Here is a 70145-nt window from a genome sequence, read left to right on the forward strand (position 1 = left end):
AATTATAAGTTAAAGCATCAAAAATTACGAGTTAGAGCATTAGAAAATACAAGTCAAAGCATTGTTTTTTTTTATTGAGTACCCAATTAGTTAATGGGTTTAAATTGAATTAACTATTTAAACCCGATTCGATATTTTTTTTGCCCCCTCTGACGAAAATCCTGGATCTACCCTACCTGTTTTGACTAATTAATTCATGGATCTCTAACCAGCTATAAGTAATATTCAATTTGTATAATAGTGATGTGGTCAAGAAGTTCAAAAATTAATATATTCAAGTTAACAAGTGTCTCTTTTGTACTATAAGAATAGAATACTCACAGCTAAGTCAAAATTAATTTAGTTTCTATTTAAAATATAAGAGAGTTCGTTTTAAGATTCGTGTCAGATTAAAATGCCCAGACTCAGATCTCATTATGCACAAAGGCGAACCCAGGTCAAAGGAATGAGAGTCAACTGAACCCCATTTTTTTCTTAAAAAAAAAATTTATATGATTGATCCTTATTGTGTGTTTGACCTCCATAATTTGAAAGTCTGGCTCCACTCCTAATTCTGCGCGGTCATATATTGCACTGTATCTGAATTCCTAGTTGACCTCATTATAAATTTACAGTGAATTCTAAAACTTGATTCCCAATTTTTCTTTCTTAACAACTTCTAAAAATACTCATCGTACATGAATTACCCCAAATATCATAATTTTGAAGCAATTAGTTAAAAAAAATTAGGTATCTTTTGAAAATTATGTTTAATATAGTTGATTTTGATTATTGTTTTTTTTTATGTGGGAGATATAGATTTAAAGTATATTCTAAATTATTAAAATGATTTGAAAATTTTAATCTTTATACCATATAAAGAAAAGAAAAATAAGGTCTTGAGATGTCATTAAATTTTGCCTCATGTGACAGTCAGATTTTTTATTTATAGAAATAATATAGAAAATATAAAGGATATAATAGATGCAATATATGAAAATTTTGATTTCATATAATGACCCAAAAAAAAATATTGATTTCTTTAAGATTCAGCTTATTCTTAGCCAATTATTTTCATAAACCATAATTAAAAAAAGATTTTTATGAAATCAACATGATTACTTTTTTTTACAAAAATCATAAGAACTGAAATGCCCTTTCGGTTCAAAAAAAAATTTCTGGACCGAAATGGCAATTCAGTCTGAGGTATTTTCACAATTTTTCAACGTATTTTTTTCTCAAAATTTGTGAAAACAGCTCGAACCAAAATGACAATTCGGTCCCAAAAAAAGGAGACCTAAATGACATCTCGGTTCTTATAATCTTTGTAAAAAAACAAAGCAATCAAGTTGATTTGATAAAATCTATTTTTTATTTATAGTTTCTAAAAAACATTCCTTCTTAGCCTCATAAAATCTTATTCCTAAACTAAAGAAAATCGATTCCTTTTATAAGATAAAAATCTCAAACCAACCCATCTAATATCTATATTATTTTTAAATAATTTTCAATGTTCTAAATAGCGATTATAGCGGCATAGCTGGGAGACAAAAAAAAAGTTATTGCGAATAGCGTAGCTATAGCGGAAGCTATCATACATAGCGATTTTTCCTTTTCAGATTTTTCCTTTTCAGATTTTATATTATATATTTCTACTAATTATCAACATAATCAATATTAAAGAATTAATGTAACAACTAAATGACAACTAATTTAAATCTATACTTTTTATCAATGATGCAAATAAGAAGAAAAAAAAAATCTAAAAAGTAACGTTATTTAATAATTTATACTTCATAGTATTACATATTATAATAGACAAAGAGCAATTAATTTTATAAGGTAAAGAAGTCAATATACATATTTAAATATTTTATATATTATAATAATAATCAAAATCAACTTTCAATTGAAACGAACGATAATAATTTTACAAATGAAGAGCAATAAAAATGAAGAATTACTATTTGAATATTTCTCGATATAGAATGATATAATAAATCACAAATAAAAATAGAAGCATATAGTTTGGTTTAGTATACTTATCGTAGAACACCATGTAGCATTAAAAATAAGAATAGAAATACAAAAACTCATGTAAATTGCAAAAAAAAAAAACCCATGTAGCATAGCGGGTCTCATATAGCGGTAATAGCGGTCAGCTATTATAGCTATAGCGGTCGTAACTGAGTTAGCGTACTTTTATCTCATAACTTAGCATTTATGGTACAGAAAAGCTATAGCGTAGCTATTTAGAACACTGATAATTTCTATAAATAAAAAAATCTTCTTAACTGAGATAGTGTTGATGTGAAAGGGAAAAGAAGCAAGTCGGTCAGTCTGCATTTTGCACTTGAGATGGATTAGACTTGTGGATCGAGTCAATCAGTCTCCATCTTGCACCTTTTTTTGAAACAAAATGTTCAGATGAATTTTGTTTGGTTTTAATTCCACTACGTGTTCATATTTCAAATTTTAGTTCATGCACCGTTTACTCATGCCCACCAGCAAATTACTAAAAAAAATATCAGGTTACGGTGCTATGGCTCAATATTGGAGTTTTCAAAATTCTAACAGTTGATCCGAACCGTTCATCTTGTTCTTCATATTAATATATATTTGGAGACCAAATTTTACATTTTTTGAAAAAAATTTACTCTTTTTTAGATAGGTAGAAATTAAATATCTGAATGGTGCATAATTTTTTAGATCAAGTGATTTTCTACATATCTAAAAAAATAGTAAGAAGTTTTCAAAAAATATAAAATTTGGTCTCCAAACACATGTTAATATGGAGAATAAGATGAACGGTTCCGATCGACCGTTAGGATTTTGAAAACTCGAATATTGAACTGTAGCATCGTAGCCCTCTATGCAACTCATAGCACCGTAGCCTTACTCAAATATCATATGACTAATTATATGGTATGGAATTAATATTATCCGTTGGGCTATTGTGATTTTGAAGTAAATGATATGTTTACTTTACGCTCATATTTTATGATTTTGAAGTGCAAATAGTCGATTGGAACCATTTAACTTGATCTTCATATTAAATTTTGTTGGAAGACCAAATTTTATATTTTTTTGAATTTTTTTTACTATTATTTTAGATTTTTTTTTAAAATCACTGTTTTGTTACAGTCCAGAATTTTCTGTAAAATAGCGATTTAAAAAATTCTAAAAAGTTAATAAAAAAATTTCAAAAATGTAATTTTGTTTCCAAACACATTTCAATATGAATATCATTTTAAACAGTTCAAATCGACATTTTGAATTTTAAATTAATAATATAAACGTGAAGTAACACTCATATTTTACTTCATGAAGCACAATAGCTCAAATCTTAATATGATTAACAGGTTATATTTGCCAGCATGGCCCATTTTAAACATATGACTAATTATATGGTATGAAATTAATATGATTAAATGTTATATTTGACGAAATATATCATGGGCCAAATTTGATAGTTAATTGATTTATTTATAAAGTCCACTTTCTTCAATCCTTTTTATATTTTTTCGGTTTTTTTAGAAAGTTGCATTTTAGGAAACCCGGTTTAAAAGATGAAATTGGACTTTTTGTTCAAAGAGCTTTGGACAGAATCTCATTCAAAGTCAAGCTTTACCGTTTGATTTGCTTTAATATTCATACCAACATATTTAAAACTTAATAACTTTAAATGGCTCTGTAAATCTAAACCATCCGTGTAAATTTTAACACAGATCAGACGATCTACAACTGACTTTGAATGAGATTTTATCCAAAGCCCTTTAGACAAAAAATTCACCCTTAAAAGATTATATAAGCAGATCAAATCTGTTGTTAACTTGCATAGTTTTTAACTTCCATAAACCATAAAAAGGAGAAAAAGAGGGGCGCCGCCAGATTGCTACTAGTATATTTAACTCGTAAAAATTTTCAACATATTTAAGTGGATACTAATAGAGACGAGGTTCTTATTACAAACGAGATAAAGGAAGGTCACGCGAGATTTGATGTCAATAGTCTCAACAAGTGTTTCCGCCACGATGTTTCTTCAATCTATTGGTAATTTTTATCTTGAATTTAGTTTTACACATAAATCTTGATTCAGATAGAAATTTATTGATTGATCAAATTTTCTATTTTTTAAGCCAAAAAAAAAAAAATCTAGCCAACATATTTGAACATATTAATTAAAGTCATATATACAATTAACTTTTACAATAATAATTAATTGAAGGATCGATTATGAAATTGAAATTCCAACGATATAAATTTCAGCTTTCGTTGGTAAGCTTTCAAATTTGTTCGATTGGATCGGATCCCATTCGATAATATCATGGGTTCAATTAGGGCGGAACCAGGATTTGCTGCCAAAAGACGAAAGAACAACAGCATGGGGAGTGCCAATCGGTATACATCTTAAAAAAAACCATATGAAAATAACCACCCCCAATAAGCAACTTCCGATTTTATGGGGGATCTGGCCCCCCTTTTGATTGTACCTAGTTCTGCCCCTGGGTTCAATCAAGCCTTTTATTTGCTGAAATTTTTATTTATATCATAATAAAAATATAAATAAATCAAAACACTTTGATTTTGAGATAATTCCACATCTATCCAAACTGTCAAACCAATATGCGGTCTCATTCTTTGGGGGAGGGGGAGAGGGGGGTATATTGACTTGGCAACCCTCCAAAAACCCAAAAAAATACACTGTAATATTAAATATATTTAAGTTTTGAGAGGCCTCCAAACCAAACTGTGCCCTCCATGAATGAGGCCGCATATTAGCTTAGCGGCCCGAGTAGATATGGAATTCCCCAAAATTTGAGGTGTTTTGGTTTATTTTTATTTGGAAAAGGTATAAATAAAAATTTCGGTTTTATTTGTTTTAAAATGTGTACATAAAAAATAATTTCTATTCGTACATTTAAAAAAAATAATTTCCAATTTATATATATGTAGATGATATTAATTTACTATCAGTCACTATTCTTCTAAAACAGTTCTCCATGGTTCATTATACAATATTTTATTTTATTTTGAAAGAGCAATCTTTTATTTTATTATTCCCTAGACTAATTCCTGATCAAATAAATTAGGCTTATTTTTTTTTAATTTCGTTCGAAAATAAAATATTATATAAGAAAGATATTAATAAATGATCACATAATAAAAGTAATTAATTTCATACATTAAATTAGATATACTTCATACATAAATGAACATTTATTAGTAAAAAGTATAATAATTTTAAGCATAAAATAAAATTAGACAATAATTAATTAATAATTATTAATCTATTGATTGAAAGTATCTTATGATATGACATGCCTTACAAATCTTGAACTCCAACCACCTTTCTGAAATATCAATTAGTTAAATGGATTTTAAATTTAATAAAATCATCATATTATTTTATACAGTATTTTGAGCGGCTGACATGTGGACCCACAAGTCGTCAATTTATGGACAATCAAATCTTTCAAGATTCTAAAAGAAGAGTTTTTCAAAAGTTGAGATTCTTGTTGGTTTTTATTTAAAAGTGTCAACCAAACCTTTTTAGCAGTCTATTCTATTATATTCGATTTGATAAAATATATTGTTAACTATCAGGATATCAATTATAAAAAAAAAAAAAAAACTATTTCAATTGTATACTCTTATAATATAATAGATAAATATATTTTGTGTAACATTTTTTATTCGTTCATATGACAATATAATTTGAAGGATAAGATTATTAATATAATTTCTTATATAGTTTTTTGTAGTAATTTTTTTTTATATGTAAATGATATTATATACTATATGTGTAAAGTAATTTATTTATTTATTTGGTATATTTTTAATTATATATTTAGAATATATAAAATATTAATTTATTTGATAATTATTTATTATTTGTTTGTTATTCGATTTCGTGGAGGATAAAAGTAGAAAAATATCTTCACCGTCAAATCCGTGTTGACACCTTTTTTACCATAAGAAAAGTAAACGGAGAATTTCACGTATACCCTTAGAAACTTCAAAATTACGCATTTTCCTCTCTAAACTTTTAAATTACGTATTTCCCCTTTTAAACTTCAACAACTCACAAATTTATCCATTTTATTGTTTTTTATATTAAAATTTATTCTAAATTTATAAAATGTCATTTTTACACTTTATTAAAAGATATAACACTCATCGGACTCAAGTTTGAATCTAGAGGGTTCCTCTACCGTCCGAACTGCTTTAAGATCTGTGCATGCTAGATAAAGACGAATCTTAAGCGAACCCGCACGGATATTGAAGCAACGTGCACATAAGTTAATGTGATGTATGCATATCGTAAATGCTTTAAGATTCGTGCACGCTATATCAACACGAATCTTGAAGCAACACATTAGATCAAATTTGAGTCTGATGGTCATTTTGTGTTTTTAATAAAATGTAAAATGGGTATTTTATAAATTTAAAATGAGTTTTAATATAAAAGATAATAAAATGAGTAAATTTGTGAGTTTTTTGAAGTTTAAATGAGAAAATATGTAATTTTGAAGTCTTTGGGGGGTATACATGAAATTCCCCCAAAACCAAAGAAACACGGAGCAAACTTGACCAGGAAATTGCCGTGAAGACCAGGCATTCAAACACCCTGACTTCCTACGCAGAAGACCAAAACCTTTTTGATGAAATGGGTTCATGTAGACCAGGTCCAGTTGAACTATTACCCTAGAACTTGGCGGGTACAAACTACATAGACCAAACCGTAGAGTTAGAAGGAATATTTAATGGACCCGGTCTTCAATTAAATGTTAATTAAAGCCATTACAAAACGAGTTAATTATGTATTAAGGCTAAAATGGGACCCGCATTCGAAAGAAATGGTCCATTTATTAGCTCAGAGAAACGAGATCGAGAGAATAAATAATAATAAAACACTTCCAAGCCAAACCGACACACACACCTAAGCTCATAGCTAGAGAAAGAGAAAGAGAGAGAAAGAGAGAGAGGCGAGAGAGAGAGAGAGAGAGATCAAGGCGAACCAAAGCTTCTCTATTTCTTTTCGTTTCTTTGTATATAGTAAAAATCGACATTGCACTGCGATCCTTGATCCTTCGTATATTACGAAGTTTCTAGAAGCTTTTAGACGGGTCATGGAGGCACCGATCGTACGTAAGACGATCACCCTAGAGAATAGCCATGGGGGGGCAAATACTGAACTTGAAGGTTATAGTCTCCTTTATTTGAAGTTTTCCTGTTTTGTTTCTTTAGGAATCGTTAGATAATGTCGATTTGGGGTAGTCAGCTGTTAGGTTTTATATGAGGTTTATGAAATCTGTTGAAAGTTTTCAATTGATGCAAATTTGTTTTCGGATTTATGATCTTTTTCTTTGCTTGAGTTAATGTAGATACTTAGGCTTCCAATTTCTTTGCATTAGGTTCATTTTGGCTTATTAAGTAATGACTGTGAAATCTGATTGAAGAATATGAGTTCATATGAAATGTACTTAATCCATTGTTTACACTTAATAGATTCAATAAGGAGGTTGGAAATAGGAGATGGCAGATCCAGCTTACCAGAGAGACCCGGTGAACCTGATTGCGTTTATTATCTTCGTAATGGATCTTGTGGCTATGGCGACAGATGCCGGTACAATCATCCACGTGGCAACAGCTTGTTGGTAAGGAATGCATATCCATTCATTACTGGCTTGTACGCATCATACCTGTTAATTCATTACTTACTGTTTTTGTGCTGTATTTTTTTCATTGCTGAAGATTTTGGGGGCTGGAGAATTTCCGGAACGTCCTGAGCAACCTGTTTGTGAGGTATTATATTTTGACAACTAATGTTTCATGTAATATTTTGTGCAACATATTATTAATATACTAACAATTTGAACGTTATTTATAGTACTATATGAAAAATGGGTCTTGCAAGTTTGGGTCAGCATGTAAATATAACCACCCGAAGCAATCTAGCGGATCAGCTCAACAGCTTGTTGCACTAAATAGTCTGGGATTTCCACATAGACCGGTTAGTTTTATTTACCTAATTGATATGTTTCACCACTGGATATTTTTCTTTCCTTCAATTGTTGCATAGTACTTCGCATATTAGTTTCTACCAACACAGGTAATTACTGCACAGGAATAAATACCCTTGAATCTTCATTTTTTGTCATTCTAACTGAAATCATGGTATAAAGTAAACTATTAACTATAAGATTAGGATAACCATATTGTAACCAAAAATGTTTATCTTCTTAATTGTGATATATAGAAGATAAAAAAAATATTTTTTCGTGAATTGTCACAAGATTTTTGAAGAAAAACATAATATCAAGTAGAATATTCAATATTGAACATGAGATTGTAGCAATAAATAAATAAAAAATTGTTGGTATATTACTTTTTCGTGACTTTACACAAGTAGTTATGATGAAATATTATGAGTTATCAGTTGTATAATCTAAAATGGAAATGCAAAGCTACAAGGGTACTTTGGGCACTTTGCATAAATTTGTCAATGGTGTGGTGGTTTTATGCCAATATTGGATGTAATTTGGAAAAGGTCCCATAGAGTTGCAATTGATAACTGAAAAATTTATACCAGGGGGAGAAAGAGTGCAACTACTATCTGAAAACTGGCAGTTGTAAGTATAACTCAGCATGTAAGTTTCACCATCCAGAGAGAGCTCTGACAACCCAGGTCTCAGCACTAGTACCAATGAACTATTCAGCTGTTCAATCTTCATCTCTCATCACACCAGTCCTATATCCTCCTCTTCCAAGTTTGAATATGAATTTAAATGTCGGGAGATATCCTGTACCACCAAGAAATTACGGGGCTATGTTGATGCCACCAGGTGTGGTGCCAGCTCCAGGATGGAACCCCTATATGGTCAGTTTTTTTTTTTTTTTTTTCAATTTTCATTTTATTTTGTTTATATTGTTTAAGTCACAGTATTTTTTTTCTACCTATATCACCAAATGGATGCCAGTAATATCAGTTTTAAAAGTGCCTCAAATTCTATTAAGCTCTAATCCTTTGGAAAATCTCGGTTTAACAGAATTATGTTGCGTAAAATACAAAAACTGATGCCCCAAAATGCTCGCAAGGGTTCATTTATTTTATCAACATGCTTTTTAAATGTAAGTAGGGATCCATCAGTCCTTTATTAGCACCATCAGGCCAGCAACTGGTACAAGCACCTCCGTTTTACAACTTACAACAGCAAGTACCGCCACCTGTACCCCATAATCCGTATGAAGTAGCTCCTCTGCCTGTGGTGCCTTCCCTGATGGGGCCCACATGCAGTGGTCCCAGAGATCAGTTCTCACTCTTGCCACAGAGGCCAGGACAGGCCGAGTGCCACCATTTCATCAACAAAGGGTATTGCAAATATGGGACAAGTTGTCGATACAATCATCCGGTGCCATCTGACCTGAACCTGCAGAGAACTAATTGTGTGCTAAGTCCTATCGGCCTCCCTCTTCGATCGGTACCTCTCTCTCAAAATAAATAACTGAATAAATAAAACTCTGATAGTAATATCACTGGAAGATTTGTTTGATCTAGCACTCTAGCATAAAACCTGTTGTACAAGATTGGCATGTACCAAGTGGTACTCGATAATTAGGTACTACTAATTTTGTTTATGACCTTTTTGTTTTATTATTTCTCGTCTCTTTCCATTCCCTTCTATTTTCTTTGTATATTTTGGCATTATCCAATTGCAGCATTGTATGTTAGATGGAAAAGAACATTACTATTAAGTATTAACTACCGGGATTTGTACTGAAGACATCATTACTATAGTTTTTGCTACTGTTAACTCAATGTTTAATCTGATAGGGTGCTCAGCCTTGCAACTACTATGCAAAACATGGGGTCTGCAAATACGGGCCCACATGTAAGTTTGACCATCCAATGGGAACCCTCAGCTACACCCCTTCAACCTCCTCTCTCTCTGCTCTCTCTGATATGCCAATCTTTCCAGTCAATCTCCCCTACAGCACTACCACCACTGGAGATATCCAACCGGACAATTTATCCGGTACAGAGCCAATTTCTCCACAACTGACCTTCTCAGTAACTGTAAGCAGTTGCGGCTCAAATGCACCTGTTAGTATTGGTAGTTCAATTTCAAATTGAAAGGTGGTGAAATAAATGCGGGTCCTAACAATGTTGAATTACAGTATGGTGACTCAATTTGGGGGGTTAAGATGCGAGAAAACATGAAAGTGAGATTTAGTGAAATTTGCCCAAATAGTGTAGTATTGATGTCTAGTTCTCTCTGCTACATCTCTGTTTTGTGGGGCCAAGTTATCAACTAGGGAAAACTAATGTTGATTAATTGTGAGAACAAGTCGACCACAAGGGAATAACTGTCGATTTTTGTAAATTCTTGTTCCAATTTCCATTTTTAAATTATGTCAAAGGATAATCAGAAGGTTGCAGAGTTTCTTTGTAGTTCTCGAATTATTCAAAGAGAAATTGTTGATGGCCATTGCATGGTTCTCTCTCTGGTCCTTTAATTCCTAGTTCTAGGTGTTCTGTTGTACACATTTTCTTGTTCTTCCCCCAAATCATACATTTTGATATATCAACATGAATGCATATGAGGCTTAGGTGCTTAGCACGAATTTATATCCTTTGCATTAACTCAAAAGGGAATCTTTTGAGTTAATGAATCTCGACAATCCGATCTGCTTTAAGGTTCGTGCGAACTAGATTCGCACTAATATTAAAGGGCCCTAATGTTTTAGGCAGGAGCCAGCTGGATTGACTCCGTTTAAAATTAAAATTAGTCGATTGTGATTCATCAACTCAAAAGATTCTTTGAGTTAATGCAGGGGATACACATTCGCTTAGCAATGCATAAGCTTAATTTACATGTCAACGTGAGTAGTGGTCTAATGTAACATTGAGACGCACGCAATTTTTAGTAAGCAAAGTGATATCTGTCTCGTTTTACTTGGTACCAGATCGTTGTACAAAAAACACGCATTGGTAATTAATTAAAGAGCAACTTTGTCTTTCTGGAAATAAGGATTCTCTTTATTTCCAATATTCTTTTAAATGTCTCATGTGGAAATTAAATGTGTTTAGAAAGACGAAATTCATCAATCATTACCATCTGAGCCAAACTGATGTGACGAACCGTGTTTGGTAGAGAGCATTGTCTATCTGCTCTTATATTATTTTTTGGGTGCGGCTACGATATCATGCATAACGTATATTATAATATCGTATATTTGTCTGTACTTCAGATTAATATTTAATATTTCTTTTTATAAAGGCTAAATAGTTAATATAAACTGTTCAACATAATTATCATATAAAAATATATGTGCTCGTAGATCAAATTTTACATTATTTTTTTTTTTTTTTAAGAAGGTAGAAAAACACTTGATCTAAAATCAAATGTAGAGATTTTGTATCTATCTAAAAACATAACAAAAAAACTCTAAAAAAATGTAAAATTTCATGATGTTTAACATCATGTTGAACAGTTCAGAATGTCTGCTTGAATTTTGAAAATAAAAATATTAATTTGAAGTACGGATCAATATGTGGCTATGTGCTATACATAGTACCATAATATCACTCTCATTCTTTAATCGCACCAACAAAAGACAATTAGGGAGTTGGCCACAAAATTGATCCCGTACAATAATTTAAGATGATTAAGCAAACACCGTTTCTTCTATCAACATCAAAATGCACAATAACATGACAATTTGAAATGTTAGATTCAAATATTTATTATTAACAACTACGTTTTGGAAAGAATGTACCTAATCTTCAGTTACAAAAGGAACAAAATTACTACAACAGGAAAAAATGGACACTTGGTTAAGGCCATTAAAAAATAAAAACAATACAAGTCTAAAATCTTTGACAAACAATTTGGCAAAGTTTCTAAGTCCCTTACGCAACAATTAACGCTTGTTTCTTCATACCATTCCAAAAGCTCCTCGATCATGATTTAGATTTCTTATGTTTCTTACCCTCCTGAAGAGAAAAAAAAAAAAGAAATTAACAAAAATAATAATAATAAGCAGCACCATTAAATATACAAGACTGAAATATCAAATGAGCACAAACTGGGAAGCGGTTGGATTGAGGCTTCAATCAGAAAGCTCTGATAGTTGTAACAGTAGAATAGATGTTGTAATCACCTTTAATTTTACGCAAATTGGTAGCCACTACCAATGCTTTTCAATATATATACATCAAATGAGCAAACAGTTTGGTACCTTGTTCTTCTTTTTCTCCTTTTTCTTTTTCTTTTTCTTATTCTGTTTCTTGTTTGTTTTGTTTCCATGTTCTTCAATATCTCTGGAAACCTGAAATATTCATTTATGAGGCCATACAGTAACTAGAAATATTCATGATTTTATTAAATAGATAACTGAAGAATGCAGCAAGAACCTTAGTCTTTTTCCTTTTTCTTTTCTTCTTATCTATTTCTACTGCTTCATCTAGGTCATCCCCAGAACCCTGCAAAGTATTACTTTTATCATCACACATTTTAAAATTTTAAAAAAAAAAAAAATTAAATGAACAATAAAAATTATCATGCACACATACCTCTGATGAATCCTCAAATGATGCAACATGACGCACATTTCTTCCAGAGGTCGAAGGTCCTGAAAATAATATCTGATAGCAGTAAATAATAGTAAAAACTAACTTGACCTAATTTTACCTGCCTCAACCTAGTTCACCCCAAATAGTACAAAAAACTATCATGAGTATTTCTTATAAAGAAAACTTTGATTCAAGGAACTGTCATACTGTTGCTAGCTTTTACAGTTTCTTTGGCATTTTTTACTGCCAACTCTAGCAGGTCTGGGTTGATAGACTTCAGCCCATCAGGTTGCTGCAGCTTCCTTTCCAAAAATTTTGCCAAGGCTGCAGCTTTGTTTGTCTTCACAGGCCCACCAGGATGTGCCAATCTAACAGAAATCATCATTTCAATCAATGGACATACTATACATTATGAGAAAGAAGAAGAGAGAAGGTAATGAAACTAAAGTGAGGCTATGGTACTTGCAAAGCGCAGGTCGGTCCGTGCTTTGGATTCATATCTCCATTTTCAAAGTCTAAATAGCTGATCCAAATGGCCCAACATTATTATCATATGAAAATGTATTTGGAGACCAAATTTTACATTTTTAGAATTTTTACTATTTTTTTAGACAATTAGAAATCACCTGATCTAAAAATTCTGGACCATCTGAAAGTAGTGAACATTTTCATATAGAAATCATGTAGAACAATTTAGATCAACTATTTAAATTTTAAAAATGGAAATATGGATCTATAGCACGGACCGATCCGCGCTTTGCAAAGTACCAGAGCCTCACTCATGAAACTATCTTTTTTGGTTGCATTTGGGAGGAAGATAACTTCGGAATATCTCAGAGATAAAGTGAGAGGTGGTATTATCGCTGAGTTATCTCTCCCAGAAAATAGCCTTTGCGATTGTATAGGGTACCAATATTGGACCAGGAGCTTGTACTGGTCTGACAAATGATATGGTTGATTGATGTCAGCACAATTTTGGAAGATTACTTTACACCCAAAATTCTTTTCTTCATAGTCCCTATGTGTCAGCCGTGGGACTTGAGTTAAATCCATGGTGCATTATGAGTATCCAAATTTGAAATGAAAGAGTTCTGTATTTTCTTTATTTGAGATAAATTCAGAAAAACAGTACGCGGTAATGACTTGCATAACTTACGATTGAAAGGAAGGAAGAATTAATTGCAAAGGCAGAACCATTGAATGCAGTTAGTTTTGCCCAATTGCTCATGCAATATTTTAATTTCCAGCTATTTTAGCAATTTCTATTGGTTACAAATATGATATATCAACACTAACTAACAAAACCTAGTTTCAATTCAACGCCCGTTTACAAAACCTGATAACCGACATAAAAAATTTGTAATGCACCAGAGCCAATGCAAAAGAATCTCTACTCATAACAGTAGGCCATATACACGCTATGATTAAATTCCATGATCTCAATCAAGTAAACCCTAGCATCTGGATCCATGAATACCAGCACATAGTGAACTAACAGCTAACAGCTATGCACGAGTTATGCAGATCAGAAGAAAATAGTTCTGTAACAGCGTACCAACCTGGGAAGAGGCCGAGAGGAGGTCGGAGGGGCAGGAAGAGGCGCGAATTTGCTCCCTCGCAGCGCGCGCTGTTCCTCCTCCGTCAAAGAAGCGGCGTAATCGTCGGGCTCCGGCGCCATGGATCGCACCTCCGTCGAAACGAAGGTTCGAGAAGAAGAGATGAATTGGGAAATGGGTGCAAATCAGTAACTCCAGTCAGCATAAAATCGGACCGTTTAAACTGTTCAATATAATTTTGCACGAATCTTAAAGTGAAGATTGAGAATCATCCAAGGTACTTGACTTTGTAAAATACTGACTGTCGATTTAGATTATAGGAATCCACTTTGATATGTGTGCAAAAGTAAATCAGACGACTCAGATATCATTCTACACAGTCAGGTATTGTAGTACATCTGAATTCAAAGTGAATCCCCTGCTGGAATATTTCTGCTGTATTTTTGCGCTCGGGACACTGCGAGTGAATTTCGAATTTGTTCGATGGATTGGGCCTAGATTAAGGCCTGTGCAATTTAAGCCCATCAATTAGGGCCTGGATTGGGCCTAGACTAAGGCCTGTCCAATTTAAGCTCATCAATTAAGGCCTACGAAAGTCCAAAGAGAGAATAATTGGGCTTTGTTGTTTTTTATGTTCGCAAAAATTACATGCGCTAATTTAGTTGAAATATAAATTATATGTTTTTTTTATATTTAAATGATGGATTCAAGTAGTTTAATGTGATCTAACATATTAAAATCTTATAGAATACCAAACTTTTATTTAAAACTTTTCTGTACTGTATTTCAAATTATTGGAAAAATCATATTTGATATGCAAACATTTTTGTTTTTTTAACATTTTAGGTCCATATTTTAAAAATAAAAAAATAGTAAAAACTTGACACCAACAAGATTTGTAGAATACAACAAACGACTTAGATTGACCGTTTCGATATGAGAAAAAAAAATTAATCATTTGTAATTCGATCAATTAGATATGAGAAGAGACAAAATATTGCAACTGTTCGCCTATACAAAATAAAAAGTTACAACTGTGCTCTATGTACAAAATGTAAAGAAAATTTCATGTATTTGTTTGACTTTTGTAATTTTGTTAGTTCATAATTTGTATTTCTAATTAATTTAGACCACATTTCAAGTCTCATAATGATCAAAATTGACAGATATACTCTAAATATTATAAAAAAAATTGCAAAGAATTTATTTGTAAAGTCATAAAGATACATCTTATAACATGCAAAAAAATCTAATGGAAGGGCATCTATTCTTGTAAATAATCAATTGTGGCCACATTTGAATTCAAATAATTTTGAAAAATATAATAGTCAATGGTCATCTATTGGCGTATGATGAAAAGCTGATAAAAAAAAAGAATTTAATAGTCAATTTTATTTAATTTTTAATTTTTTTTTCCCCTTTTGCTATATGTCACATTTTGTATTATTTAATATAATAGAATTTATTAGTCAAAGCCTACTAACAAAAATTAATCTGATAAAACATATCATGTGATATATATTATTTTTACATCCAATCAAATAGCATTATAATTAAACAAATGGAAAAAGAACTGACTAAGAAAATCAAAGAATGGACACCCCTTTCCTTTTTTAACTAAATAGACTTTCTGACTTTTTTAATATATAATTAATAAGGTTACATATAACATTCTCATGAAAACATTATCCAAACACTAAATAAATCATCAAATTAAGTTAAATGCTGTCAAATGTTATAGCCTAAAAAACTTCAAATTGGTTGTGAAAAATATTATATATACATCCAAGACAAAATCAATTAATTCTTTGAACTAAAGCCTCAACATACCCGCATTCGTCCTTGTCATCAGGACCCATCCAATAACCAGAAATAACAGTATTCACACTCAGAGGTGTACCAGTATACCTTAAATCAGCGGTATTCGCACTCAGAGGTGTACCAGTATAACTTAAATAAGTATTCACACTCAGAGGTGTACCAGTACAGCTTAAATTCAATGAGAAATCAGGTCTTTCAGAGAAAAACATACAACTAGAGTACCAACCTCTCATTTTTCTGATGCTATTTGTACCAGTTGCGGTACAGGGTGTCAATAGCTGCCAACCTGAAATTGATTGAGAATTGCCAAAAATCAGATAAGATGTATAAAATGTGCATAGATGAACACACACACACACACACAAAAAGAAAAAAAGAAAAAAATCTGATATACCATTTGAAGCTGCTTTATATGAGATATTGATTACCAGTGGAACTTCATGTCCCTGTTTACAAATTTTGGCATTCAAATCAAAGAAAAAACCAAAAATAAATGAAGTAAACGAAGTAATTGATAATTTTACCTCATTTGTGGCTCTCCAATTGAAATACGGTAACAAGGCGTCTCTGAAGAACAATGGCTTAGATACTGCACCCGCCATTGAAGAGCTCATAATAGTTCGCAATCTGACAAGGAAATTTTGATTTCTTTTAGAAAGGATTTGGGATTTGAGAGCTAGAGAGAGATTTTGGAATAAAAAAGGGTTTGGCTTTTTGGAAGGATAAAAGTAACCCTTCCTCGACTTATATCTATCTGATGGCGAAAGTCGTGTTTGTTTTTATGTGGCGAGTCGTAACTTGGAACTGAAACCGACCCAACTCAGAGCTCCTTCTACACGGTCGGGTATACTGGATCTGAATTCCATTTACATTCATGATTCATCAGAGCCAGTTTATACTTTAAAAATTTTAATATCCGAAATTTAAACAGCTAATTCAAGAAAATTATAGAAACAAAATAAATAGTTCCTTGAAATAGTAGAGAATATTAACTAACAAAAAAGAAAATTATAAATAAAGAGTCAAATTTTAAGAGGAGAGTTAACTACTAAAATTTTGAGGGAAAAAAATATATATACAGAGTTATTTTGACTTCTCGCAGCGCACAACTAATAGAGACAAATAAAAAAGTATATAATTGGTGCTTTGGATCTTGTGTGAAGCTAAAATAGCTCTGTTAATATCTTTACTTCCAATTTGAAGGAACCAAATTAAGAAAGGTAATTTATGCCTCACCAAATAATTAGGCACCTAAATGGACCTCCAAAATTTATTATTTCAAAACTAAAAAATAATTTTCCTGAAATAGTAATAAATTTACTATAATTAGGAAATTTATTTTGCTTGACCACCAAAATTGTCCTTCTCTTCATCTCTGTATCATTTAATGTGACCATGGATATACAATTTCTCTCTAAAACAAAAATTAACTGTGCTTAATTTCATCATGTCAAAGCTCTTCCAGTGCCGATGGATCGGCTTATGCGCAATTATCGCCGGTTGTTCGATGTACGTAAATTCATCTTTCGCCAACAGAGATTTCAAATCTGCGATGAACTCCGGGCTTTGTCCGGCACTCGGTTTTCTCGGCCTCTACATAGCTTCTAGTTTCAGAGATGATCAATGGGCTTATAATTACCTTAATTTTGGTAGATTATTATCTCTAATTTTCTTGAGAATAAGTATTTTGCATGATGGAGATAGCTTGATGAAGACTTGTATCACAACTGCTGGTCTTTTGCCTTGGGTATCCAATAGAATATATTGGTTAGCTTCCCCTAATGTAAGCATATATATATATATATATATATATAGAGATGGGCTATGGTGCATTGCAATGCATAGGCCATGGTGTGCATTGGACCATAAATCACCGATTCAAAGTCCAAATGACCGATCCAAACCGTTCATCTTGTTCTCCATATTAATATGTGCTTGGAGACCAAATTTTACATTTTTTGGAATTTTTTTACTATTTATTAAGCCACTTTGAAAATCGCTGATCCAACAGTGGCTTCTGATTTTACTGTTCCAAACAGTCACCGTTGGATCAACGATTTTCAAAGTGGCTTAATAAATAGTAAAAAAATTCCAAAAAATGTAAAATTTGGTCTCCAAGCACATATTAATATGGAGAACAAGATGAACGGTTTGGATCGGTCATTTGGACTTTGAATCGGTGATTTATGGTCCAATGCACACCATGGCCTATGCATTGCAATGCACCATAGCCCATCTCATATAGAGATATATATATATATATTGATGAGGGTTCAAATGCCTCCATTTTTTGTCTCCACCATGTCTCCATTTTTAAAAACTTTAATAACTCAAAATTTAAGACGTAAAAATCAAAATAAAACCGTTAAATGTGATCTATGTTATTTTCTCTATGTGCTCATAAAAAATTATTATATTTCGATTTTGTTTAAATGTGAATAAATAAATTGAAAAATCAACGTCTAGAAATTATCAACATTAGTGTGTTCTTTACAAGCTCTTGATGACAACCAAAACAAAATTGAAATGTTATATTTTTTTTACACATGCATAGATAAAATGATATAGATCATATCCAACAATTTTATTTTGACTTTTAAATTTTAAATTTTGAGTTGTTAATGTTTTTAAAAATGGAGACATGGTAGAGACATAGAAAATGGAGGCATTTGAACCCTCCTCATATATATTTACTATTCCAATTTAGATTTATTAGTGAGGCTATGGTAATTTGCAATGCGCATATCGGTTCGTGCTATGAATTCATATTTTTGTTTTCAAAGTCCAAATAGATGATCTAAAACACTCAACATGATCTTCATTTGAAAATATATTTACCATTAAAATTTTCATTTTTTTTATTTTTTTTACTATTAACCTTCCAAGGTTCTAAATAGCGATTATAGCGCTATAGCTTTTAAGGTCCAAAAAAACTATAGCGCAACCATAACTAGCTATTTAGAATCATTATAAAAGAAAAGCGGTTAATAGCATTATAGATTTTAAGGTCCAAAAAAGCTATAACGCAGCTATTGCGTAGCTATAGCTATTTAGAACCTGCTTCCGATGGTCCATAATGTTTAGATCGCCAGATTTTCTAGTTATCTGAAAAATAGTAAAAAGATTTCTAAAAGTGTAAAATTTGTTCTCCAAGTACCTTTTCATATGAAGAACATATTGGACTGTTCGGATCGACTGTTTGAATTTAAAAAAAAAAAATATAGATCCATAGTACCGGACCTAGCTACGTGCCCATTGCAAAGTACCATAGCCTTACTCTTTATTAATTTTTTTATATTTGTTTTTTCTTTTTGTTTTGATGAAACAAATCATGCTTTATTAATTTCAAACTTTCTTCTTGCAGGAAAGAAGCTTTAATATATGGCCATGGACAAAATATGCTTATCAAATGCTCAACTTATTGCGACTTGTTGTGGTTTTTCTTGTGTATCAGATCTGGAAAGGGAGGCACTTACTGACAGAAACATTTTTCCTAGAGAAAATTCTTTTATCAGAAATTTTACTTGCTTTCATTCCATTTGTAATAAGATTAGATGATATGTTTTCATTGGACTACTTTTGTGAAATTGTATCAGTCTTTTGTGCAATATGGTCACTAAGTGATATAAAGTGAAAAATTATCAAACCAGTACCAGTACTTTCTGGCAAATGAACTAGTACCAGTACTTTCTGGCAATCTTATTCAAAATAATGTTTTGTTTTTCTCTTTTAATATTTTTTAAAGTAAGTTCTTTATTTCAGTTGTTTTTAGAATGTTTAAATCATGTACATTATTTATTTATCTGTAATGTATATTTTTTTATATTCTCTAAATTATTTACTTGTATATTTTTCTATTGATGATTTGTTAAATTGTTTTTTTTTCCTCATGGGCATAAGCTAAAATGTTTTGTTCATTTTGCCACAATGCACATATAAACTATTTTTGTGTGCATGGAGGTAAGGTGATAGAAACAAGTTTATTAAAGATGATAAAAATATTGTGTCAAGAATAATAAATATGAGCATCCATTGTATTTGCTTTGATACTAATTTCTTTGAAGTTCATAGTTGTTCACTGATGGGGTCCTGAGCCATGAGCTCAAGACAAGGGCCTCAGAACAAGTCCCTTAAACAAACCAACAACTCGAATAGGCAAACACACAGATTTGGGCTGGCCAGGCCCAAATGCCGCGGGCCTGTCGAAGATCCGCATAGGCTGTAATATATCTAAGATCCCGAGACGGCCCGGCCCAAACTCGAGATCACTCGTATCTAAAACAAACTCCGTACGATTTGTCTCACCAGACAAAACTGTCAGGCTCCCAGATCGATGCGCTACGCGACAGCAAAAGCCCGACCTAAATAAGACCCAATGCTGAGCCTAAAGGGGGGTTCGCATTTTTTGACACACAAGAGGTATCCTACAAAGAAAACTAATAACTCACACACACACAAGTCCAGCTCGAGAGTTGCATCCTGCTACCTCGAGGGCTAGCACGTATCATTCATAAAAAAGAAAGATAACATAATTCAAAACAAATATACAGCAAAAACATACTAAACCAAAAACAAGTTTCATAATTGAAAACAATACTCCTATTATTTACTGATATGATCAGATGTAATGCAATAAAACAAAAAAAAGAAGCAAAATACTGCAATAGCAAGCACAGATAAGCAAGAAATTGCATACTACTCGGTATAGCACGATACAGAGTTCGAACTCATTATTCGTGCAACTCAGGGGCGGAGGTAACAAGCAACAATGCGGGTCAATTGACTCTCATTTTTTTTCAATTTTTTTTGTATTTATGCATTATTTTTACCCCCGTAAAATTGACCCCCATATATTTTTACCCCCGTAATTCAAAAGTCTGACTTCGCCTCTAATGCTACTCATATTCAACTGATATGCAGTTGTTCTCAAATTCCCTACCTTACTTTTTTCTTCTCTCCTTGGAGCAGCATTCTCAGTCTCCCTCAAATTTATTGTCAATTATAGGCACACAAAATGAAATCTTATATCACCAATAGTGATATCCAGTTATCAATATATGCAAATGCAATACTACCTCTTACCCAGGAAGACATCATGTAAGGTTTAGATGAAGTGTGATGATTATTCATTCTATCTAGTTTTCAAAAATCATTTTATTCGTTCTATCTGGTTCCTCAAAAATAATTTTATTCCCAAGTAGAAATAGAGTGTTCTTAAGTTTATGAAGTCCCTTTGTAAACTCAACTATAAAAAATATCAGATGAACTTCAAATAACAAATCAAAACCATTGAATCTCATCTACCCTACGAGTTATGCATCTACATACAAAAATTTTATAATTTCGAATTAATTTAATATATAGTCAAGCGGTCAAAATTAGAATATTTATAAATTAATTTAAATACATTTATTTTTTGAACATTTTTTTACCACTTAACTCTATATAAAATTAATTCGAAAATTTAAAATTTTCACACGTAAACACATCACTTATAACATAAATGAATTTCAACTGTTCAGATTTGTCATTTAAAACCAATCCGATAGATTTTAAAATTGAGTTCACAAAAGACAAAACACTCCTTGTTCCTTCTATCCAGTTCTTCATACAATTCTTTATCTTAATCTAGTTCTTAATACAACTCTTTATAGAAATTTTGTACAGAACGGTGTCCAAATCAACTAACTGTTCCCAAAAAATGTATGCTTAAATAGAATCTATTTCAGGTAATGAGAACATAGACTTCAAAGTGATGTAGGATTTATTTCTTTTTTGAACAAAATCCACACTAGTACCTCAAAAGTTTCAGAGTTGCATGAAGTTTTTAGATGTAGCTGAGAGCAGGAACTAAATTAATGCACTTAATTTATACAATTAGACTAGTTCTGATTCACCAATCAAACTCACCAACTGCAAGTAAAAAAAAATGTTAAGGATAAAAAAACAAAAAAATTATTATGGGTTACTCATCAGATCTCGAACTAGTGGTGGTGGTGGTGGGGGGGGGGGGGGGGGGGGGGTATTTACAGCAGCAATTGATAAGAAAGGAGACAGCATGATACAATTTCTATGAACATAGAACAGCATAATCGATGAATCTACCAAATAGACAGCCAGCTAGCCTGAGCTCTCTTTCCGTCTTAACCCTGAAAAATTGTTTAATTTGATGATATCAGTACCAGTTCATTCAACAAGCGAAAGTTGCACGAATAAATTCTGTGGTTCAAGAGATATATGGATCAATAAATAATCAAGGAATCAGATGTAGTATAAAAACGAATTACCGTGAAACTCTTGTCAGGTCTGCGCAGCTAAGCTTGATATTCCATCTCGTAATATTTACACTTGAACCAGCTCAACTCAAAACATTTGTACGCATGTAATCAAACTATTGGAATACAAAAAAATAACATGGCCATATACTCGTATAGCATGTCCCAGAATAATTGTACACAACGACTTGAAGAGTAGGGAGTGGACAAACCACTTTATTAGAAGTGTTAACCTGGAAAATTGCATTGTAATAATACAAGTCTCAGACATAATTATGTTCAAATTTTGAAATACTAAAATATCACCAAACTATTATGTTGAAATTTCATCAATCAGGCACAATAACAATGTTGATAAAGCATTGACTATCATCAGTGCTAGTACAATACAGAATACATACTTCAAATTATCTAACATATTTATTTACTTAAAAATCAATTATCTAATATACTTAAGAGGGATTGGCAGTTACCTGCTTAGTGGAAAACTCTTTATATTAATGACAGACAGACTCCATCGAAACTCGTACAAGCTGGAGTAGCTCTCTGACATTGTGAAAACCAAAATTAAGGGCACTTCTGACAGAGGCAATACCGTTTGCATCAACCCCTTCATTTTCAGAACTGAAAGCTGTGAAAGCGGCCAGTGACTTTCTAGTCGCTTCGAATGCACAATTTAGATCGTTTGTCTGTTATAATATTGAGTAGAAGTCAGACCCGATCACAGATGTCTAAAAATTATATCTAAAAAATATGGATATACATATGTATGGAGATGAACAATACCATTTGGAACCTTCCCTTAAAAGTCCAAAAAACACATTCATACCGGACCACACCAAACATACAAGCAACTAATATATTGGTTTAAAATTCTTCTTTTACAAATCATGTTGACAATAAATCCTTAGAATCTGGTTATAACGGCACGGAAGAGACATACATAGGCGAGTAACCGAGTCATATGAGGATGGTTGCGAGCGGCCATTAAATGGTTAGCACCGGCAACTTGAGGTGAATTTGAATCCTTGACCGAAGCAACCTTGGCCAATCCATGGTTATTCAAATTGTCAATATCTGAGGCAGAGGACGACGGTGACTCCCCTATAACAACGCCAGAGGTACAGTTAACAATACAATACAATAAAATAAAAATAAAAATGAACTTTTAATCTGACATGACCTAACTAAATACGAGTTGACAACTTATGTAAACTACTCAGAGAACTGCTCTTTCAACGACTAATGAATTGACAACATCTCAATGAATATCTTTATTTATTGTTGAATTTTCATCCACTGAACTCGTAATTAAAACACTGGTAGTCCTTGAGGTATAGAGATGAATTACCGAGCTGGAGCGTCTGAAGAGTTGTTTGTAGCTCATGGCGGTCCCGGCAAGCACTGGGATTTTTATAGAAGGCTGCCTTGAGATAAGCCACCTCCACACACTTGTATGCCAAAGCCGAAGCACCCATTTTCTTGCACTTCTCATATGAATGTGCACAGAAACTGCCAAAGAAAGACAAGGTGTAATCTTCAGATCACAGAAGGCGAACATACCCATCCCACTTTTTACTTTAATAGTTCAGACTGGCATGTTAAATGAGCATACAAACCGCACTAATAATATCTTAATAGCAGGTCGAGTGAGGTAATGGCACTCTGCATAGCACAGATTGGTCCGTACTATGGATCAATATCTTCATTTCCAAACAGTCGATTTGAATGGTCTAGAACTTCTAAGATCAAGTGATTTTCTACCTATCTAGAGAAATAGTAAAAAAACTCTAAAAAAATTAAAATTTGATCTACAAGTACATTTTCATAAGAAGAAAATATTGAACGGTACAGATCAGCTGCTATGACTTTATAAATAGAAATACTGATCCATAGTACGGACCAATATGCACTATGCATAGTACCGTAACCTCAATCATAACAGCTGATCCCTCAGTTGTTAGTTGTGTATGCAACAAATTTGTTCAAGAATAATTGTTGCTAGCTTACTCGCACAGTTTTGCAGTGTCTGAATAGATTTGCACGGCCTCTCCATTCCTATCCCCACCAGCAGGTTCACATAAAGACGCAGCTTGAAGAAACTTCAAGCCAGCTTCAAAATATATTCTCGTGCTATCCAGTTCTGATTCATCATTCTACAAGACAAACCCCACCAAGAAGTCAATATGTAAGTTTTTAGTCTCACTACGAATGTTAGACAATATTCTTATTCACTGTCCAGTGGGCCCCACTTGTTCAGTAAGGATGCTAAAGGGCAATAACTTCTCCCCATTTACTGCGTAGGCCTATGTTACATGTTCCCAGCATTGTGTACCCAACAAAATCTCCGAAACTTCTTTATTTTATTTCTTATTCATTTCTTTTGAGTTTTGAGTGTTCTTTTTCACCAAAATTCATGATTCTAGCTGTAGAATTTTATTTCATGAGAACTACATTTTTTGTTTGTTTATAATTTCCAAGCAACGATTGACGTCTGAGTGCAGTGCCTTAGGCTTGTAGATGAATTCCTATTTGTCGAATAAATATGAACTAAAATTCTAGAGAGAATCTTCAGGTGGCTCTGTTAACAGATGAATTAGGTTATACACTCACACGTAATGCATAATACCTCGGTGAGTACACTCTGATTACCTTCATACGATCAGCTGTATGCTTCAAAGCTCGGGCTTCTTTCAGAAGAACATTCTTCTCAGAACTGGATGTGTCCAGTGGGTTAGAAGCAGCTTGTCTAACAGCATTAGGTGGCAATCCATTAGCAATCTCCTGTTTTTTGGGCTGTGGTGCCTTTGGCAAATGACCATTGTGTGGTACATTATTTTCATTGACTGCTGATGCACCAATTTTAGTACCTGAGGCTTCTGGTACAAGCTTGTTACCTGCTGGCTGTGGTTTATCAGTTACCGCTGAAAATAAGATCAGTTTAATTAATACCGGGTTAAAAAAATATTACCATACCACTACTGAATCAGATCAGTGTGGGACCCAGATGGTTCAAAAAAATATTATTACCTTTGTCAGAATGGCTTCTGTGTTTCTCCTTTGGTCTTGAAGACACCTTGAATTCACTTTTAGGTATCTTACGGCGATTTGAACCTTCATGGTTTTCATGATAATTGGGCCTATCAGCGAATTGTACCGGCTTCTTCTCTGAGCACTCGCCATTCTGCTCTGGTGGTACGTTCTTACTACTTCCACCTGCTTTTAAATCGTCAGCCATGCTTCTCCGAGTCTCTGACAAGCGAGGCTGCTTGTTCGGTCTCTCCATTTCTGTGCTGGGACCCCTCTTTGGGCTCACCATTGGTAATGTGTACGAGGCAATATTTACTACCTCCTCTTTAATCGGTATTCCTTTTCTATGGAGCTTCTCACTGCTCAAATGCCTAACTGGAGAGGAAGAAACTGACTCAACTGGAGAGCCCCTCCTTTCATGAAGCTTGGTTTTACTTCTCCGGGAGTGGGACCGGGACCCAGAGACCTTAGAAGAGCTTGATGTCGCCTCTGCTGACGGATGTGCATAGGCCATATCCCTTCTACTTGAATTCAGAACCTTTTCTCCATGGTTCTGTTCTCTCAATTTCTTTTCTTGAGCAACATCGATTCTCTCAGGCACTCTGTCAGGTCTCTCAATTTCCGGTGTGCTAAAGTTCTCTCTCCTCTCAACTTTAATACCTTTTGTATCTAATCTTTCATCAAAGGATGATTTTAAGCTTGCCTTTTTAGATGACCTGTTCGCTATATCAAAAGTTGTATTTCCAGGTAAGCCAGATTCAGGCCTCTTTTCCTTTACGTAAGGATGAGAGTCTTCTTTTTTTATTTTCTTACATGCTTTAGAATCATCGGGTTCGACTGGTCTCTTGTTCTTAGATTTTGAATGCTTGCTGGCTTTCCCTGTAATATCTCCTGCGAACAAAAGGGAAAACAAAAACAATATAAAACAACATAAAGACCTTGAACTATATAGTTTTCTCTTTGGAAATATATTGATAACATCGTAACTTAGAAAAATGAAAACAGAAACAGGACTACTCTTTATTTGCACAATTTTTTTAGAGGTGGGTTGAGAAACAGTGAGGGGCCAAAAAGGGAAAGGGAGCAAACCTCCGTCAGAATATCGTCCCAAATTTTGGTGCTTAGACTTCTGCTTCTCTGCCGTAAAATCAGCAGACATGCTCTCAATGCCGAGTCCACCGCTGCCATAAGAAGTCGTCTCCAAATTACCTTTCAAAGATGCCTTCTCTCTCTTCTTCGGAGGGTTGGTTAAATCAGTACCCTCTCTGGGTTCCTTTTTCTTCTTTGATAATTGAACTGGTACACTATTAGATTGGACTGCACCAGTCACTGGTGCGATTACATTAGCATCAGGTAGAACGCCAATTGATGCATTTGCAATGCCGGGGAGTGGGAGCGGGACAAGGTTAAGTGCATTTGCACCAACTGTCGTTTCTTCTTCTCCGACATCACACCTGTTCTTTCCAGGCCTGCAGAACCATTTAGGCATAATAAAATTAATATAGATGTACTCATATTCAAGATTAATTAATCACCAAGTAAAAGTCGGGTATTAAAAGTATCAGAAGCACCTCAAATTGCATAAAAAGAGTTCACTTTTTGTAACAATTTGCTTGCTCTACATAACTATGAACTATTGCTCAATGGTCTACAAGCTTTTCCGCACAATATGCAAATGTAAGATGACGATCTTAATTAACATGTTATGTAATTCATCAATTTTCTTTTGGTCATATTTATCAACAAACACCATAAAATCTGAGAATAAGATAGGAGAGAGAGAAAATTGTACAAAGAGATAAATCCAACTTACAGCCAATCAAGCAGTTTACAGTGCCATTTATCCCCGAGGCTGTCAGGATGGATCCAATAAGGCAAGAGACGCCACTTATGACACTTGTCACAACCAACCCAATTTTCCTTTATTTCCATTGGTGGAATTGGTGCCACCAGCGTCTCTGCAGTTGTTAGATTACCAGGTGCTGGTACAGGATTATTAATTTGCACATCCAAAGCTGGTTCTTTCTCAAATCTATTATTAGAGGGCCACTCCTTTGGCAGAGATTCCCTCAAAGAAGTAAAATCCTTCTCATTCTGAATCTTCACACCAACCGGTTTCTTTCTCTTCTCTGACAAATTCTCTTCCAAGAACTCATGTGCAAAATCTTTTTCAATTTCACTTTTCGGGAGGGTGTCCGACTTTTTAGGTCTTACAATAGATCCTTTCTTTCTATCTGTAGAAGTTGAGTTACTCGATTGCTTTTCCTTTTGCACTCTTCTCTCGTCGTACTGTGGTTGGATCTCGTCGTACTGTGGTTGCACTTTCACCTCTGCTGCATTTTCTACTTCTAGTTTCATGGAATTACTAGGCCCCACATACTGGTAACCGTTTTTATTGGATTCAACCGAATCAGCTTTGCTGATGCTTACTTTCTTCTTTGACTCACCTTTGCTTTTTCTCTTGGTATCAAGAGAAGTAGTGTCTTTAAACCTTTCTTTGTTAGATGGTGTAGATTTCTTATCTCCCTTAACTGATTTCAATTTAGGTTTAACCTTTAAATCCACATCCCCATTCTCTACACTTTTAGATGCATAACTCTGATCAACTTCAACTAATTCTACTTTCTCCTTTACCAAGTCAGTTGCACTTGTTTGTTCTTTGGAGGGTAAAGCTGGTAATTCTTTCAAAAACTTTGTACCGGAATGTGTGCAATTTTTCTCATCAGGTCTTGAGTTCTTCGATTTATGGGCCTTGGCCTCTTTGGTCGGGATATTTGGCTTAGAAAGGATTTGAGAAGTCTGGGCATTTTTCAGCACAGGGGTTGTCTTTCCAGTGAAATTCATAAAGCATCCCTTGATCGGTGAAAGAAGAAACCCACCAGGTATCAGAGAGCACGTCATTGCCTGTATAAACAGAAAATAAATTATTAACTTATACTGGACTTCTATGTACAGTGAAATTTTATCACATTGGCAAAATAATCATTTCATGTACAAATTTCTAAAATGGCAAACCTCAAGTCCATCTAGTTTATGGCATTCTAGTCATTGATACAAATCAAAACATTAGAATTTTACTGTTAAGAAACTACTCAATTAATACAACTGTAAAGCATTTTGATCAGAAGCATAAAAGAAAGATCACCTCAAGAATGGACTGAGGAGATTCACCAGGTACCCCTCGAGATTCAGCAGAGGGTCCCGCACTCCCTCCAGAACTTGCTTCGAATGAAGAAGAAGGTGAGATGTCAAGCCCCAGGCCGCTATAAATTGCAGCATTATCTCTCCTCAGTGTGTTTTCATTACCAACTTTAATGCGAACTTTAAGCGTCTTTTGATCGGTGCTTCCGCCACCAATAGAATTTTTTGAAGAATTGTGCTTTTGAATAGGCAGTTGCCTTGAACTGGGCCCACTTGTAAATGTCTCTTTCTTTACTAGATTATCTGTCGATGGAATTCTTTTGGGAATGTTCCTAGAGGAAATTGAGGTGCCTGTTACCACTGAGCGGTTGTGATGTGTTCCCTTCATCAATGCACAACAAAATAAAATGAAGTTACTACATAATGAAATACCCCTATTCCTGGTCTCATCATTTCTTAAAATTTTCTTCAATAGTATATGATGAAGTTTTGTCTAATTCCTTTGCTCTCTTTCCTACTGTTATTTTATTTTTATTTTTTTATTGAGACTATAGCATGAACAAGGTTCTTTGCTTTACAATCTGAGGTCATTTAATTCTTTTTGTATTAAAAGCGTTGGATAAAATAACCTGGCAATTGGTTGCTTCTCCATTACAGAAATAAATTAATGAAAAAAAAAAAAAAACTAGGCAAATTACCTCCAGAGGGGGGTTGCAAGGCGATACAGAGTTTCTATGGTTGGGCGGCTTAAGCGGGCTCCGCGGCTGAGACAAAACAGAAGGAGACCGTCTATGTGCCGGCAAGAAAGAACCGTAACCTCCAAATTTTGCCCCTGTTAATCACATTCTCACTGTTATTTCACAAAAGATGTAACACATCTGGAGAAGGCAACGGCTGTGATTGATTTCTTTCATCTTACCCAGGTTCTCGGCTGATAATTCCCCCCCAACAAATTCCTTCTGTAAATGCCCCAGGATATTCTCGATTTTCTCATCCTGAAACAAAAAAAAAAAAAAAAAATTAAAAGATTGGTGATTTGGTAGCAAAGATTGAGAAATGAAATTTAGAGAGGTGGTATAAACTAGCTCGGTCTTTTATTATACACAGTTAAGGAATTATTCAGCCTCAGAAATGAAATTTCCTGTTTCTAATTGTGCAATAAACACGGTTTTTCAATTGAGTCTGTAACATGAACCAGTTAATCAGAAATAGTAAAGCTTAACAAATACTTATAATCTTTTTAACTACTATTGATGCTCCTCCCTATAAGCAGCTTCTTTTTTTCTTTTAAAGAAAAAAAAGAAGCAAAAATACATCTTCTCATTAGAAAAATATTTAATTTAATTGCAAAAGTTCCCTTTTATTTTTGATTTCTATAACCACTTTTCTTCAGGTTTTGTAACGAATACGTTACTGATCAATGCCCAATGACAGAATCTAAGTTCTTAGCTAGCGATCAATAGCAAGAGCATCTAAAAACAAAGATTAACAATTTACCAGTATTAGTTCTAAGATCAAATTGAGAAAAGAAACTCACGATGTAAGAGTAGGCATCAGGGTCAGGAATAAACTCGCACGCCTCTCCTTCCTCTAGCTCGCTATCGTCCATTCTCAATTTGAAAACCCTAATTGCAACACTACTCTTAGTTCGAACTGCCAATCATGGCTTTCGAAGCACAAATTTAGATCGGACCAACAACCGCCAGCCCCAATCCCTCTTCAATCGAATTGAGTTTAGTTCAAAAATCCCAAATTCGGGTAGAGATTCAACGATCCGAGCGATCCTAAATGGAATCAATCACGAATCGACTCAAAAGAGAAATGAAGAGAGAATTCGTTCCGTTTTACCAACACAACGATCTTTCCTAATTTTCTCATCTATTTTTCTTTTTTTCGGCTATGTTCTTGCAAGAAAATCGTGCGTTTTGCACCAATACCCCTCAAATATTAGTATTTCACTCCTTCAAAAGAACCAGAAATTTATTTTGTTACCACCCTAATAAATCAAAATAAATTAATTGGTGCGCAGACTGAATATATACACGGAGTAATTTTTTTCTATTCTGTAATAAATTCAGTAATATGAATTGTGAATATAGATGTCTACTAAATAAATGCACATTATATATGTGCAAAAGTAGTTTTTGGAAATGAATTATAATTTTTGGGAATGCACATCATATCTGTACAGTTGAATCTGAGTTTTTGGAAATATCCTCGGTAATCAGAACAAACCACTATTGTGCATGCTTCCAAAAAATATATGAAGTGTATATGAATTTATTGCAAAAAAGAAAAAAAAAATCGGTGTGCAGACCCAGTCTACGAACCGATTGGGATCTTTACGCACCTCCAGTCTACGTGAGTGATAGGAAACAACAAATGACTAAACGGGTGGTATTCAATTAATTTTGATTTATTATGATGGTAACAAAAAAAAAATCGGTAAAAGAACTGTGTTAATTTTAGCAAGTTTATTTCATTAATTATCACATTGTAATAATGTGAAAGTAGTGTGTCCGACGGTAAATACCTTGGTTATATTTATTGTGGCCGAGAAACGGGACTGGGTGGGGCCTAGCGGGCCAGTGAAACGGAGAGGGTTTTGTTTAAAAGGCGGCTGGTTGTATGAGGGTATAAATGAAAAGTCGGCTTCTTTTACGAGGGTGTAAATGATAAAAATCGTTGTTTCTAGTTTGATCCATCTGTATATGGACCAGTGGCAACGTTGCACTTGCACGCATAGCGTTAAAAAACAAAAAAAAAATCAAAGAAACAAAAAGGCAACAGGAGAAACTTATACTGGGCTCCACAATTCAGTGACTTATCTAATGCAACGCCGGGCTTTTCGGAGTATCGTTTCAGCGAAAGGAAATATACTTATCGAGTCCAACTACTTCAACTAGTTACAATGAAAGTTGAATCCAAATCCTCTGTAGATATTCTGTATAACAGAACCTGTCGTATATCACTGATTCAAATTAAAGGGCAGATTACAACTTGTTACGGGATATTCTTTATTTATCTTGTAACAGAAAATCTGGAGTATTGTGGAACACGGTCTTCAGCGCCGCCCAAGTCAGGGAGCCCATAATGTAACAGTGCTACCTTAGCTCTGGTCCTCTCCAGTTATTATAACTCGACAATGGATTGTAGACTGAGGAGAAAGGTAGTACTGGAGAGAGAGAAGTACGGATGGGTGCATGCGTCATTGGTTGGTGCGGAATAGGTACAGTGGTGCTGTGATTGGCAAATGGCAAGCAATCTTTGGAATCTTGACATGAACAATCAAAACATTTATTAAATTTATTATAACAATAAAGACATCGGATGCTGACGTTACATTTATTAAATTATTTTTTTTTTTATCAGAGAATTTAATGCTCCTTGCGTAGAAAATTTACTCATAATTTCTTCTCATTTTCTCATTTAATAATGCACTCATTAATCACTTAAAATAGCATTGCTAAACTCTATATAATACTATTGCTTTCCTATGATTAAAAAGGGTAATGTACAAGAGAAATTAAATTTCTCAATATGGACTAACAAAAAGCCTTTGGACATTTAATACGAGAAGGTTTTGCAAATGGAACAGAATCTCTTCTCTCTGTGATTAAAAAATTATGTCTCTAAAGTTACTGACATGTGGGTCCGGAATGGATTTTAATATTTAAATATTAGATATATTTTTGTCTCAAAATCTACTCCAGATTCACGCATCAGTGATTTTAGAGGCAGAAATTTCCTGCCTACAGAGGGAGGCAGGTGATCCAATTCCTTTGCTAATAATATCAGTAGAAAATTTGACCAGCTGTTGTTCAAACAGTAGGACAAATATTAATATAGCATGTACACCTCGTTAATATAGATTTTAATGCATTGGGGAAAAAAAACATATGTAAAATTAATTTGTATATTTTCTTTTATTAAAGAGCGAGGTACATCCCAATAATATGTTTTAGATGATATTCTCAAGAATTTAACCTGCTTTTTCTTGAAAAAGAGATAAGAGCTTGTGTCGCTGCACTAAACCCGCAGTTCAAAATTAACTTTGTACTGAATCTACATATTATTTAATTATTACTATTATTTTATCAAATAGCGTATATCACTCTTCCAACATTGTAAAGTTGTTCCTTGATTATTCAAATATTAATATTTTAAAGTTGATCAAAGAAAAAAGAAAGTGATGCTCAATCATGAAAATTCCTTACCTTCATTCTATCTCAATGACGCTGTCACTTTGATCAAACGCCTCAAGTGACAATGACTTCAATTTAAAAATAACATATTGTCCCTGGAAGAACGGATAAAGCTCTAGACTTCTCGAAGAATTCACATCACCTAAGGTCCGGCCATTTTTATTAATATCTTAAAAAAAAAAGAGAAACTTTTAAAAATGTCCTCCGATTTTATTTTATTTTTTATAAATGCTCCAACCGCCAGGTTCACGGGCGGCCCAAAAATGTCATCAGACCACTAGGCCTACGGGCGGGTCACAGCAGAAGCGGACCCCCCCCCCCCCCCCACCACCACAGGCGATCCCCTATGCATAGCAGACCTCCCCCCCTCTCCACACGGACGGTCCACTTTTTTTTTTTTTAGAGAGATCTTAGTATTTTTGTTTAAATAATTTTGTGAAGAAAAAGTTTTCTTGTTTATAGTGTATGCCAAAAAATAAAACATTTGATATATTTATGAAGTGATGTCGTAACTCTTTATAACTTTGATTTGGTTTGTCAGATGGATATCACAAGTTTAAATATAACACTAATTAAGGACTTGGCCTTGATTCTAAAAAAATTATTTTATTCATACATAATAAAATATAGTTAGATTGCCTCAATGATATACATATACATATATATACATAGAGTAAGGCTACGGTGAGTTGCGAAGTAAAACACGTTTTTACTTCACGCAATATCTTCATTTTCAAAGTTCAAATAGCCGATCCAAACCGTTAGATGTTTAATCTATATTAAAATATGCTTGGAAACTAAATTTTACATTTTTTGGAAATTTTTTACTATTTATTAAGTCACTTTGAAAATATGAAAATCCGGTTGAACAGTAAAAAACAGTAAAAATTTCTGGACTGCTGGATCGGCGATTTTCAAAGTGGCTTAATAAATAGTAAAAAAATTCCAAAAAATGTAAAATTTGGTCTCCAAGCGGTTCGGATCGACATTTTGAACTTTAAAATCGCAAAATATGAGCGTAAAGTAAAATAGTCGCTTTACTTCGAAACTCACCGTAGCCCAACTCTATATACATATATATACATGTATTATATTATATATACATATACATATATTATATTATGATGAGGGTTCAAATGCACCCTATCTTTCAAATCATTTTTCTTCGTTTTCAAAGTCCGAATAGTCAATCCGAACCATTAGATACGATCTATATATTAAGATGTGCTTGGAGACCAAATTTTACATTTTTCGGATTTTTTTTTTACTATTTATTAACCCACTTTGAAAATCGTTGATTTTGCATTTTCTGGACCATTGAATCAGCGATTTTTAAAGTGGCTTAATAAATAGTAAAAAAATTCCAAAAAATGTAAAATTTGGTCTTCAAGCACATCTTAATATATAGATCGCATCTAACGGTTCGGATTGACTATTCGGACTTTGAAAACAGAGAAAAAGGATAGGGTGCATTTGGGTGCACAAAAATTTGAGTGCATTTGAACCCTCCTCTTATATTATATATACATATATTATACATATATTATACATATATACATAGCCCATGCAGCGGGCGCATGCAACATTTGACTTCTTCTGGTAAATCAGCAAGTCTGGACTGATACAGGGACCAAATTGTAAAAGTGATTATATCAGCATGCAGAGCATTAAAAAAATACACAGAATTGACACAAATTTAAATTTATTTGAATTTTTCTATAGTTAGTTATGAATTTCCAAAGTTCAGCTTTCGAAAAAACTTTAAACATCCATAACTTTGGCTAGAAAAGTCGGATTTGAGCGTATGATCACTTTTCGGAAAGGGGAGGACGAGACGGATCCGAATATCACTCTCAAATAATTGAAGCATCAGAATTTCAAAAAAACGTCGTTTAGTGCCTCAAAAACTCAGTTTAAGTTTTCGTTTGACGGTAGGCATTAAAAAACAGCAATTTTCAAACCATCTTAATAAATAGTAAAAAAATTCAAAAAAATGTAAAATTTGGTCTCCAAGAACATTTTAATATAGATTAAACATCTAACGGTTTGGATCGGCTATTTGGACTTCGAAACTAGAGATATGGGCGCGAATTAAAACATCCCGTTTAATTCACAAAGTAGCGTAGCCTTACTCTACATGTATATATATATGTATATATAATATAATACATGTATATATATGTATATTATATATATAATATATAATATATGTATATGGAGATGGGCTATGGTGCATTGCAATGCATGGAGGGGTATGTGCATTGGACCATAAATCTAAAATTCAAAATCCAAATGGCCGATCCAAACCGTTCATCTTATTCTCTATATTAATATGTGCTTGGAGACCAAATTTTACATTTTTCTGAATTTTTTTACTATTTATTAAGTATTTTACAAAATTGTTGATCCAACGGTGGCTGGTAATTTTACTGTTTTGTTAAGCCACCGTTGGATCAACAATTTTGTAAAATACTTAATAAATAGTAAAAAAAATCAGAAAAATGTAAAATTTGGTCTCCAAGCACATATTAATTTGGAGAACAAGATGAACGGTTTGGATCGGTTATTTGAATTTTGAATTTTAGATTTATGGTCCAATGCACAAACCCCTCCATGCATTGCAATGCACCATAGCCCATCTCTATGTATATGTATATATTTATATATACATATATACATATATTATAAAAAAATTGAGTTTATAAAAAAAATTGTATATATGTATATGTGTATATGTATGTATGTATGTATGTATGTATGTATGTATGTATGTATGTATGTATGTATGTATGTATGTATGTATGTATGTATGTATGTATGTATGTATGTATGTATGTATGTATGTATGTATGTATGTATGTATGTATGTATGTATGTATATATGTATATATGTATATATTATACATATATTATAAAAACCAGAAAAAGAGAAGAAGATTAACAAGCTGTCAGAGCTTGGAAATTTTTGAATAAATACCAAGTCCTTAATTAGTGTTATATTTAGACTTGTAATATCCAACTGACAAATAAAATCAAAGTTCACCAAAAAAATAAAATCAAAGTTATAAAGAGTTACGACATCATTTTATAAATATATCAAATGTCTTATTTTTTGGCATACACTCTAAACAAGAAAAATTTTTCTTCACAAAATTATTTAAATCAAAATACTAAGATCTCTTTATAAAAAAAAAGAAGAAGAATAGTGGACCGCCCGTGGGGGGTTGGGGGCGGTCCGCTTCTGTTGTGATCCGCCCGTGGGCCTGGTGGTCGGGGCATTTATAAAAAAAATGAAATCGGAAGGCATTTTTAAAATTTTCTTTCTTTTTTTGGGTAGTAATAAAAATGACCGTCTAAGGTCTAAGGAAATACAATATTTATGTTTAGATTTGGACCGTCCGATCATAATTTATAGAATATTAAAAGAACTCGTACATTTCACTTCAAACTGAATTGATCCATATTCTAATCAGACAGTTTCAATCTCAACTGAAATATTTTGAGGTAACCTCAGAGGATATGTACTTGACCTTGAACAACCAAAACAATGAACTATCTACCATATGAATCCACTTACAAACAGGAGGTGGATCCAGAATTTTAATCAGGAATAAGCATAAAATATTGATAAGAGTGCAATTTTTCTCTCAAAGGTGAATTAGAGCATAGTACAATTTTTGGGCCAATGCCTAATAACTTGCAAATTCAAACTTTAACAATTGTCGGCAAGGACAGGTCTACAATTTTGACAAGAGATGCTTGGTTACACCTATGATTTTAAAATTGTTTATCATGTGTATTCAAAAAAAAAAAAAAAGCTTTTATATAGTTCAATATGCCTCATAAAAAAATAAAAAATTAAATGTGTGCATCTAGTTTACTAGTTTGAATTTCTACTCATAATTATAAAGATTTCCATTCAAATCTTATTATTATATATATTTCAGCACCTCCACTTAATTCTTTTAGTTCCGCCCCCGACTAAGAGGATTCGTATCCTCCCAGGTATTTACCTGTAGAGGATTATCTTCACTTTAGGTTTGAAATTAAATCTCAGCCGGTTTGGAATTCAGACTAGCACACAGGGCAGTATTATTGGACTTTGAGATTCGTGCCAAGTTAAAAGAAAAAAAAAACGATCCAGATCTAGTAATTGTAAAAAATTATCTGATTTCATAGCCCAAGCAAATCCCTCGCTTGAAATCAAATGAACTCCGGACTTGTTTATAGAGGGGGAATTCTTAGAATTTGTTTTGTGATAAGTTGTAATAAACAAAACTATGTCATATTTACTGGCGATGCATTTCCCAAGCATGAGGTGGCACTTTAGCGATGGGGCCAGTTATTTTTTGTGTGAAACATGGATTAATATAGAATTAACTTCATGATACCTAACCGAGGCTAATTATTTTATTCATCATTTTTCTATTTTTTAATTTTTTTAATTTCCTGGGTGAAGTTTGTTTATCAGTCAGCCTCAAGCTCATATATAACCACATGCAATGTTTTCTAATTCCCAGACCATGCAGCCACTTAATCATTGTAACAAAGACGGTTCAATTAATACCCTTCTTTTACTCCCCACCTGTGTTAATTGTAAATAACGATATGCTGTCATCGGACAGATACGGTATATACCGTCAAGAGATTAATTGAAAATAATAGTTCATATTTGAAAATAATCATCTAATTAGTTAAGAAAATTCATGATAGTTTGATCACTGTCAACGACTAATTTATTAATTAATTAATCAGTCTAAATAGACGTTTTTTACAACACTGGTCCTCACTAAAAATCATCAGGTGATACATATATATTTACATGCGTTCAGTAAATTACGATGGGTTACAAATTCTGGATCTGTAACTTCCCAGGTACCTGAGGGGATGTGAATTTATAAATCCTAGGTCAAGATATTGACAGCTCACTTTTTGCTTCATGCAACGCACGAACATGTATATTGTATGCTGCATGAAACAAAAATTACTGTCTATATCTTTACGTACCCAAATCCCACGGACTGACGACAATAATGTCTCGCATCTAAAAAAGGCTCGTGACTCATTCATTATTCGATTGTGACTTAGCATTTGATATGTTCGCTGACAGTTCATTTGTTATTGGACCGAGCTGTTAATGAGTCAATTTGTCATTAGTTCGATCCACAATTAACGAATTTAAGTTGGGATCTATCTCACTCGCCAGTTTATGAGCTAGCTCAGCTAGGCATCAATTTGTGAATTTCAAATTCTAACTAGACCCAACGAGCCAACTCACTAGCTCGGTCCAACTCGTCATGATTTCAAATTAAGATTTTAGCTCAGACCCTTAAAATTAGCTCGCTCATGACTCGAACAAGCCAACTCGTGACGATTTCAAGCTGAATCAAATTTCAACACCTACTCGTGACATGCCAGCTCGTTACCACACCTACTCACGTCATAAAACCTCGAATCAAATTTCAGGAGACTTGACTTAGACTGCGGTTACGTAGATTTTTTTTTTTTTTTTTTTGAAAAATAGGCACGAATGCCCTTCCATTATATAAAAGAACCATACAAGAAGTAGAGTGACAGATCTTAAATAAAATAAAATAAAATAAAAAAATACCCATGAGAAAACCCAGTGCCTAAATAGAACTCAGCAACATCTGCAACATTCCAATGAGATACACTTCGGCCCTGTTCGGTGTTCTCATGGGCTGGGGAATGGATGTGGGTTTTGAACTGATTTTTACTGTGCTCGTGGGAAAAAAAAATTTCAGTCTGAATGAATTTTTTTTTTCCCACGAGCACAGTAGTGCGCCGAACAGGGCCTTCAAGATTGATATCAAGGAGCAATATCACAGTTGCAGTCACAAAAACATCACTGACCCCGAGGCAAAATTCAAGTACAACCAGACCTAAAAACCCAAAACAAATAGATCTCATAATAGCAAGCATCCATGTGCCATGTGCCATAGAGTCAGATTAGTTCAAACAAAGGCACTAACAGATACGTAGATGTTTGTATTAGAAAGTAAAAATATATTCAACTCCGATAGACATCAAAAGCACAAAAAAAGAAAATCATCAAAACAGTTCAACTATTTTTTAATTTAACCTCATAAATATAACAGTAAACTGCTACTTACAAAATATTGAAAAGAGATTCGCATTGCATATAACTTGTCTATTTTAGTATTTTATGATATGAGTCCAGGATTATTATTTACTTTTTTGAAAGAAAGGATGCTTACGTACCGTCTCCAATAAATGCTTTTAATTTACTTTTCAGTGGCAATTGGCAAAGTAAAATAATAATAACACTTGCACTGTAGCTTACAGTAAAGTCAGATGGAAGTATTTTTATACTGTAATCGTTGCATATTATTCTTATCCGTTATAAATTATTTTATTCATATTCTACCCCTATTCATTATGATTATCAGACAACGAAACAGTAGCAAATAAATAACAAGAAATACTAATATAATAATTATTTTTATTATTTATTAAATCAAACATTTAAACATATTCATTTTACACATATAATTACATTCTTAATATAAAAATCAATTCCAATTAAATTATTTTTTAATAATTAATAAAGTATAACACAACTACATAGGATGATTAGTTGTCCAAATTCAAAAAAACTAATAAAATGCATTTTCCCAAAAAGACAAACGGTAGTTGGAGAACGGATATTAATTGCTCGATAATATATAATATTTTTTTTATAATTATCTGATTCTCGATCGGATACGAAATAGATTTTACGAGTACCCTTTTCCATTTAGATAACAAAACAAAAAATTACCCCATACCCGAACAAAAAGTTTACAAAAAAAAAAAAAAAAATTATCCATACCTATCTTATCGAATACGGTATGGGTCGGGTAAACGAATAATAGGGTGCCATTAACACAACTACTTGTCCTCCAAGCAAAATATTAAAAAAATTGCAGACGATATAAAATTAATGATGCAGCGCTAATCACCCCAGGATCAACTAAGAGATTTGAAGAAAAGAAAAATAAAAAATGAAGGTTAAAGCACAGGGAAGTTTTCTGATTCTGCCATGAAATTGCACAAAACAATATTTTCTAAATCAGTTACATATTGAAAATATGTTAAATAACTTTCTAAAACGCAACTAAAATTAACTACGGCAACATAATTTGCATGTCTACCATAAACTTTTCTCCGGATTAAAAAAATTACTACAACAAAAGTTCAAAACTCACAGGATTTGTGACTCATCACCATTCATTACTAGGTCTAGATAAACCCGAGAAGGCGGCTTTCTTTGTTAGCGGGTGGACATCCTCAGTAAAAATCTCTGAATCAAGTGTTTCAATGTGGGGCCATATCTGAAAGATGCGCAAAAAAAAAATTCAAACATGTAAGAACTGAAATCCATTTAGAATGTTGTAAAAAAACAAAAAACATAAACTGGAGTCGGTACCGAAGTAATTACGAATCAGTACTGTTTGAGCAACTAACAAATATATACCTCGGTTGCGTATTGGCGTGAGAAGGCCTTTAGATATCCTAGTGTGACAAGGCACCACTGCTCCTGCTCTCCTATGTTGTAGCCTTGCCTTTTCTCTTCTCCGTTTGTTTCACTGTCCATGCATTATGTTTATAGTTATAAGAAAAATAATCAAGTGCAGAGTAAAATTGAAAACAAAAATTGCCAACCAAAAGCACCCCCCCCCCCCCCCCCCCCCCACACCACCACACAACCCCGAGATTAGGCTGGAGTTGTTTTGAAGGGTTGCAGGCCTACAGTAGAGATGTAAATACGTGCCGTGCCGTGACTAACCACACCGTGATTTAGGTCACGTGTCATGTCCAAACGTGACTGCTCGCATTTGGCACGTTTAACTAATTTTTATTTTCAATTTATTCAAAATTTACCATTAGATCAAAGCTCTAATGGTCCCGGTCACGTGGGACTCGCGTGACCAGGTCAGTTCACAAGCCATGCTAATTTTCCGAAGGATGGTCATGTCACACGAATGGTCACGGCACATGACCAGCACACGTTCCATGTTGTGCCGTGATGTATCTAGTCACAGCGTGACTTATTTACATCCCGACCTACACTAATTGCAAATTGCCACCAATAAAAACCAGATGATCTGAAAAAGAAAATTTGCCTGTCGTTGGACTCTCCATTTTCATTTTCCTGGTCAACATCCATTGAAGCTGGCACCTCAAGGTCGACCTCCACACGAATCTCATTTGCATTTAATTTGGCATTCCTGCTACGCAGGTTTGGCATCTCTTCATCAGGTGAAACAGCTGGCAGCCTTTCATTCAGCACATCAGCAAAGCTCTTAAAAAGCAGTGTGAACAAAGACTGAAAAATGCCAAAAAAAAATAATAATAATAATAATGTATGAATGTCTAATTAGGAAGGGAGAAAATTGTTCTTCTTTAAAACCAACACATTTTCCAATCAGATCAGTTCGGCAACTGATACATGAAGGTACCTGACCTAATAGAGGTCAGTAGAAACTAATACCCATTTCATTCTAGAGTTAAACTGATTTGAACAACAAATCATTTGAAAGAAATTTCACTTTCATCCAAAATCTTTCACTCAGAAGAAACACAGAAAATTTCAGGGCCAATCACCTTGCTTTCATCTCTAGCTCCAGAAAGAGACACCTTCTTTGTCTCCAGAGACTCGCGTGCTGTTGCCTCATCTTTTCTAGCCTTCTCGACTAATAACTCAAGCCGTTTCACCCTCGCAGGTGATTGGCCCGGTTCCTTCCCATCTGTAGCATCACAAATTAACTTGGCCTCTTCGTAATCCTTCTCTGCTCTCAAGGACAACTCTTCGGCCGCATGAACAGCCTTTTCAAGGGTTGCGATCTCCTTCCTTAGGTCAGCTATCCGGTTGCATGTCTTGTTCACTGCATTTCTGAGTATCTACCTCACATCAAAAAAAAAAAAAGCTTTATGACAGTTGTCAAAATTGCAAGGTCTAATCCATCATAAAGTCACCCCAAAACATAATACCGAATATTTTATTTATAAAATAATATTGGATATTAGAATGAGCATGTGAGGTTTTTAGATGCAAAATTTTTTCAGATCCAACGGGTGGCCACAGCAACACAACAGACCACACGGAAAACAGTCCTAATGGATCTGGAAAATAAGGGAGAGAGAAATTCGCATCCTCTGAGATATCTCATATTTTACGTGGCTTTTTGGAAAATCTCAACCGTTCAAATATGTTCCACACGAATCTCAAAGCTCAAATAATACTGGCCCCCTGCGCTATCCCCAAATAGGCACCCAACACGTCAGTCAAGCAAAATATGAGATATCTCGGAGGATACGCACTAAAGACACGGTGTGTGGTGGGAAATGAGGGGTTTGGAGTTGATTATTTGGATCCTCGGTGGCCAAGTCACGTCTTGTCTGATTACCTCTTTGGATCTGAATATCTTTTGGCTCCAAAGATTGGCCCCCAAATTTTATTCCAAATCCGTCCATGGGTTCTAAAATCCCACCCACTCATTCTAACATCCTATATTAATTTTTATAGATAAAAAATTCTGAACATAACTTGCCCTCTTTCCATCATAGGATCAGCACCATCTCTAAACATAACGAAATAAAATAAAAGGAATACCGAGCAAAAAAAAAACACAAGAAAAAAGAAAATGAAATAAGCACTGTACCTCCCAAGGCCGGTCAGAGACATGAAACAGGTCAACGTTGACCGAAGAAAAGACCCACTTAACAATTGCCCAGTTTGAGACAAGCCTGTACCCCATCATTCTATCAATGGCCACAGCTGTCATCTGTGTACTGTTCTTCCAGTACGACACCACTTCATTCATCAGCTCAACTTCCAAATCCTCATTGGAACACACCTTCCCAATGACCTAGGGACGCAATGAAAAACATTAGACCATTTTCCAATTGTCAATTTTTTCATACACTTAAATTTGCACGTGCTCCAAAAACTATCCCCCTCTAATTTCTTTAAAAGAGGTAGAAACTACCCCATCTGTAGTCCATAATTTATCTAGAAAGAAACATCAGGCATGGCTTGCCCCATGCAACTTTTTGAACAGTATACCGAGTGTATAGATGGCACAATGTACATTTTTTTCTGGCATAAACATTAAACCTTTCCTTGATATTTTGAGGGCATAAACACAATTTTTGTGGGCGTAAACATTACATTTCTTCAATACACTGTATATGTGATATTTTGAGGCTTCAAAAGACGTACATCACATTTCTTCAATACACTTGTACATGAGAGACCTCTTTCAATTAGGGGTGTCAATAAAACCCTTTTACCCGTGTATACCCTACCCACATCATATTCGGTAAAGGAGGTATGGTAAAAAACTTTTCTGTTAGCTTATCAAGGGTACAGGTAAGAAAAAATTTCGCCAGCTTATCAGATAAGGGTAGGAGTAAGAGCTATTATGTACCCATTATCCTATAGGATTATTGATAAATTAAAAATCACGTATGTTAATATTTTATTCGTATATTTAACTTTATAATATATTATTGTTATGACGAGATTGATTAATAAAAACATTTAGGATAGTTTTTATTTAATAATTTGTGTTCTTATAAAAATAATGGGATCAATATTAATTTTTTATGATATCATGTAAATGATGTGTAGTAATGTAATTATTTGTTTGCTATAATTTTGGGTTATAATATATAAGTTATCAATTTATCCGGTAATTATCTGTTATTCATTTGTTACCCGTTAAGCTTGATGGGTAAGGGTAGAATACATGTAAGGCAAATACTTTCAACAGACTTTACAATGGCTAAAATCTGGTTCAACTGACAAATATAACTAGCACTGAGATCTTACTATATCAGACCAAATAATGTTAGGTCTTCAATATACTGTACCCACTGTAGAAAAATACTGAACCACAAAACAAAACCCTAAACTATGAGAAACCAAGTCCAAATTATAGTAAATAAAGTCCAATTTCACCTTGCAGAACTAAATAACAGAGAATAATCATCACCTGACCATACCGCTCTAGGACGGTTATCAAATGTGTGAAGCTTTTCGATCCAATATCCAGTAGGGTCTGTGCAACCACTTCTAATGCAAATTTGGGGCCATGCTCTTTGGTTATGTACTCTTCAACCCATGAAGAGATCTCTCGTTGGGTTTTCCGGGTCCTGACAAGGCCATTTAGTTCCCTTGATAATCTGTGGCCATTTGTGAGTTCTAGGTTTTTGTCAGTGGTAGTATATTTGAAGTCAGGTCCACCTTTCGGGGGTAGCAATTCCTCCAGTGCCGGTGCGTCCTCTATGCTCTGTTCACATGGGGGCAAAGATAGATTAATTGAATTTTGGTGGTAGCCTGACCTGAATCGGTAAAGATTGATTTTTTATTTTCACATTTTATCATTTTTTCTGACTAATCTCCCCTATTATTTCAGCCACAAACAACATCTACCAATTAGTTCCAGCACTTGTTAGAAAAAATGATTCAATACAAATATTTTTAAATTGAGGAGCAGGAGATTCTTAACCAACTTGTTCGAATAAAGAGGAGGTGGATCAACCAAAGAAAAAGGGCATTGCAAACCTGTTTGATTTTATCCCAGTACGACAAACGAGTCTCCCGTTCTAACACCTCTTGAACAAAGACTCGTTGCGGTGCCCACCTGGGGAGGTCCCTTACATAAGCCCAGTCTTGCCATGGCCAGATGTACTGACAATTTGACCTACACAGAAAAAAAAGTTTGATCCTTATCTAGTTTCAAACAACTTCATAAATTTATAATCCTAAAATACACTTCTCCTAGATAATTTAAAAAACTTACAGATGGTGGGAAAACCAAAGGATAAGGCGACTGCGGCACTCCATATCCATATTTGTAATTTTGTCAAAGAGAGCACGCACAGCTCCTACTACAACAGCTGGAAAAGCACCTGGTAATGCCTGAAATGAAGTCAAGTACAACCAAACAAAATCAACAGTTACATTTCTTTTTAGCATCCCAAATTACAAAATTTTCCTTCCACTGTCATTATGCACTTGCATTGCAATAGCCTTTGTTTATTGAAAGGAATGCTTGGTTGTCAGTTCACCACCAAACACATTGGACCCAAAATATCTTCATGAAGGAAAACATACGAAGTCACACAATTGTTTGGCCTTTTTCTAGATCAAAAGCAAAATATAACAAGTTAGACCATAAAAATGCCAAACATGAATACTGAGGTGAACGCATGCTTATCCTATATTTTATCTAGTCTAATCTATGTACAAAAACTTCCTAACAATAAGAAAAGGATAAATTTTAGACCCACAGAAGGTCAATTCTGAATGCTTGTTTATGACAAAAACTTCTATTTTTGGTATAAACACAAGTTCTCTTCAAATGCAATAGTTAGAAAAATCTACCTTGCAAAGGTCAAGAATGACCAGTGTATAGTACATTGGCTTAAAAGGTGGTTGAGGTAACAACAAAAGCTGCACAAAAGACATTTAGTCAGATTAAGTACATCACATACTCATTTTTTTTTTGTTGGGAGAATTCGAACAGACGAGAGAATCCAGTAGCATATGAATTCAGTCCATACAACAGTTAGAAAAGCCAAATTGTAAAAAAGATAAAAGACACAATATACCAAATTTTTTTAGTTACCATTTAAAAATATACAAAGTTGACATACTATTTTTAAAAATTTCATTTTTACCCGGTACACAGGTACAATCTGAGCATATCCCCAAGGGGTGCCAGGCAGTCATTATCTGTGTACCCCTGATTTTTTTTTTTTTTTTTTGGTTCAAAAGCTATAACTTTTTCTTTGTTGGAAGTACTGATTTTAATTAATAGGACCCACACTCCTTTTCTTGGTATGTGTTTTTATAAAGAGATTAGTGGAACCCACACTCTTTTTGAACTATTTTCCTTAGTATGTGTTCTCAGATGCCCTCGTATCATGCCACTGAAGAGTTCATCTCACTCTTGACAAAGACAAAAGGAGTAAACTCTCTTGAAAGAAAAAAAATAATCAAAGATGGGTACGTGGATAATATCTGCACACCAACAAAGGGCGCACAGATAATGACTGCGTGACGCCCCTTGGGGGTGTGCAGATAAATACCTACGTACCGGGTAAAAATGAAATTTTTTAAAGTATGTCAACTCTGTATTTTTATTTTTTTTAAATGCAAGTCAAAAATTTCGGCACAAGATAACCTGGAAAATACCCACCTGAGAAAATATTGTCTCGGCCATGATGTACTCGTACCGAAATGGTACTGGTAGACCAGCTAGGTAGAAGGCACATTCTTTGCGACTATCTTTCCAAGAACAAGTTTAAAAATAAAACTTCTTTTAGTTAACAGAAATGAAAAATTAGCAGAATGGCAAAAGGAGAAAAAAGAGAAATTTCCATGTACACGGTTCATAACAGGGGCAGATCTTAATGCAACCCAAAGGGTGCTTAGCCACCCCTATGGTTCTAAATTTTTTAATTATATATAATGAAATATAATGGAATATTTTTTTCTTCAAGTTTTTATAGTTCAGCCCCCCCTTATGCTATATCAAATGTGTGCTCGTAGCCTAGCGGTTAGAATTCTACATTGTGGTTATAGAGAATTGGGTTCAATTCCCACCTATCACATATTAAAGATTTTTGCATTTTACATTTCAGCCCCCCCCCCCCCTCTAAATTTCCTAGTTTCGCCCCTGGTCCATAACACTGTTTAAAAGAAGAATACTCACATTTATTCAAAACTGTTTGCCAAGAGGTCTGAAAAGTAGTACTTTTTCAGTAAAACAGTAACAAACAAGGGATTCAGGATTTTGCATACCAGCCATTGAAGAAAAGCAGCACATCCAATAGATACTCCTCAACTACAAAGCGGTCTATAGGCCTCATGATCTGCAAAAGGTTCAGACATTAAGATAATAACAGGAAAAATGATATCTAGCAATACACGTAGAATACAATTTGTTCAAGTACAAGATCTGATACAGTCGGGCTTAGCAAGTCAGTATAGAGATGTACTAGTTCCAAACGAATATAATGCTTGGCATCGGTAAAAACTGACCAGTACTAAGAAAAACAAGCTAAGCTGACTGTCTGCTGGATATGATTTTTTTTTGTTTTTTGACATAAGCGGCACACACCGGAACCATTCATACTGGATAGAATTCATGCCATTCATAAACCAAATCATGAAATGCATGTATTACTTGTTTGTTGGCTATATTGACTCCATTACAAACCCAAATTCTAAAATGCAAGTATGTTACTCAATAAAGTGCAGTCAATGAAATATGAGAGCAACTGGCCCTAATCCCTACCATACTAGAATAAGAGTAATTAAGGACTCAAAAGATGGCATAATTAACTCTTAGTTGATGCAAAATCCAATCATTGTTAGATTTGGTTCCTTTCTTCTCTGCCTACTTTTGCCACACCAAATGAAATATCTCATAATTTCAACCATATAACCAAAGTAATGATCCCAAGTTCCTGACTCTGGTGCTATTTCCTCTACGAAATAGGACCATGAATCAACAAAATATGAGGATAAAAACAGTTTTACCTCATTTTTATTGGAAGGAAAAATGCTGAGACGGCACAGCCTCTGAGGAAACTTCAACATAGCCTCATGCCTCTCCTGCCCTCTTGAATTCTTAGGATTTGATGGAGATGAAAGAAGTTGTAAAGGACAGTTGATTGGAGAGAGAGAGTGTGATTGTCCTGCTACTAGTTGTGCTTCGAATGGTAGATGAGGTTGTGGCACTAAATAAGAAACAACAATTTTAAATAAAATAAAACCAAAAAGCAGCCTGCTAAGTCTCGGTATTGAATGCAACACCAAGACCAGATAATCATCAAGAAAAGTGTGTGCACGCTCGCACGCGCGTTAAAAAAAGATATACTAGCTCAAGATGTACATTCAGTTTAAAGGTACTATAATACACTATATCACATATGATATAACTTTGTACGATGTATATGTACACAAAATAGAAAGAGCAGGACAGAGATATAGAGAGAGAAAGGGAGATTTTTTTAGCTACAAAAATAACAGCTAAAAGAAAAGGGAAGTAATTTTAAACTCGGGCAAATATCCGACATTTATATATTCCAATGCATGTACAGCACATTTTAAAGTTTGTGAAAAATCAAAAATGTTTGATATTGCTTGCAGGTACAATAAATGAGGTATAATTTGCAATATATTTACCAAAAGGTAGGTGGAGGGGATAAAATCATCATTCATAAAAGTACATACCACTAACAGCTTTCCATCCATTTTGGGAAAGAAGCTGTATACGCTCCCATAAGTCTTCGACAAAATCCTAAGAGATAGGTGAGTTCTTTTAGAAATGAACATGTATGACTTAAATTAACAAAATACCAAAAATCAAGAAATTTGCAGAACTGATACAAAAGAGGTAGAATCACCAATAGTATCAATAATCTTTGCTAAGATTTTTACTGTTCCAACTTTTGGTTTTCTGGCTTAACATAAGATTTTTAAGCATATTTACAAGTTCAAGGTAGATATGCAAAATAGCAACCCCAACCTAAAAGGTAACAGCATAAAATAAAATAAAATAAAAGGAAGGAACAGGAAAATGCTCCTCGCGAAGAAAATTAAATTTTAAATTTTAAAGAAAAGTGAAACCTTCTCTGCAGGTGACGTTCCCTCATCAGTCTCAAACACAGAAAAAGAATTGTCATTACAACGGGCCCTGATGCTCAGATATGACTGTAACATAACCATTACTCTTTCCAACTCATCTGGCACTTGCTGAAATTCAAAAGAGAAAGTTCACATTTTAGTAGAACTTCAAAATATGATAAAAAAGAAAATACCCTCACTTATTCTTTCTAGTGTGCTTACCAGAGCTTCAGCATAATTTCAGTGTGGACTGGTAACAGGCATGTGCCATCTGAAGTTAATATCAGTAGGGCCATAAAATGGAGAGCTTATTTTTAATTTTTGTTTGATTGACTTACTCTAAATTAGGATAGCTTACATCTCAAATGAGGATTAACCATCAAGTTATGGCGAACTAACAATAAACCAAATTCAGAAAATATGTATATCTGTCAAAAAATTATGCTTACATATCGAATTTGCTACCTCTTTCTTGGATAAACATAAGAATTTTGTTATTATAAGGTGATGAAGCAGTACATATTTTTTTTTCCCCAAAAGCTACACAACTTTGACATTACCTCAACAAGCTCAGTACCGCCCCAGGGAAGGCTAGCCAAAATGCAATAAACATAAAAATCAGCACAAGGTTGATATGAAGGGTTTCCCGTCTCTTCATCAATTGTCGTAGCAGCAGACGACAATAGTGTTTCAAATGCCTCAATAATTGAGCTTGGAGCAATAACTTTACTAGACATCTAGTTTCAAAAAAACAAAAACAAAAAAAATAAGAAAAGAGCATTTCTCAGACACAAATTCTGTGTAGTAAAATATCAGCGTTGAAGTGAATAATAATTCATCAAGACTAGGAAACAAGCATTTCTCATAATAGGACAAAACACAATTTCTACAGGGTTAGAAAGTGCCGAAAGATATCAAATTTCCTAATATTTAATTAAAATACTGGAGTACACCGTTCCATTTGTTAGTCTTTTTTAGACATTAGTATTAGTATCCAAGAGAAATGAGTGATCACAATAAGAAGACATTCAGGTGCACCTCTACAAAATATCAAACTGATAAGAAGAAAAAGAGTAAATGATGGTAAACCAATGGAAAGAGTTTCAGGTGCATCTCTATGAAAAAACATAATACACCTTCAGAAGTACCTCGTATGCCCCTCTAAACAAGATAAAAATCAGATATCCCATCTTAAGTTCCTTATGAATAGCATAATTGAATTTATCCTATTCAACTTATATAGAGATTAACCATGAGGAATAAGGGGTTGTCCATGAAGCAGAGTAAAAGTAGGTTAAAGGTTTGTTTAGTAGCGGTATCTGCAATATCATCCACATCTGTAGAAGCACCAACGAATTTCCTAACTCTTTATCCATATTCTATATACATATTTTTATGGCGTTTTGAAGGGACACAGACAAATTTTATATGGTCAAGAATGGTCACATGAGATATATCGAAGGGTGTATTCATTATGCTCCAGATAAGCAGTCTGTTAACTAGTTCTATTTATCAGGAGTTGTCAAAAAAATAAAAAAAGGGATAATGAACAATTCCTATGATTTCTGAAAGTGGAAAATAAACCTTCCAAAGTCTAGTTAGGAAATGGCAAGATATCATTGTGTACTAATTCTGTTACATAATGTTCAAAAATTGAACTACTCACCAAAGCAGTAAGAAACCGCAGTGATATCCTTATCCTGTCACAATTTCCTGCTTGCAAGGCATCCTGGAAAAACAGATGAAATGAAAATTACTTTACTGAATACGCTGTCAACATTTTCTCCTCTCATTAAGCACCTGAAGGTCACATATATTGTAAAAAAAAAAAAATCCATAATGCTAAACACCTGTAGTGCAGAATGTGTAGCATCTACTACTCGCTTTGCAAAATCTTCATTTTCCAAATTTATCAGGCCAACCTGAAAGAAACAATATTTTTAACAAAACCAGCTATAGAATGGACCGTAATTTTCACTAAAGACATAACAAGGGTAAAGGACTAGAAACTGTTATACAGTTGCAATATTGCACTTTCAAAACTGTAAGTGGTAATATATATATATATATTTTTTTTTATAAGTGCCTTCTTTTCACATTTTTTTTTTCAGAATTGTTTCAATTTTTGAAGTGTTGTGTACTTCATATTTCAAAATTTCCAGTAATGGTAGGTGTTTTTTGTATAAGAATTGAATAACTCCCTTACCAAGACGGCATAAAACGGAGCTTTGTGTGGCAACTGCTCAGCGCACTGGAGTATAAGCTACATGAATAACAATTAATGGGTAAGTAAAACTGAAAATTAAGTTAACAAAGGAATAACTTGCCAATTCTTTGTCTAAAGCAGACAAAAGGGAACTGAGTTTCATAGAGATAAGAGCAAAGAGAGACAGATATGAGCTTTAATTGAACAAAATAGCAATGGTATAGACAGACTGGAACAGAGAATTGGACAAAACAATTGCTTTACCTCGAAAATTGCATCCTTCGAGCTCTCAAAATCTCTCCCGAGCGCGCTATAGCATGTATCCTGTGATTCACAGCGAGAAACCATAAAAAAATACGAAAAAGAGGATTTCTCTATTACTTAATAAAAGAAAATAGGGTGAGATGTCTAAATTCACTAACGATGTGATCTCTATAGTCGGAGCTGCCGCCGTACTCGGCGCACTTGTCGCCGATCCGAAGCAAGAGGCTCCTCCAGCTACTGCCGCCGCCTCCGCTCATGGCTTTGAGTACAAAAAGTCGGGGATGGATTTCTAATGATTTTGCAAAATCTCGCACAATTTCAGGGTTTTGCGAGTAGGGGAAGAAGGGCTTTGAGCTCGCCTCGAGAATTCGGATACCCTAAAGTAGCTCAAATTTTGAGTTTGTATTCTGAGCGTCCGATCTGCCTTCCACCTCGGAACAGATGTCCGGATTCTGATCGGACGGTTTTTATCTAATCTCAAAATTGGAGCTACTTTGGGGGGATCTTAGCTAGAAAGGTTGTGTTCAGAGAGTGCGTATTCCCTGAGATATCCCATATTTTGCGTGACCGACGTGTCCAGTGCCTATTCGGGGTAGCGCAGGGGCCCAGTTTTGTATGAGCTCTGAGATTCGTGTAGAACGTCTTTGAACGGTTGAGATTTTTCAAAAGGTCACGCAAAATATGAGATACCTCAGAGGATGTGAATTCGCGCTGAGATCCCCTACTCCGTTCTCCTCTCAAACTTTTGAGTGTCTTTATAGAAAATCTAAACAGTTCAAATATGTTCTGCACGAATCTCATAGCACAAATAATACTGGCCCCTGCAATAGCACCGTACAAGGAATTCGTATCCAGTAGGGTCAGGGGCGGACACAGGATTTTTGTCAGGGCGGGATAATAATCGGATGCAAATAGCTTATCGGGTTCAAACCCAATAGCTTATCGGGTACAATTCAACATAACAAAAAAAAATACCAATCAATATAATAAAAATCCTAAATTACTTGAAAAAATCAACAATTCAACATTTATAGGGAATTTGAAATCAACATTTTGGTTCAACTAATTTTCGCTATTTGGGATCAGCGCCTATTTGGGCTCCGCTAATTTGTTTCGCTCAGAGTTTATATGCTCCGTTCCGTCTATTATAATTCCAGAATGGGATACAGGGGGCAATTTGAATTCCAGGGAGGGGCAGAGGTCCGAAAAACATATTTTTAGCACTATTTTTTAAAATCCAGCGGGGGGCAGCTGACCCCCCCTGTGCTACAGTGGGTCCGCCCCTGAGTAGGGTACCGCACAAGGGAATCTTTTAGAATGATTCCCTAATTGGTGAATCCGGACCGTTCTTTTAACTTGGCACAAATCTCAAAGCTCAAAAATACTGCCCCCTATTGCGATCCGAATTTGAGATTTAATCTCAAACCGTAAAGTGAGAGTCATCCTCTACAATACTACAGAGGATACGGATTCCCGTACAAGTCGGTCACGCAAAAGTTGAAGCACTCGAATTTCTGTTAGTTCAGCATTTAAAAATAAATAAAATTCATAGTTAGCCTAAACCTTTATACAACTCCAGACTAATTAAGCATTATGGTAGATTTGGTTTGCGTGTTTGCGAGAGACGCAAATTCATTCTGCGTTCAGGCTAACTTCTGAATTTTTTTAGAAAGTTACTGGTTATGGTACTATGCATATTACGATTTGGCATCATGCTACGGTTCTATATTCTAGTTTTCAAATCCTAACGATCGATCCAAACCGTTCATCTTATTCTCCATATTAATATGTGTTTGGAGACCAAATTTTACATTTTTTTTTTATTTTTTACTATTTTTTTAGATATTTAGAAAATCACTTGATCTGAAAATTCTAGACCATCCAAAAATAGTGATTTTCAATAAATTTCAAAAAATAGTAAAAAAATTTCAAAAAATGTAAAATTTGGTCTCCAAACACATTAATATGGAGAACAAGATGAATGGTTCGGATCGACCGTTAGGATTTGAAAACTTGAATATAGAGCCGTAGCACAGTGCCAAATCGTAATATGCATAGTACCATAGACTCACTCTTTTACTTTTTTAAATGCTGATTAAAATAATTCGGTTGGTAAGCTTTTGGTCTGATCGGATCATCAGAATGAAAGTATGACGAGAGTTCAATTCATTTTAATAGAGTAGAGTTACAAAGATATAATTTGAAATTGAATTTTGATGATTTAGAGTTTGGTACATTGTACAGATGAATATGAAAATTAAATTTTCAGTGATGACTTGAGAAAAAAAAAATCGGAATGAGAAAAAAGGAAGGCAGCATAAAGGAAGAAAAAAGAAGGGAGAGGAAGGCAGCATAAAGAGTTTGCCTCTTTTTCATTTCGATTTGAATGTTACAAAATTTAAATAGTTTGTATATATAGTTCACATTTTCTCGCACTCAAAATTTAATGTTGTTAAACAAATAAACAGAGTTCGTCAGATCTGATCACCCCTCTTCTCCCCTTTCATTCACTCACCTCCCATTTTTCTCGATCACATATTGGAGCTCTTAGCTTGCGCGGATGCCAATTGAGCCAGATGTTTGAATACAATGTCTAGCTAGCAACACTCCTTTTTTTTTATGAAAATGAAAGAAGCAAGATCGAAAGAGTAGATCTAAGAATTTAGAGGGTGATTAAAAGTGATTAGAGTAGTTTAGAGTAATTTAGATAATTTTGCTAGAATAAAGAAATAGATAGAGAAATTAGAGTCACTTGACTCACTATAAATACGTTTTTTTATCAATCGAATTGTTAGTAGACATAAAAACCATTATTTTTCAAAAAGAAAAAAAAATCAATTTCTACAAGCATCTACATCTCAACAACTCAAATGAGTTTTTAAATAATTGTTAATCACATTTTAGAAATTAAGGTCTCTAAAATTTTAAACGCTCACATCTCTGAAATTAATTTAGAGTTTCTATTAAGCCACGTCAGCAATAAATTAAAAAAGAGAAATAATTTGAACATATTATTTTGCCATTGTAGAGTTTATAAACAGTTTCTTAATAAAAAACTTTACTGCATAGTTTTTAAACAAGAAACTCTCTCGTATCTCTAAAATTGAATTAAAAACTGCCACATTAAATTAGAAAATTCAATAATATTAGAAATGTAGATACTCCAAGTCCTCAACTCAAACTCAAATATCTAAGTTTTTAAAAAATAAAAAATATCAAGCAAAACTTGATGTGTTTCAAACATCACCAACCCACTTCATATCTACAAACGTACAAAACATAATAAATTGCATTGCTACTGCGAATGGTACATTTGAACGAGAGCTCATATTATTTTCTCGCGTGTCTTCCAACTTCCAAATTGTTTATTTTTTTATATATATTTTTTTAAAACGCGAACCACAAATTATTTGTGAATAAAATGCAGAAAAATTATGTGATTTTTTTATTTTTTGCTTTCTTGTGGTATCAAATTATTTTTGAATTATTTCTGAATCATGAACTTTTGACTCTGCTGAACCGGATCCAAACGTTAATGACTAAATTGACACTGGTTAGCTCACCGGCTATCACCAATTCGAGGAAAATACCAATATTATGTTGTATATTATATTACAGTAGTTTTGATTGTCAAATATATATGAATTTACTAGAACAATAGGTCAGATTAATCCGTCGATAAATTATATCTGTAAGAACACAATTACTTCTCTATATAAGAGATTGCATGTTCGAAATTTAAATAAATAATTATTTGTGAATTTTAAATAATTGAATCATTTAACATCCAATATATTCTTACTAAATAAAAAATAAAAAAATAATACTTGAAAAACGATATCTATAGATAAAAGATGAGTACATCTAAACGATATCCTGCAATTTGAAAAATATAAAGGAACTAAGTTAGAAAGAAACTGAATCTTCTGTTTATATATAGATAAAAAAGAATTCAATACTTTTTATATTTTAATTACGATCGTTCATATCATGAATTGATGAACATATGGACTCTACGGTGAGAATTTTTCGGAAAAAAAAAATTCCGATGTTATTTATTGAAAAATGAATAAATTCATATGCACGTCACAACTAGGGTTCTAAATAGCGCACTATAGCGGTATGCGGCCGATTCTGTTTTCAGACCATAAAAACTATAACGCTGTAGCACGTTATAACGGTACAATATGACAATGAAATATTCTTTTTTTCCTACTATAACGTTGTATTATGGGTTTCACGAAACAATGTGCGCGGGGCATGGATCTAAATGTGTGGCCTTTGCATTCTGTCTTCTGATTTGACCCGCTACACGGTTGGGTGTTTAATAAAAGATACAAAGAGAAAGATGAATCAGTGATGATATCACCATTCATATTTCATCGGACGGCTGCTATTCTGAGTGCGTGACCGACGTGTCCGATGGCTATTCGGGGATAGCGCAGGGGTCCAGTATTATTTAAGCTTTAAGATTCGTGCAGAAGTATTTGAACGGTTGAGATTTTCCAAAAAGTCATGCAAAATTTGAGATATCTCAGAGGATGAGAATTCATGGAGTCTTAGGGTTCTGGGGCTTTTTTCGAACCAAACACCGAGCCCAGTTTTGTTTTTCCCTTGGTTTTTTTTTTTATTATTTTAAAATTCCTTCTTTACTTTTTACATCACTTTCACTTTCAAGTAGGAACCGTGGTTTTTGTTTTTTAAACCATAATAATCTCTCGTGGTTTTCAGGTCCATGCATAGCACACACCGGTGGGCACAGAACTACGTACTGACATGGTGGGACCCCAGAGATGTTTTTGTTATTTATTTATTTATTTATTTTGAGTTTCTAAACAAGAACTATATCATTAATTACTTGGTTGTATTTATGAACTTAATGGTGGAGCCACTATGTAACAGGGGTAAATTATTTAACTTAAAATTTTAAAATTGGGCATGAAATAGTATAAATATATTGACATGCTTACTTCTGAAAATTAGATTGCCTATCTCTGTTTTTTGATAATTTAATACTGCAATTCAATCGAATTAATTAAATTGAAAATTCCGACTGATAATTGACTAAAAGTACGGAATTTTTTAGGAGCTTCTAATTCAAATCTAATTAGATTGCTATTAATTTTTTTTCTTGATTTCTATTTAAATATGATTTAGAATTTGGTGAGGTTGATTAAAATGATTCAAGTATATAAGTTAATTTTGTCCATTGACCCGGTAATTCGGTAACTCAAATTTTTTTGTCCACCTTTATCTCAAATTCTGATTACGCCACTGCTTGAGATTAGTTAATGATCTCCATACAAACTTGATCAATGTTTTCTAGTCTGACCATGAAGCAAGCGGGTGCCTCGACTCTTAATCGGGTCGGGTTATTGCATAGGATCCGATATCTACATATTATGTGCATATTTTACCATTTAAAGGCTATGGTGATTTTTTTAAATAAATATGAAATAATATAAGAAATTAAAATTGATTTATCTATTGTATTTTCACATGGAATTCTCAATTCTTGATTTTTGTGGGTATATCAACTCTAATCATTTGTAATCAAAGTGAAGATTGAGTAAAGAAATATGAAATATTATAAAAAAAAATAGAATTAGATACAGTAGTAGTATTATTAATTTTGAAGTTTTTTTTTCTTTGTATGCAAAGACATTTATTAGAGAAATAATGAGCATTTAAAATATTATAATTGCAACTAAGCACTATAAAAAATAAGTACACTCCAATAATCTACATATAACACGTGTTCACCAACGAAATTTTTATTAATAACATTTAAAAAATATAAAATAAATCAAAACACCTCTGAAATTGTAGAATTTCAAAAATATCAGGGTCACCAATTTAATCTGCAATTATAATTTTTGGACGAGTGCATATTGAATTAGAGGCCCTCCAAAAACCTAAATATCATTATATTACATTGCATTTTTTATTTTTTAGAGGACCTTAAATTTAATCTGATCTTTTGAGAATGAGACCGCAGATTGAATTGACGGCCCTGGTATTTATAAAATTTCTCAGAAAACATGGTTTTTTTTTTAAATATGGTATAAATAAAAATTTGGGTTTGTGTTACATGGCGTTAAATTATTGAGCCGATAATGCTAGCTGCTAAATCACATTTACATCAAATTAATTTCTGTAAAATGTAAATAATTAAATCGTTTATGTCACCTAACACTATTCATCAAGCTTCTCTTTTACGCCGTTTTCTCTCTAATATAACGGTGCCAACTTTTTCTGAAATTATCGCCTCTTTCGCTTTTCTCACAATAAAAAAATCCTTTCTTCTCTCAGTTTGCGCATATTCAATCCAAAATCCAAACAATTTTCATCCATCAAATTTAATCTTCTTCTTCTTCAAAATTTTTATTCTCAAATAAATTGGGATATGCTAGAAATTCAACCGGAATCAACACGATTTTTCAGAAGGTCACGCATTCTAATACTACACCTGTCTAATTTGTAAGGGTTTCGTTTCTATAAAGAGGTTTTTTTTTTACCGCTAGTTCACCAAATTTATCACAAATTCTCCTCTTTTTTTCTAGCTTGATACAGGCTAGACGGAGTTTAAATAGAAGGATGTCAAGCACCGTCATGTCATATTTATCTTCATTCGGGTAAGAATAAACTTAATAATTTATAATATTCTTAACAATAAATATTTATAGGTTCTCCAAAATAATATATGATAATCTTTATAAAACTTGGTAGTGTAATTTTGTCTCTTTTTTTTAGAAATAATTTAATCTTACGATTTCAATTTATATTTTTTTTCAATCGACATGATACATTTGTTTTTGAAAACCTTCGCTGAAGCTACGAAGTCATAAAAAAAAATTAAATTCTTGATCTTTGGGTACAACAGTCCTAGGATTTTTTTTCTGACTAACTGTACTACCTCTCCCTTCTCGATACGTTTGTTAAAATTGGTGAGTTTTGAGTTCCTATTTTCTATTGACGATACTAGCTGTGTGAAGAAAATTAAGATAGGGTTTGTTTAGAAAAATTAAACTCTAAATTTTATGTTAAATCTTCTAATTTATATATTATTCATTTTTTATAGATTTAATTTGATTTTTTTTAAATTAACAAAATACAAAAACCAGGTTTCTGAACGACATATTCATAGAGGAAAAAAAAAAACACTCCTTAACCTTCTCTTCTCTTATTTTGTTTTTAAAGTTCCAAATTAAATTCAGACCCTTCAAATCAAATAACAAATTGACTATGAGTATGGAAAAGGACATTAATTCCAAATTAAATAAACACTTTTTTTTTTTTTTTTTATAGAAAGCAAATAAACAGTTCCTAAATATTAGAGGCTCTAAACTAAAGGAATAATTATCCTTTAGCTATCAAAACTTCAAAATAATATTTGATTTTTTTCATCTAAAGTTCAAACTATTATATAATTTTTTTGAACAAAAATAAGAGTGAAACCTTTAATTAGGTTTACATGAAAACCTAATACAAAATACAGTAAAATTAAGGACTCAAAACATTTGAGTCAATCTAATATATTTTATATCAGAAATTATAATTTTTCCCATTTTCTCTCTTCTTTATTAGTTTAAGGTAATTTACATTTTATTTCATCTATTTGATATAATTTTTCATTTAATCAGATATAGTAATTTCTGTTCATTCCTTAAGTTCAGAAAAGAGTCTATTAATTTCAATTTTTTTACTTAGTAAAGCTAGATCGATAAAATAACAGTTTGATCTTCCAAAAAAAAGTTAATAAAAAGATATAAAGAAACATTCATGCAACAATAAAATAGCAATGAAAAATATTGGCTGGTTCTTAAGATAACAATGCAATTCAAAAACGGTACATGTGTGCAAGAACGGGGTTAATTGATCTTTATTTATTTTTTTAATTTTGTATTTACATATTTTTTTATACATTTTAGAGAAAATATTGCCGTACTATAAATGGACTCCATTTACAATATAAAATTTGATATAAATGACTCTCATTCACAACTGACCTCCGTAATCAGAAAGTCTGACTCTGCATCTGTATATGTGTGTTTCTAATGAATAATTAATATATATTTAACCATTTATTAAAATAAATTTTAAGTACTGATAAATCTGATGCTTAGGATGACTTGTCATTTGTGCATGCATGCTTAGGATGATCTTTATTTTCTTTAAATTTTTTACTTACATATAATTTTTTATACAATTTAGAGTAAAATATTGTCGGTACGTACTATAAATTGACTTCATTCGCAATATAAAAGTTGATGCGAATGACAGACCCCTATAATCAGAAAGTCCGACTCCGCCTCTGTATGTGTGTTTCTAATAAATAATTAATATATATTTAACCATTTATTAAGATAAATTTAAGTACTAATAAATCTGATGCTTAGGATGACTTGTCATTTGTGCATGCATTCTTATTTAACAATTAATCCCACATTTTTTTTTTTAATTTTTGATTGTCCCTACCAAAGTTTTCAGGCTTTAATAAATGTTACCCTTATATTTATAAGTTATAAATGGTCCTCGTACCTGTGTCCGACACGTTACTGACACGGCCACGATACGTATCAGATACGTCAGCTGGCGTATCCTTAACTTCATGATACGGTTTAGAAATGCTAGAATTTTATCCGCTTTAATAAATGTTACTCTTATACTTATAAATGGTCCTCGTATCTGTGTCCGACACGTTACTGACACGGTCACGATACGTATCAGATACATCAGCTGGCGTATCCTTAACTTCATGATACGGTTTAGAAATGCTATAATTTTATCCGTAACCCTATAATTTTGTAATATTACGAAGTTGTAAGCAATAATACCCGTCCCTTTGACTCTTCTAATTAACGAGCGTTTAGAAGTTATTATTGTATGGTAAAACTATGATGTGTTGTGTTGTGTTCGTAACATTTCTCTGGTTGTATATAATTTTTGGAACAACATATTGAAAGTAAAAATATATATTACAAATTACAATATATACATGGAAATATGGTAAAAATTAAAATAGGAAACCAATTCAAATATTATTACAAATAATAATAAAAAAAATCGACATTGAGAAGCATATACATAATAGTAATACATAGCTAATAAATAGGGGTGGGTTTGCTTTCTCTCCTTTATTTTTTCCTTCCCCTTCTCTCTCTTTTTCTCTTCTCTTCTCTCTCTGTTTCCTCGTCACAAGCTCTCCTCTCCTACGACTACGAGCAAACAAACAACACGCCGAAGAAGCCCAAAGCTCAAACCTTTCTTCACATGGTACGCATATTGATTCCAAATTTCTCTCTCTCTTGACATGAAACCAATTCGCGTTTTCAGTTTTCATATAAACAAATTTCCTCGACCCATCTCTTACCTCGACGATTCCTGTACAAGACCCTCCACGCGGGTCCAGCGGGTCGGTTTGTGTAATAACTCTTTCACTCTTCCTCGCTTTGATCGATTCCTAGTGGTTTTTTTTGTCGTGGTGTGTACACCATTGTTCAACTCGATAGTGGGTTGTATTGTATTGTAGTTTTGATTTTGCATAAGGTATAATGCCTTCTCTCAGCATCTAGGTTAAGTGCTTGGTTATTACCACTATAGGTTGTTAACTTGGTGATAAAATGGTTAACGGGTTACAAATCTTATTGCCTTAAAGAAACCTCAAACCCGGTTCCTCTTTCTCTCTACAATCTATGGCTACCTCTCTTCCTTCCTTTCTCCTCTCTTCCTAAGTGTGCTTCAACCAAGAAACCCTAGGCAAACTGACCTGGTAAAGCCGGCCGTTGGCTCGAGCATAAGCGGGTATTGGGTCACAAATTTATAACAGACCCGTTTAATAAAATTGTTTGGTATATGGTGTTTCGGTGAACCTGACACAAGGCAGTTGGGAATAGTTAGGCTGGGTTTCGGTAGTAAACGGGTCAAGCATATGGACCCGTTTAATAACTGGTCTGGGTTTCGGCATGTTCAGCCGTCTGACCCGATATGTTCCCATTTGTATAAACGAAAGCAAGGTAAAGTCCCATTCAATGTACCTTTGGTAAAATTATATTTGATTTATGAACTCGGGGTTGCTATATGTTATTAGTATCATAGATTGATTTGATTGATGAATTATTATTTTACAGATGGATCTACTCGGCTCAATAGTCGAATACGAAACCGAAGAGGAGTACACTGAAGAAACACCTCCTTATAACCTACAGCTACTGCCGGACGGGTCCCCCGTACCTGACGAGATGCCAGAAGAAACCCCCATTTTGCCGCGTGTAGGAGAAGAATACCAAGTTGAAATCCCGGATTTAAAACCTGAAACTATTCCGGCTGACAATAAATTCTTAATCGGCTTGCCAGTTCCTCTCACTTGGGTTGATACTCAAGAAAATGAGGGTCCCGTACCAGTTCCCGGTACAGGTACCCCACATTGGAGTGAAACTGAGGAAAATGGGTTGATTCTTGGGCTGTACATTTTTGGAAAGAACCTTATATTAGTACAGCAATTTATCGAGAGTAAAAGCATTGGACATGTGATGGCGTACTATTACGGCGTGTTCTATAAATCAGAGGCATATAAGAAATGGTTTGATTGTAGAAAGGCACGCACTCGCAAGTGCATTGTGGGTACACGTATCTTTACTGGTTCGAGACAACAGGAACTTGTTTCACGTCTCCTGTCGGCAGTACCACAAGAGAAGCATGAGCCTGTGATAGAGGTATGTATTTTACTTTGATAGTGTTTTTGTTTCAATTTCTTAATTAACCTTTTTTTAACTTTGTTAATTGGTAGGACCGGTGTGTTGACCCATACTGTTATAAATAGTAGCCTTTTTCTTAACTCGAACTTAATTTTGTATTTAAAAGGAACTGAACCCTTTTGATCATGCCGTGTTTGATAAACTTTGAATCTACGTACTAGATTACTATGACCAATTCTTTTTTTCAAGAAGTAAACTGTTAGACTATTGGTTGATATCAACATGCATATACTGATTTTTGAAAGTGCTTTTTGCATGATGTTATCAGGCTATTAGTTACTAGATTTTCATTATTTATTTCAATTATTTCATTCTGTCTTATTTCAGGCTATCAAATCCTTTAATGAGAACACCTCCACATTCGAAAACTTCGTCTTCTTTCTGAGATCCATCATTGGCCTCCAAACCTTCATAGATGCAGTTGCCATTGGCAAGGGCCGTGATGACCTGACCGGGCCAGGCCCCGACTCAAGCCGGGCAGCCCACCCGGCCCCAGCCCGTCCCGAGATTCCGTCGGGGAAGGCCTGCTCATCACTCTCACCACCCGAGATCATCAAATTCCTTACTGGTGATTTTCGCGTCAGCAAAGCACGGTCAAACGATATCTTCTGGGAAGCCATATGGCCACGCCTGCTGGCCCGAGGCTGGCATTCCGAGCAGCCACGAGACCTAATTGGCTCTAAAAACTCCCTTGTGTTTCTCATGCCTGGCATAAACAAGTTTTCTCGAAGGCGGTTGATGAAAGGGGAGCATTATTACGACTGCATAAGCGACATCTTAAAGAAGGTCGCAGCTGAACCCGAGATGTTGGAGATAGACAGTGTTGTGGCGAGTAATGTGGATGGCGAGTGTGGGCCGGTCACCATGTCAGTAAACCCGAAGGAGTATCTCAGGCCAAAGGCAAGGTCTCATGATGTCTCGGATCTGATGCGGTTTATGGTGGTTGACACTAGCATGCTGCATGATGGGAAAAAGATTAGGGTTAGAGAACTGAAGAGCCTCCCGGCTGACATGGACCTCGGTACGGAACCTGGGCTCATGGCAGTCCAGTCAAGGATTGCGGTTCCGTCAGATTCATCAGATTCCGAGGATGACAAGAAGTCAAGAGTCAGGAGACGGGATTTGGGGTCGGGTAAGGCGTCAGATGTGAATCCAGTACAAACCAGTACCCCAGAGGTTGAGAGCATAGACCTTGGTAGTAGTCTGAATATGGATGCAGTGTCTAATGGCCATGTAGAAACTACCTCTGTTGCAAATGACGGGGCGGGTCAATTTGGTAAATTTTCTCAGAGTTCAAAACCAAAGGCGCACAAGTACTTATCTCCAGTGCCTAAGAGGAGGCGGCTGAGTGGGTGCAAACAGCAAGGGGACAATCAAAAGAGCCTTGCTATCTCTAAAGGTAGTAGTAATGAGGCTGGTCATAATAGGTCGTCGGTGTTGTCTGAAGAGGCGGTTAAGGGTAGACAGGGGGACCACCCACAAAGGAAGCGAAAAGTTAAATTTCTGGTAAAGGATGTAATGAGAGAGGAAACAGAGCCTGATTTGGGTACATCTGCAATGGTTGAAACAGTTGACGGGGGGACCACAGTTGAGACAGTTTCTTTCGATAAACCGAAAGAAGCCCGAGCCAGCACTTCTCAAAGGAAGAAGAAGTTCAGAGATCCAAACGTCGCCCAAACCGAGCCTAATCGAGGTGTAGAAATGGCAACCGACCAAACCAAAATTGAGTCTCATTCGTCGGCTCAAGTGACCGAGTCTGTCAAAGAAGCTGTCCCCACTAAGAGGCGGAGAAAGGTGACGGTTCTATTTAGAGAAGCACCGCAAAGCAACGACAATGCCATGCCGCACTTGGTTAATGGGTCTGAAACGGGTGCAAACCTGACCCAGCATGACTCATGTGTCTCTAAAAAGCCAAATAAGGTCATCCGGAGGAAACCGAAACCTTCTGTCAAGGAAGCAAAGAAAGAAATTGAACTCCCATCCCTTTCGGCTTCCGTGAGTGAAGTTAGACAACACGAGGCGAAAGAAATAGAGATAACTACGCCTCAGGTTGTAGAACAAGAGCCTTGGGACTTCAATTTGAATGAATCAGAAACGGGTCCTGCAGATGTCGGTACCAGTGACAGCAAATCTGTTGTACCGGAGTCAAGCGAATTAAATGCTCCAACGAGTGGCAGGCGGGTGAGTACGAGGAACCGACCTCCAACGGTACGTGCACTGGAGGCAGTTGCTAATGGATTTCTTGGAGGCCCCAAGCAGAGAACTGTGTCAGGTTCATCCAGAAGGGCCCGTAAGTCAGGAGAAGCCTCGAGAAGGAGCCGCAAGGTGGATAAAACCGTGGGTCCCGTTCCGTCAGAGGATGACAATGCAGGGGTGCTGAGTGCTATGGTCAGGGATGAGTTGAGCAAGGGGAGTGGTGATCAACCCGTAATGGATCTAACCAGTGATATCCAGCCTAGTGCAAAGGCTTTAGATCATGTGGTTAAAATGGATTTGTCGACATAATCGGGAAATTGGTTTATTTGTCCGAAGAATTTGATAGAATAAATGTGAGCATGGGTAGTATAACTTTTTTTGAGCAAGGGAATTAGTTTATGTTTTTGATAATAGTTACAGTAAATGCAGATGTTTTGTGTGTGTACTTATATAGTGGTGTGTGTAGGTATTGACAGTTTGGCTGGATTATAGTATATGTTCTTCTTTTCGATTATAACTCATTCGACCAGATCTCATTTTTGTTGCATCAAATGATGCAATGTTACATATGCAATATGAAATTTTGTGAACTAATTTTTACTGTTCAGTATCTATCAAATGCTTTGTAGTGCTTTGTTTGTGAACAAGAAATCATGTACTGAGAGGGGAAATTTGTTCATGCAACAGTCAATTTTTAAGATGATTCTGTAAAAAAGAAGTATTTTCTGGTATTGAATTTTACAAAATTAAGTTTTCTGATTTTTTTAACTGTGTCCTGCAATTCTATTGCTGTTTTTTTTTTTTATATATAAGTCCTTTTTCTCACTGTTTTTTAATACATATAGAACTACTATTTATTACAAGAGATCACCAAAAACCACCACTTTTAATGTGCAAAAATCTGAATCCTGCGCACAAATTTGAATTTGTATAGGATTTATACTTCAATACATTGAAATTCATCTTTGCATGTCACAAGGAGTTCACAGGAAAAAAAACCCAGTTGCTAGAAACTTGTCAGCCAATTAGAATTTGAGTTGCATTCCTAATAAATTCCTTTACAAAATGAATGCAAGTTATCTTGAAATTAGACAAACATAATTCTTTGATAAGATGAACATATGGAGTAAAGGCTGAATCAAATGCTGGTAAAGATCAATTAATTTCAAAATCTAATTAGCTCAACAACAACAACTCAGAAAAAACAAAGAGATATTATGGTTTCTAAGCAAGCAACCAAGCATCACTTGCAAGAAATAAAATAGTAATTTCTAGAAGTATCAAGAAAAGATGCAACATCCATTGAGGAGATATACAGACTTGCACCAGAAGCAACAGTGTTCCTTGCAACAAGTGTAAAATTAATACTACAATTGCATGGTTCTGAAAATGGACCAAGTAATTAATAGATATCTCCCTTACAACTTGTGTTACTATTTCATGCATGATAACATTTCCTGTATATCAAACATAACCCTGTTTTCTGTAAATAAATTAACCATATGTATACTTAATTTTTAATGTATCAGAAAACAGGATGAAGAATCAAATTAGAAAAGTAAGAAACGAAAACATGAAAAATTAATGAATTAACAAAATGCACTAAGTCAAACTCAATAACAGAACAAATGAAAACAAGAGAGAAGCAAATTGATGATTTATTTCAACCTTTATTCAAGTTTCACAATAGAAAACTCAATAACTGAATGAATGATACATTTTAATTCTTATTTAATATTGACCACACAAAAACACAAATTACAAACTAAGATTCAAACTATCATAAGAGCAATGAAAAATTATTATCCACCCAAATTCACCACAAAATTAATAATGCAGCAATCTAGTTGTCTATTCCAAATCCAAATCCAGGCTGACTAATCCAAATACATTATGAATTTCAAGAACCAAAGTGGGTCCCGCCACTCAGCGGTAAGTGGCTTGAGCAGTCTCGGTGAGGTCACAGCGGTTTTGCGCAATTCTGCATTTTACATCAAAAGAGCATTAACGCATCTCGGCCGTTTGATTGATTTTAAACGGAGTCAGCCTGTTGTGATAGTTGGTGGGACCGACAAGAAAAGTCAAAATCTACTAAATAGTCAAGTCAAAGTCGTATTAGCGCTTGGAACAAATCCCTAACTTTACATCATTGTTTTTTTTTTTTTTTTTTTCATTTTGTTAGGTGAATTTCAAGTTTTTATTTAGGCAAATTATTAAAAGTTCAAGAGAAGAGCGGAACTACAAAATTTAGATTGGAGAAACTCAAACATAACATAAAATAAGTAAAATGCAAAATGTGGAGAACTCAAACAGCCGAAATTTTTATTTATACCTTTTCAAAGAAAAAAAAAACCAAATTACCTCCAAAATGGAGGAATTCCACATTTACTCGGACTGCTAAGCTAATTTACAGTCGATTTATGAGGGATTGCAGATTGACTTAAAGACCCTTCAAAACATAAATATATTCAATATTACAATACATTTTTTGAGCTTTTAGGGGGCCGCTAAGTCAATCTGCGACCCCTCCATAAATGGACCGCAAATTAGCTTAGCAGCCCGGATAAATATAAAATTCCCCCATTTTGAGGGTATTTTTTTATGCTATTAATAAAAATTTCGGCTCAAACTGTCTCTACAATCACAAAATAGAATTCTAACTATTACACTACAAACACACATGTAACATTTTATGAGAGGAGCTGAATTATATAAAAACATTAAAAACAATTTAATTAAGTTTCAATATACATATTCAAAATTTAAAATCATGAAAGTGACCAAAGCACCTCCTAGCTTGGCTGTATAGATCTGTTCCTATCGGGTCAGGAATATAGTGTATACTGGTAACCATGTTTCACCACACCAGTTTTTCCAAGAAAATCATAATAAGCTAAAAATACTGTGAACAAGCCCACTTAATTTTATAAAATCACCATTAAATTTCTGCTCAAAAGCTCCTTTTGTTTTCAAACTTCAACTAACTTTGGTAATTTGATTCCCTAAACTCAGTTGAATGCTGACTTCGTTTATCCTTGGGTCGGCCTCTAGAATCTCCTTTTCAGCTTCGTTAGCAATCTTCATTGCATCCCTTTCGAGAAATATAAATAATGATTTATTTTATACTCGTAGGTTGAAGGGAAAAATGTGAAAAAAAAAAATGAACGAAGAGATAAAAGAAAACAATATAACATACTTGATCATTAGTTGAGGAGGCATAGATACTTGCACTTGCAACAACAGCTTCCCTTGCAACAGGTGTAGAATTACACGGTCCAGAGACATTTTCTGACAAGAAAAAAAAAACATATTGAAAAAGGCCGAATAGCAGATATACCCTAAAGTAACCCAAATTTTGAGTTTGCATCCAGACCATCTAATCAGAATCCGGGTGAATCCGGTCTGAGGTGGAATGCACGGGACCCTTTAATATTTGTTCCAAAACAGATCGGGAGGTCCGGATCCAAATTCAAAATTTGAGTTAAGTTAGGGGACCCGAATTCCTTCAAATAAGCATTTAAGCGTCAATTTGAAAAAAAAAAGGGTACCTTTGGGAAGCGTGCAGATAAAATGTCAGAAACAATGGCTTCCACCTCCTGTTGACTAGAAACAAGCTTTGAATTCCTCTCTTCCAAATCAATTGAGTTGCTCAACCTTTTCTTATCAGCATCAGTGGAGCACTGTGAGTATGATGGATCTGCTCAACAAAAGAATTTTATTTTGTCATCCATATTTTCATAATCTTTATATTTTCTAAGTGCATTTGTTAAAAAGTCATTCTAAATTTATGCATTCACACAATTAAAAAATTGAGACTTTTTTCCTAAGTATCGAAATAGCTGACCGAACACAGACATTCTGAACACGTGTTTAGAATGAACTGAAAGCATGTAATCAGAAAGCATTTTGTTAAATTTTCTCAACATTTTTCAACTGTCCGAACTCATGCATGGAATCAGAAAGCAGACACGGTGTTGTCAAACATTTCAAAACAAGAATTTCGTTGTCTAACTTCTTAAAAACCAGGATAAACAAAAGGGAATTCCAACAAAAGAAATTTTAACAAGAGAAAATTCAAATAAAAATAAGCACCTAAGAAGCAATAAATGGTACAAAAAAAAATAACAAATCAGATTACGAACAAATATTAAAAGCAAGCAGTTATAATTGCAAAGACATTTCTTATGTGCCTGAACAAACTTCATGTTTGCAAATATAACCTCAATAAATAAATATTTATAGAGCAGGCAAAACATAAACAGATTTAGGAATTTGTTTTCTTATTTTGAGGAAGGACAGACTCACTCACTATTTTCAATTTAAGCTGATAAAGCACAGATATATAGTAACATCTACCTATGTGTATAAATGCTTCAGCTACTTGCTTATGAGCTTGATGTATCTGATGGCGCACAGTTTCCCCGATTTCATGTGCTGCACTAACGCTCAAGAACGGATCCACCTGTAATAATTAAAATTTAAGAGGGCCAAAATGTAAACTGCATACATAAGCTGATCATATAGTGAGTTAACTTGCTTACTTCAATATGCACATCCAGGTACAGTGAAGTACCAGCTTTTCTTCCCCTCAAGCGGTGGCATCCCTTTATTTTCACATGAAAATCAAATCCATAAGTCTTGAAATTTAAATTTAGTATCTCGGCGAATGGTAAAAAAAAAAATTAAGTTCAAATTCCTCTTCATTTCTTTTGATGGTTTTGTAATTTTTATGTTCTATATCATGCTATTCAATTGCATTGCATAAAAAGAAATTTGCATTTAGATCTCTACCTTCACAGGGAGAGAGTGGTGTATTAGGTCTCTACCTTGACACCTTCAACTTGAAGAATTGTCTCTTTTATAGGTTGCAAAACCGACATATCAACCGCTGCATCCACAAGCTCCATTATACTACATCCAATGCCAAGGAATTACAGTAGCCGTTTAGCGTGTGTTGAGTTTTTATTCTCATAAATAAAAACTGGACCATATACCTTTCATAACCAGTTTCAATACCAGCTTTTAAAATCATGCCAGATACAAGGAGGCCCGCTAGTGGGTCCAAGAACGGGACCCCGAGGATTGTTCCACCTGTAATTAGGTCAATAAAAACGGTGATGTCGTGATGATGATATGATGATGGTGAGTCATGGTTACGATGATGCTGAGTAATGAAAAGGCCTTACCGACCCCGATAAGAGCAACAACCGAAGAAATGGCATCGGAGCGATGGTGCCATGCATTTGCTTTCATCAGACCACTGCCTTCCTTCTCTCCTGCTCTTTTTGTAATCCAGTACAACCTTCTCGCAAAAAAAGCAAAACGTTCTTCATTTTCATTTGTTTTAATCTCTAATTACTTGCTTGATTTGGGATTAAGAGTTCTTGTTTCTGATATGTACCCTTCTTTAACAGATACTGCAACCACAGTCATGCTCAGTGCCAGAACCGGGTGCTCCAGGTCTATCCCATGATGATGTCCACCATGGCCTATCACATCCTAAAATATTGTCTCTTTAATTGGATGTGAAGAACATCACAAACATACTTAAAAAAAGAAATAAAAAAAAAAAACAATTTTAACCTGCAATACATCAATCGCATGCCAAGCAATACCACCAGCAGTAACCAAAAGCATGCTGGATATAGCAAGTGTCCCTAAACTTTCAAATTTACCATGACCTGAAAAATAAAATAAAAGAAGGACATAAAATTTATTTGAGCAGTGAAATAATCGAAATAGCTTCTAAAACCATATTTAATTAGCTAATATAGCATCTCTTGGTCCACATAAATTAAGCATACACCTTACCTCAGATGAAATGGATACTCTAAATTTTTTAAATAGCAATCCATTACCGTATGGGTGTTCTTTATCTTTTGGAGCCTTGGCTGCTTTAAAGGACCATAATGCAACTCCACTCAGTACCTGATTCCAATATTCAATCAGAATTCAGCTTAAGAAGCAACTTAATAAACTCAAAAATTATAACTGAACGAGGTAACTAAATTATTGAATTAAGAAATGCATTAATAAATGACACGTGAATGATCCATTTCAATTTTTACGAATGATCATTTTCGGTTTTAGCATTATGAGTTGTACATTGACTCGGCTAATTCTGATTCGACACTATCAGAAATAAAATCAAATTAGGAAATGAGAACAAACCTAGGTAGGGGTTCAAACGGGTCGGATATTATCCGACCGTATCCGAGTTCGTATCCGAAAATTAGATACGGATATCCGATATCAGAATATCCGTGTGGATACAGATACGGATATGGTTTTAAATTTTAATTATCCGTATCCGAATAGTAGATATATTTCATATAGTTTAATATATATTATAATTTTTTTTTTGTTATTCACTGTTATAAAAAGCAGATATCCGTATTCGTATCCGTCTAATATCCGATCCATATCCGTATCCGAAAAATAAAAGCGGATACGGATATAGTTTTATCA

General features: G+C 34.1%; 7 protein-coding genes and 1 long non-coding RNA gene across 12 annotated transcripts in view; 3 read left to right on the top strand and 5 right to left on the bottom strand.

The window, feature by feature from the left end:
* Nucleotides 1-6881: 6881 nt before the first annotated feature.
* On the top strand, nt 6882-10472 carry LOC144555716 (zinc finger CCCH domain-containing protein 32-like). Of its 2 annotated transcripts, XM_078304120.1 has the most exons (7): nt 6882-7185; nt 7492-7640; nt 7738-7788; nt 7874-7996; nt 8576-8863; nt 9123-9464; nt 9818-10472. In XM_078304120.1, exons 1-7 carry the CDS (start codon nt 7113-7115, stop codon nt 10115-10117), a joined length of 1326 nt encoding a protein of 441 aa, XP_078160246.1. In that variant the 5' UTR covers nt 6882-7112; the 3' UTR covers nt 10118-10472. The 2 variants fall into 2 exon arrangements, with proteins under 2 accessions (XP_078160246.1, XP_078160247.1); XM_078304121.1 differs by lacking the exon at nt 9123-9464 and having other exon boundaries at nt 6917-7185.
* Nucleotides 10473-11712: 1240 nt separating this feature from the next.
* Nucleotides 11713-14321, bottom strand: LOC144556076 (uncharacterized). 2 transcript variants are annotated; one of them, XM_078304567.1, is made up of 6 exons: nt 14119-14321; nt 12767-12927; nt 12560-12618; nt 12401-12469; nt 12226-12315; nt 11713-11980 (listed from the first exon to the last, which is right to left on the bottom strand). In XM_078304567.1, exons 1-6 carry the CDS (start codon nt 14235-14237, stop codon nt 11948-11950), a joined length of 531 nt encoding a protein of 176 aa, XP_078160693.1. In that variant the 5' UTR covers nt 14238-14321; the 3' UTR covers nt 11713-11947. The 2 variants fall into 2 exon arrangements, with proteins under 2 accessions (XP_078160693.1, XP_078160694.1); XM_078304568.1 differs by lacking the exon at nt 12401-12469.
* A 1559-nt stretch (nt 14322-15880) lies between these two features.
* Nucleotides 15881-16653, bottom strand: LOC144555809 (uncharacterized). The gene is made up of 3 exons (XM_078304237.1): nt 16461-16653; nt 16331-16382; nt 15881-16222 (listed from the first exon to the last, which is right to left on the bottom strand). The coding sequence occupies exons 1-3, from the start codon at nt 16548-16550 to the stop codon at nt 15912-15914; spliced, it is 453 nt and encodes a 150-aa protein (XP_078160363.1). The 5' UTR covers nt 16551-16653; the 3' UTR covers nt 15881-15911.
* LOC144555810 (uncharacterized) lies at nt 15947-16284 on the top strand. Its single transcript, XR_013512125.1, has 2 exons — nt 15947-16009; nt 16052-16284. It is a non-coding gene; the product is annotated as an uncharacterized LOC144555810 (long non-coding RNA).
* A 5306-nt stretch (nt 16654-21959) lies between the features above and the next one.
* LOC144555774 (CW-type Zinc Finger) lies at nt 21960-30338 on the bottom strand. Of its 2 annotated transcripts, XM_078304202.1 has the most exons (14): nt 29920-30338; nt 29302-29377; nt 29081-29214; nt 28387-28764; nt 27055-28145; nt 26331-26710; nt 25242-26132; nt 24864-25135; nt 24222-24367; nt 23563-23723; nt 23155-23315; nt 22685-22900; nt 22224-22444; nt 21960-22085 (listed from the first exon to the last, which is right to left on the bottom strand). In XM_078304202.1, exons 1-12 carry the CDS (start codon nt 29989-29991, stop codon nt 22709-22711), a joined length of 3954 nt encoding a protein of 1317 aa, XP_078160328.1. In that variant the 5' UTR covers nt 29992-30338; the 3' UTR covers nt 21960-22085; nt 22224-22444; nt 22685-22708. The 2 variants fall into 2 exon arrangements, with proteins under 2 accessions (XP_078160328.1, XP_078160330.1); XM_078304204.1 differs by lacking the exons at nt 21960-22085; nt 22224-22444; nt 22685-22900; nt 24222-24367.
* A 9300-nt stretch (nt 30339-39638) lies between these two features.
* On the bottom strand, nt 39639-51097 carry ABH1 (ARM repeat superfamily protein). Its single transcript, XM_078304205.1, has 20 exons — nt 50883-51097; nt 50725-50784; nt 50461-50517; nt 50105-50176; nt 49921-49983; nt 48815-48991; nt 48258-48383; nt 47862-47928; nt 47166-47365; nt 46425-46495; nt 45820-45904; nt 45003-45071; nt 44419-44537; nt 44181-44319; nt 43609-43905; nt 42274-42480; nt 41216-41512; nt 40735-40937; nt 40086-40197; nt 39639-39942 (listed from the first exon to the last, which is right to left on the bottom strand). Exons 1-20 carry the CDS (start codon nt 50979-50981, stop codon nt 39832-39834), a joined length of 2631 nt encoding a protein of 876 aa, XP_078160331.1. The 5' UTR covers nt 50982-51097; the 3' UTR covers nt 39639-39831.
* An 8753-nt stretch (nt 51098-59850) lies between these two features.
* Nucleotides 59851-64194, top strand: LOC144555734 (uncharacterized). 2 transcript variants are annotated; one of them, XM_078304147.1, is made up of 3 exons: nt 59851-60000; nt 60855-61439; nt 61809-64194. In XM_078304147.1, exons 1-3 carry the CDS (start codon nt 59998-60000, stop codon nt 63984-63986), a joined length of 2766 nt encoding a protein of 921 aa, XP_078160273.1. In that variant the 5' UTR covers nt 59851-59997; the 3' UTR covers nt 63987-64194. The 2 variants fall into 2 exon arrangements, with proteins under 2 accessions (XP_078160273.1, XP_078160272.1); XM_078304146.1 differs by lacking the exon at nt 59851-60000 and adding an exon at nt 60591-60740.
* Nucleotides 64195-66360: 2166 nt separating this feature from the next.
* Nucleotides 66361-70145, bottom strand: part of LOC144556066 (Cation efflux family protein) — a 4302-nt gene continuing 517 nt past the window's right edge. Inside the window, exons 2-12 of the mRNA XM_078304557.1 lie at nt 69536-69605; nt 69261-69358; nt 69079-69176; nt 68864-68979; nt 68672-68768; nt 68504-68588; nt 68219-68281; nt 68034-68139; nt 67226-67374; nt 66874-66965; nt 66361-66768 (exon numbers count right to left, since the gene is read on the bottom strand). Of these exons, the coding sequence (XP_078160683.1) occupies nt 66654-66768; nt 66874-66965; nt 67226-67374; nt 68034-68139; nt 68219-68281; nt 68504-68588; nt 68672-68768; nt 68864-68979; nt 69079-69176; nt 69261-69358; nt 69536-69605 (1089 nt within the window). The 3' untranslated portion in view covers nt 66361-66653. The remainder of the gene's footprint in view (nt 66769-66873; nt 66966-67225; nt 67375-68033; nt 68140-68218; nt 68282-68503; nt 68589-68671; nt 68769-68863; nt 68980-69078; nt 69177-69260; nt 69359-69535; nt 69606-70145) is intronic.

This window comes from Carex rostrata, chromosome 6 (genome assembly GCF_964058835.1).
Source record: "Carex rostrata chromosome 6, lpCarRost1.2, whole genome shotgun sequence".
NCBI classification, from domain to species: Eukaryota; Viridiplantae; Streptophyta; class Magnoliopsida; order Poales; family Cyperaceae; genus Carex; species Carex rostrata.

What these genes read in the sequence shown, in the direction of transcription:
- LOC144555716 (XM_078304120.1), top strand. Translation starts at nt 7,113, where the DNA reads ATGGAGGCACCGATCGTACGTAAGACGATCACCCTAGAGAATAGCCAT. An exon ending in GGCAAATACTGAACTTGAAG is followed by an intron (nt 7,186 to 7,491) that starts GTTATAGTCTCC and finishes TACACTTAATAG; the next exon opens with ATTCAATAAGGAGGTTGGAA. An exon ending in CACGTGGCAACAGCTTGTTG is followed by an intron (nt 7,641 to 7,737) that starts GTAAGGAATGCA and finishes TCATTGCTGAAG; the next exon opens with ATTTTGGGGGCTGGAGAATT.
- LOC144556076 (XM_078304567.1), bottom strand. Translation starts at nt 14,237, where the DNA reads ATGGCGCCGGAGCCCGACGATTACGCCGCTTCTTTGACGGAGGAGGAA. An exon ending in GAAAAAGGAAAAAGACTAAG is followed by an intron (nt 12,316 to 12,400) that starts GTTCTTGCTGCA and finishes TGAATATTTCAG; the next exon opens with GTTTCCAGAGATATTGAAGA. An exon ending in AGGAGAAAAAGAAGAACAAG is followed by an intron (nt 11,981 to 12,225) that starts GTACCAAACTGT and finishes TTTTCTCTTCAG; the next exon opens with GAGGGTAAGAAACATAAGAA.
- LOC144555809 (XM_078304237.1), bottom strand. Translation starts at nt 16,550, where the DNA reads ATGAGCTCTTCAATGGCGGGTGCAGTATCTAAGCCATTGTTCTTCAGA. An exon ending in ATTGGAGAGCCACAAATGAG is followed by an intron (nt 16,383 to 16,460) that starts GTAAAATTATCA and finishes ATTTGTAAACAG; the next exon opens with GGACATGAAGTTCCACTGGT. An exon ending in ATATAAAGCAGCTTCAAATG is followed by an intron (nt 16,223 to 16,330) that starts GTATATCAGATT and finishes AATCAATTTCAG; the next exon opens with GTTGGCAGCTATTGACACCC.
- LOC144555774 (XM_078304202.1), bottom strand. Translation starts at nt 29,991, where the DNA reads ATGGACGATAGCGAGCTAGAGGAAGGAGAGGCGTGCGAGTTTATTCCT. An exon ending in GACACTGCAAAACTGTGCGA is followed by an intron (nt 23,724 to 24,221) that starts GTAAGCTAGCAA and finishes TTTCTTTGGCAG; the next exon opens with TTTCTGTGCACATTCATATG. An exon ending in TGACTCGGTTACTCGCCTAT is followed by an intron (nt 22,901 to 23,154) that starts GTATGTCTCTTC and finishes ATATTATAACAG; the next exon opens with ACAAACGATCTAAATTGTGC.
- ABH1 (XM_078304205.1), bottom strand. Translation starts at nt 50,981, where the DNA reads ATGAGCGGAGGCGGCGGCAGTAGCTGGAGGAGCCTCTTGCTTCGGATC. An exon ending in CCGACTATAGAGATCACATC is followed by an intron (nt 50,785 to 50,882) that starts GTTAGTGAATTT and finishes TGTGAATCACAG; the next exon opens with GATACATGCTATAGCGCGCT. An exon ending in TCCTAGAGCGGTATGGTCAG is followed by an intron (nt 42,481 to 43,608) that starts GTGATGATTATT and finishes TTGCGTCCCTAG; the next exon opens with GTCATTGGGAAGGTGTGTTC.
- LOC144555734 (XM_078304146.1), top strand. Translation starts at nt 60,690, where the DNA reads ATGTTCAGCCGTCTGACCCGATATGTTCCCATTTGTATAAACGAAAGC. An exon ending in TTTGTATAAACGAAAGCAAG is followed by an intron (nt 60,741 to 60,854) that starts GTAAAGTCCCAT and finishes ATTATTTTACAG; the next exon opens with ATGGATCTACTCGGCTCAAT. An exon ending in AGCATGAGCCTGTGATAGAG is followed by an intron (nt 61,440 to 61,808) that starts GTATGTATTTTA and finishes GTCTTATTTCAG; the next exon opens with GCTATCAAATCCTTTAATGA.